The sequence below is a fragment of the Phoenix dactylifera genome, chromosome 8 (genome assembly GCF_009389715.1).
Source record: "Phoenix dactylifera cultivar Barhee BC4 chromosome 8, palm_55x_up_171113_PBpolish2nd_filt_p, whole genome shotgun sequence".
NCBI lineage: Eukaryota > Viridiplantae > Streptophyta > Magnoliopsida > Arecales > Arecaceae > Phoenix > Phoenix dactylifera.
Genome location: NC_052399.1, coordinates 26,796,491 through 26,852,234, shown reverse-complemented (window position 1 = coordinate 26,852,234; position 55,744 = coordinate 26,796,491). Strand labels below are relative to the sequence as shown.

Sequence of the window (55,744 nt, the reverse complement as noted above, 5' to 3'; positions counted from 1 at the left end):
TCCAATAGGAATAAGATTCTCATGTTTCATGAGAAAGAAAAATTAATGAGAAATATGAAAAAGCTAACTCTTGAGTCAACAAAATCGATAGACAAGAGCTTTTCTTTTATTAAGGGTATAATATATATTTACATAATTTTTTGAGGAATGCAGATGCTCAACCAAACATAAGCTAACTGAAATGACCGTCTTTTCATGGTCAACCAAATATGTCGAAGTCATTTTTTCAGACATCATATATCAAAATCAGCTTCTCAAAAAAAATATTGCGACAAGAAAAATTATATTCCGTGAGTTCTTCCTCTTTCTCTTTTGAAAACTTCAGTCAAACAATTGATCTTCATTTTTCGTTGACCACTTTGTTTCTTCTTCTTTTCCTGTGAACCTGCAAACCAAAAGCTTCCTTAAAAAGCTCGATATTTCTGTCTGCCTGAAGGATTTGAAGGTATATGTTGCAGGCTCCATTCTGATATTCCAACAGAAGGTGCATACATCTAGACATCTAGAACTTCTGATCTGTGCTGCGCGACAGTGATCTGGACGAACGATACATGAACGACCCACATTTCTTAGAGGCATCAAAACCTTGCACTCACTTCTTCCGAGTGAGATTGTTTTAGTTTCCTTGGGGTTTTATGATGAGAGTACAAATCATGTTAGGATAGCGGCTGAAGATGACACAGAACCACTGACAAGTTACTGCGCTGTTTCTGGAATCTAGACGAGCGAAAATGAGCAATTCTGAAGTCCCCAACTTTGGCCAGGATCATCAGTCAGTAAGAGGTTCAATAAGCTTCGAGAAGGCTCAACCACAATCCCAAAAACATAGTTCCTGCTTTCGATCCGAGTATCATTCCCATTCATTTCCTGCACCTTTTGGAAGCTGATGTTTCATATCCTGGTATTACCATGGCTACAAGCAAATTGCAACAAAAAATGGGCACCAGGAAAGAACAGATGATGTGCATCACTGTAATCTAAGGTAACAAGTTATATTGCTGCTGCAGCTACGGAAAAGTAGTTTCTAGGAAACAGTCTTCTCATCTATCCTTACCTCTGCTCAAGTTCATGTAGGTATGTCCTAATTAAATGACAGGTCGGCATGAAGCAATTGCTGACTCAAAGCCAACCAAATGACATGAAGGTGGCTAATTTACAGAAGTTTAACCTTTCAAGCATCAATTGGTGCAGAACTTAATAATTTACAAACTCAAGTGTGAAAAATGGCAAACAATAAACCAAACATTGTATGAGGTTAGGGCACATCTTCAAGCTTTAAGTATGGTGTCAGTCTCTGTTCAGGATTGCTAATTCTGAGCGCATCAACACTGGTGGGCTACTTGTATCCTCCCAGAAAACGAGCTAAAAAAAGGTGTAGTTTAGTCTCATCCTTGGAATGGCATTTCCTGCAAAATAAGCTGTTTGCATCCAAAAGTCCAGCATGAGGAAAAAGTTTGAAGATTATTGGAAATAAAATACATCAGAATATAATAACATAAGCAAACCTATCTTGTACGCGATGTAAAATGAGATGAAAAGACCATGAATGAAAATTTTGAGTCAACAACTTGCAATATGCTTGTGTCGTAGAACTAACAGACAACATGCTGGTCTGCTGCACGCACTGAAGATTGTAACATAATTACTACTAGTCGAAGAGATGCCCATGAGTAACTCGTCCCAAAGAGAGATTCACCAGGTATGAGAAACTTACAAAGACGATCAGAAAAGAGACAAAGAAAGACACTGCAAGTCATATGTAAGACATGACAATTAATTCTGTAATATTCGATTCTTTCTAATAGAGCCTCCATGGTTACTCTTAAGACTAGACAAGCAGGAAAAAACATGGAGAATTCACCGAGTTAGCAAACAAATTTGCACAATAAAAGTCCAACTGAGATGATTATAGGAAAACATTTATAATCATGATCATCTAAAATTTTTCTAATTATTTAGGATCAGCTTTATGAATTCTAATTAACCAAGTATTCCTATCTAAGGTCACTTCTATCGTTATTCTAAGTTTTCTACATCCTTCATCACAATTTTTATCTATATTAACTTAGGACCTCTTCATTTCTTACAACTACAAAATAAACTAGAGCATCTCTCCTTATAAAGTCTCTTATGATACATATTTATAATTGTGGCACACGCTACTCAATGTAAATCAAACATGCTAGCTCGGAAACCACAATACCTACCAATTAAATAAAGCAACAATAGTGGAAAATAAATTAGGAGAGGTACATTTGATGTTTCATTGGACATGTCAAACTTTGACAAATAATAGGTAAAATAGAAGTTTTCAAACAAATGAGAAAGTCAAAGAGGAAGAAAAAATAAAAAAAATCATGATTCTTAAATAAATTCAAGATTCTTATCACCCATCCTTTGGTGAAGATTTAGCACCAAAGATTAAGATCCAACAACAAAACCAGCTGGCTCTTGCATTTTCAAGCAAGATTTGCTAAATTATGTTTGCAATAATATTTTCTTCAAGCAAGCACTTTCTTATCCATGCTACATGTTAGGGGTAAAAGTAGACTCAATAATATCCAAAACTATTTTTGTTTTCTAATCTATTTAAAAAATAGATATAGATATGAATAGAAAACTATTCATCCCAAAACTCTTTGTAGAATTAATGCTGCTCGAGTTCAAAAGCATTTGCCACCTCTCTATAGCTCTAATTATCAGATCATCATTTCAATAGAATTCACCATCTAAAAAAAAAAAATTATTGCATCTCTTTCACCACTTCTACAGTCAGCTTTATAAATATCTATCACTAATCTTTCACTTCAGATATGCTCCATTCCGCCATTCCACATGCATAATATGTTACATAGGCTAGGCTTATTCCAGCGGCTATCAGTCAGTCTGTGAAATAAGAAAAGCACAAGACAAATGGCTACTCTATTACTTTAATTAGACTTCGCTTGCCATACAGTAAAAGAGAGTGCTTTTCATTACAAACACAGCTTCAGCACCTATCCATGTGTAATGCTAATTCCATCCCTAATCATATTCCCCTTTGCTAGAAGTTGGCTGTCCAATTGAGGTGACTAAGCTGGGGCTGCTGATAGGCCCCAACCTGGGGTCCCGGAGCTGCCACCCCAACCCCAACGCTCCCACCCAGGGCAGGTGCGGCCAATGGATGGGGACTCGTAACGGAGGCAAGCTGTGGCGGATGGTACAAGCCCGGATATTGTACATGAGAAGACTGTGCTGCAGCATTAAACGAAGCATGGCCAGCATGGGTGGGCATGAAAGCTGCAGGAGGTGCTTGCCCTGATAAACTGTAGTATGGTGCAGATTGCAAGCTCGAAAGCTCTCGTTGCGTCTGAATCCAGATGTCAGATGTATCTGCCTGTAACATCACAGGAAACCGGATTGCATTAAATCATGGATCAAGTCGTTCGCTATTGAGAGGGGAAAACATGAATTTTGTATCACCAAGGTTAAGATTTTGGTTCCAAGCATGTTTCATCCATAGCCATCCATGACATCAAATAAGTATCGAAGTGTAGCATCATCATCAAATGAAGAGAGCATAAAAAAGTGACAATCAAATAAGTACATAACTGCCAAATTTACTGGATTGGTCAAGAAAATCTTGTGCGAGATGCATTCTAAACCATAAATAATATGCTGCAGATTGGGTCATACCTGAGGTGTTGGAATATAAAGACTGTTTTCTTTGTATTTGATCCTGGTCATATCTTCAAGGCCGGTAGCACTGCCAAGAGTACCAGGAGAACTTATGGTGAAGCCAGCTGGATTGGCATAGTTTCCATACCCAGTTGGGCTTCCTGTAGGAACTGGTTTGTACTGTGAGGGAGCATACTTCATGCTACCTGCAGTTATGTGTGAATTTGCTCCTGGCATCAGAACATAGTTGTTCCCATTTGATGGATGAGGATATGCAGTGTTGCTTGAATAGTTGGGCACGGCCATTGGCGGGACATACACCGGAGAGAGGATATGACGATACGGCACAAAATTAGGGTAGTGTGAGATGTGAACTTGTGGGTACAGCTGACCTATCGGCTGCTGCTGCGGCTGAACCATGGTGATGCTTGAAGAAGGGCTGCTGCTCGCTGCATGTGAGTTCCAGACCTGCAGCAGTAAAGGTGCTGAATAGTCACAATAATTAATGATACTCATAAAAGTAGTGTGATGGTGAACAGAAACATGAGCACGTAAACACACCATTTAAATACATCCTGAAATTCTGATAGTACTGGACCAAAACAAGGATTGAAATTTCACCCACTTAAAAATTGTAATGATCCCAAACTGACCAAAATTTTTGGTTTCAGTCAGCTTCAGCCAGTTTTGTGTAGAGGAGCTGTGTCATGGATGAGAAAGAAAAGGAAAAGGTCCAGACAAAACCATTGTTATCAGCTTTTGAAACCAAAAATGAAAAAAAATCATGGTCCAAATCAATCCACTTGTATCAGCTTTAGAAACCAAAAAGGAAAAAAATCATGGAACGCAGGGATGAAAATATTCTTGCCAGAATGTACGTGCAAGCTTTACAATAGTTAAGATGAATATTCTCAGTTGCTACAATTTCTGCTACTAATCAATACAGATGATTTAAAGCATAACAAACAGTTACAAATATTACATTAGCCAAGAAAGCAATGAAGAAGACATCTAAATAGGTTGGGGAGCAAGCAAATGTACCTCAGATGGTGAAGATAAACCTTGTGGGCGTACATTATCTTCCATAGCTGTCCTGAAAAATGGGGCATCATAACTCATTTGGGGGTAGTATGCCTGTTTCAAAGAAAAAGGACGCCATTTAATGAGTAGTATACAATCTTCCTAAAGCAGAGACTACACTTATAATTAAATTGTAAAATGTAGCAACATATCTTGCAAAACTGGCTTCCACTGCCTTGACTATTATTCACATTTAAAACACAACAGATTCTCAATATACTTGATAGTTGGACTTACTGAGAAACTTGGCAGGTCTGATTGATTTCGGAGTTGCTGTGTTTCCACTGAACTGTAGGGAGGGCTGTCCCTTTGGACCAACCCAATATCCTCAAAACTCCCAATATCTTGAGGACTTAAGGACTCACTATTTCCAGGTTGTGCTTCCTCATATTCTGTAGATGATGCGATAGAGTCAGGTTGGGAAGTTCTAGCTTGGCCATCCACAACATCTCCTTCGTTGGCAGCAGAGGCATCCTCACTGGAGCCTGCTGGGCCAGTTGCTAGTATACTGCCAGACATCTAATTAAATATAAGTATACTACCATATCTAGAACCAAAACAGAAAAAAGCGACTACAGCCTCCACAATAATAGCCGCAAATGAGAAAAGGCATCTAGGCCCTCAACTTTCAAATGGGTTTATAAAAAAAAATAGAAATCAAATAACAAGTCAAGCAACCATATATAACTCCTGCATTGGATAGTTAAAGCTGAGAAGTTAAATAAAACACATAATCTGACAACATTAATTTTTTAGCATTATGAGATAGTAATACCTAAATTATGTAGTGGTTATTGTAGAAAGTACAATCAGATTATAAGGGAAAAAAGGCAATACTTTAGGGTAGGTTCATTAATCTCTTGTGCATTTTCAAAAGCCTGAAGAGTGGATGTGTACCCGTTAGCAGCGTCAAAACCAGCTCCAAAACTACCAAATGTCAGCCGAATATGTTCAGACTCTGGCACTTGGAGATGCAGAGGCATGATTACATGCTGGGTTTCCAAAATGTTGACTTGTGAAAGTTTCTCTGACAAGCCAGGAACATCCACTGGGTTTGGGCTACCAGAACCATCAGCATGAGGAGAGGATGAAGATGTTTCAATCACACTAGGCCTAACTGCAGTAGTCTTCTGACTTGATTTTGGTTTCCACTCCATGTTGGACTGCACAGCTGTTTAACCCAATATTTAAAAGTTGTAAGTAACGATATCAGTATAGCAGACATGATTGTTCCATCTGCTCAGGCTTGAAAAATTATATCATGTAAAATATATAAGTTAGCATCTAAAAGTTATATCATTTCAAAATTATATCATTTAAAATTCAAGCCCAAATTTGTACACACAAATTAACCTTAAAGCCTCATAAAAATTCCTGAGAGAATAAATTTCCTAGTTATTTTTTATGTATAATTTGTTATTTGCATTATCCTTGTTAAGTAGAATTATATAAAGTGAGAATCCTTAACTCAATCAAAGTGGAATATGAACAGTTTGAAAGAATGTGTTTCACCAATGGCTTGAACATAGTTGATAATAAAAAAGATCAACATTTACTTCTTAATAACAATCCCACACTTTTTAAAGAAGAGATGCATCTCCCAAGCCAATAAACAAATGACTAAAAAGAACTGTTCAAACGACAAATGTTCCTGCACTATTCAAGGCTTCAATACTGCTAATTGTAATACGCCCAATAGATCAGAAGTGAATCCTTCACATTGTTAAGTCAACCAATCAAGGTTTTAAACCGCTACCAAACCTCGTACCATTTTTCCATTGAACAATATGGTACAGGTATTGACAGTATGTACAAAAACTGACAGTTCCATAAAAAATGAACTACCAGTGCACACCAGCAATTTGGCAAGGTACTGTTGGTACACTGCTAAGGAACCATATGGATGGTTCATACTGGTATACATGGATTCAGCATCCAAACACCCATTTCAGTGCTGATTTCATGCAAAACATTATTGATAACAATCTTTGTGTCCTGTTCCAGTTGGTTTTTGAATCCATGCAACTGATGCATTCTTTCTAATTCATAGACAGCAAGTAGCATCACATAAAAGCTTATAGCTATCCCATAATATATGTTGTTAGGAATTAGTGCCAAGACTAAATAATGTAGATTTAGTAAAGTTAAAACCACCTTGAAATCGAGTCATCCAGTGTTTTGACAATTGAAAAATTGATGTATCATAGTTTGATCTATAAAAACAACCTAACATGAATGGTATACACCAATGTGAATGAGACAAGAATCCTTTGTGGTAATCCATTAATCTCAAACACTAATAAGGTTCTCTCTCAAGAGAACTCACAATTCTTGCTCTCTATATGTAATAAAATAACTCAAGAATCATAGGATAACAGCAACACACATGACGACACAGCTTTGTCTAAAAAATAAAGGCCAGCCACTTAGAAGATGACAGACAGGTGAAGTAGCTTAATCACTGTCAGAACTTATGATTTGTTCATGAAGTCCTTGTAGTAGCCCCTACTCCATTTTTTGAGCAAAAAGTGTATACCAAACCTCTTTGTTCTAGCAACAGCACCTTTTCCTTTCAGCAATGCATCAATATTCTCTAGTCCTCGTTTAATGTGTATCACTAATTCACCTCACCTCTGGAAGCACCTAACCCAACCACTTCAGAAGAGACGCAGAATTTGCATGAAATCTTTTCAATATTCCTTCCACTTACAATGTATAGATTTCACAAAAGACATCCAAATTCTAGTCATGAACAAGACAAGAACCACTCAATTATCGCACAGCACCATTCCACATCTATCACCTATTTTTCTTGGCATACCTATAGTTTACCAAGAATATAAATATATCCATGACATATAATATGTCCCAGAGCCAAGACATCATGCATGACTCTTAAAGAAATTCCTACAAAGTGGAAAAGCATGTTGTCCAATTAATTAAGGCATTAAAACATGATTCAATAGACAAGCGAATGGGTTAAACAAATAAAATTCTGGGGAAATTTAACAAATCTGACTAAGCAACCCAAAACTGCTCAGGTGAATATGATGAATCTTTACTTAATGTCAAACCCTAGTGAGATCCCTCTTTCAAAATTCTTCATTGGCCAAGTAACAACCTCTCACCACCACCAAGAACTGTCTATAATACCACAATAGAAACATCACTCCCTCATGAAACAAGAACAGGCCATCATCAAGCCCTCTCGCTATAAATAGTCCAAACCACACAAGAGGGGAAATCCCTATCCATGTGACAATGACCAGGGTTGACAGGAAAGGTGCAATTTGAGATGGCATTAGGACCAGGCAGATCAACACAACCCTAACCAAGGTTACTATCATTGCTAGTACAAAAAGCCTCACACAAGCTTATTCAAAATGTCATTGTTTCATTGGCACACATTTCAAACTTTTGCAGCCATATTCCAACAAATAGCTGATTTTATTGGCAACACTCCAATCTTCCAATCCATCACAAGGCATAAGATAAGCAACCTTCCAAGATTAATTAAATCTCCTTTTGATTACAGTCTCAAAGCAGGACTTCAACTTTATTGAAAGTTATGCTTCCCCCAACAGGCTAAAATATATCTTCATGATTATAACCATTATTGCAACACAAAATCTACTTCCACTTTGTGCACCTAGTCATCCATTACATCCAGCCTTTTCCCAACTAGTCATTCATCAGCTACATCAAAAATTAGCTCCAACTACTAGTTCTCCAAGAGAATGTCAAAACTCAGAATTTCTTGTTTGCATTCCTTGGAAGTCATTCTTTGAATATATGCCCTTTACATTCAATTACAAGAGAAAGAAATTTGACAAAACAGAAATGCTTCACAGAAATTGTATTGGATTTCCTTCAAAGCACAAAGTAAACAAGTTTTATACACGTACCATGATATACGAATAGAAATATATGATAGTGTAGAAGACCAGGCTGTCATTTCATACAAGAAATGATGTTAAGATTGCAGAAAATAATTTCAAAATAGCATTTTAACAATAGTAATAAAAAGCCTGCAGCTATCAGGACTACTGGAGCTTGTATACTGTAACATCAGCAAGGGATCATATGATAGCATGAACTGAAACTAATCAATATTTTAAGACAACCAGTATAAGCACGGAATATGAGAAACGCATATCTCACAAGAAACGCAAAATTTTTAAAAAAAGTTCACGAAAATTGTACCTTTCTGGTGACCCACAGGCGGCTGGTAAAGTCTGCTATGGTGTTGACTAGCTGAAAATGACCTGCCAAAAGATGTGCTAGACAAGACAGGCTCTGAAGAAGGTGTCTGGATGAGTTGATTGCTCCTAGACATGGCAGCAGACTGAATAGATGATTTTGCAGGCGATGAGGTATCTTTTTCCAATAAAGGAACTGAAATGGAACTACTCGAAACAGATGAATGCACGGTAGGATAATTAGAAGATTGTTTCCGAACACCCACTGCTCCTACTTCACGCTGAATAGCGCCAACTGTTCCAGCTGATCTGGAATCAGATGGAACATGAACTGGATCTGAAGATGACCAATACAACCCGATGACAGAGTTGGTTGATGTCAATTTAGATTGTGACTTGGAATTGTTATGGACCTCTTTCTGTGCCTCTGAAATAGAGATCATTGGCTGTGTCTCTTGAGGTAGTAATGGCCTGTCTGAATCTTTGGCATGATACGCTTCAGAATGACAAGGCTCATTTCCACTTTTAGTTAGCATGTGCCCCTCCGAGTTCTTGGCAGCCATTTTTTTCCGATGAGTTGGAACCCAAGCAGAGCTACAGTGAAAAAGTATGGATGAGCAGCCACACCAAAAGATCTAACAATTATTGATTTTAGATCGATGTGAACACATGCAAACACAAGCAGCAGGATTGATAAGGCTGCTGTACAGCAGACAGAGAACTGGTCTCATGGTACTATATATCAATAAGAATACCTTTAAGGCCTTGCACATAAATCACATAACATACAATATCAGCCTGATAAGCTATTGTGGAAGATATTTAAAATAAAAGGTATGAAACATAAATTAAAAAAGACACAATAATCTCGATGCATAAGGGATAGTAAAAAATGTAACAAGTAGGATCAAGATGAAATAGAGCATTTGAACTAACAAAAAATAAAAAAAATCAGCAAATGTAATTTCATGTATTCATTGCATTCAGATCATTTGGGGAAAATGGGGGAGGGGTCATTCATCTTAGAAAATTAACATGTAATAACCGCAAGAACATTAAGCTTTGGAAGAGAACAAAAAATTCGCCTAAATGTTGATGACCAAAGAAGTAAACCTGAAAAAAATGATGCAAAATTTGGACAAAAGAGTTAAATAAGAATAAGAATAGGCTATTTAGATACAGAGATTTCAGGGCATGGCACAAGGGTATCTGGAAAATGAATTCCATTTGCCAAATCATTGATTAAAAAAACATGTAAAAATCCAGTCATGTTACTGTAAGATGAAATAACTAATCGATTCAAAGCTGAAAAACATAAAACAAAAGAGATGAGGGAAAGAAATAGGAAAACAAATGTAATATAAACAAAAAGAAATGACAGGGAAATTAAGTTGTTAAAACCCTAAGGAGGAAAAAGGACCATGTCAGTCCACCATCTTCGGGTCCTTGACCCCGTAACAGGCTAATTTTATGGGTTTGCTATGACCATCAATTTCGTGGAAGGCAGTCTGTGTCAAACAAGAACTAGCCAATTATTCGTTCCCCAGTTAATTGTACAAGTTTAAAGGGTTTAGTCATAACAAGGGAATTGCCCATAGAAGTCAAGTTATGTAGGAGTTTCCTCGAGCAAAATGGTTGTCCTTCATGGGTTAATAAATGTTGTTTGAGAACTTACTAGAATTCACTTTTGAGAACCTTATGCATAAGCCCTAAATTTATGCAAAATATCTGTCAAAGTCACTCAGGAAATCCAAGGTAGCATTTGATAAGTGTAGTTGTGTAATGAATGCAGTCAGGGTTACATTGCTGCATTTGTAACAATATTTCCGATGTTTGGCTTAGGAAGTTTTTACATAGAATAAACTAAAATCTCATGTATGTTTGCCTGTAAATGAGAACTACAACTATATTTGGTTGTACTATTAAAGAAGTACTAATTATGTCTCCACCAACCACTGTCCTTGTTGGGACTTCATTGTAAAGATGCCTCTGAAGCCTTTTCCAATCATAATAGTTTGTCTTACAGCCAATGTTGCTGTCAGACGAAAATGATGCAAAAGGGCCCCCAAATGCAGTTTGACTTGCAGGATTTTGGTCAACTTATGATAATCCAAACACTGGAAAAGAGCCATCTCCTGCGACCATGATTCACTTACACCCAGTTGCTATATCCAATCGCACACTAAAAGGAACCAAATTCAAATGAAACCACTGTATGTTATATATTTGTTCCATTAAAAGAACAAATAAATAAATCCCTTTCACATCTCCCTCAAGATATGTCATCCAAATGCATTAGCTTGATATGCTGTTGTTTCTGTAATAGCTTGTATTATTCACTCTCTTCCTGAATTCTTTGATTAGACTACATGCAGCCCAATGCTACCTGCACAATCGAATTTTTGGGACTTTTGGAGTGCAACTATTTCAAGACACATGGACAGAATACAGCATAAGAGGACACTGCAAGGAAGCCCAAAAACAGAATTTACTGCTTATGTCAGCTAGAAGTTTTGCTACTTGGAACTGTTTCCTAGAAAGGTCCTATCGAGTGCAGTTATGGTACCTCAATTCTCTATAATTTTAGGTGTTAAACAATTTTAGCTTAACTTTAGACACTTCTAGAAAGGATCATCAGATCATACTTTTCCCCTTTGTTTCCAATTCATATGAAACATATTAGAATGCAAGCTTCCGGGTAAGGTACCCCCACTGGCTAATACTTAATCTAGTAGCCCAAATGTTATAAATTTCTTCCTTATTTAACTTTAAATAATCATATATAAAAAATGCCTCAGTATTTATCTTTTAAAGGTTCACAGTTTGAAACTTTTGCAACACCCTCAGAGGTAATACATGCACCAAATGCCTGGTGATATTTGAAAAGCATTGAGAATCTAGCCAAAAAAGGAGAAGGAAAAAAAAAAAGAAACCGTACTTGCTATATTTGGATCCTGTACAGGTGAGGAGAAGAAAATGAAAAACCAGGGAAATCTGTCAACATGGGTAATCTCTACATAGAAAAAGCATGTGCTGAAGCTACGGTTGGTTGCTGCAAGAGCAGGGGAAAAATTTCCCTAGCTCTTTCTGCAATTAAGTTTTGCTTGGGGAAATCTACAAAAATAAAGCTTTGAACAATCAATGGTTACTGCTCTAAGAGTGACTCATGCACGAAATGCCTCTATCAAACATGGTTAGCATATTCATAACATGACATGATTTAAAATTTTATCTGGAACATTTTATTTTAGGTAAAATTTGAAATTTCGTATATACTAATAGGTAATTCAATTCAGATGCCAAAACACGTTTTACCTTGTCTCGGAGTGCTTTTAGTACCTCAGAGCGACATGGATATGATTTTGTTCAAGATATATTGATTTCCAACCAAAATCTGAGATGAACATGAACTAGGGGAAAAGAAAAGATAATCATACCTCTTCTCTGGAACATCTGATACAACTTGTTCATTACCAGAAGCTGAATGTTGAATGGACTCTGACTTAACATCCCTACTAGCACTTTGGTTCACTCTGTTGTCCCTCACAATACGAAATTCTTGGCTGATTCCTGCATCTAGTCATATCTTATCCTTCAGATATATATTCATAAACTTAATTATAGCATTAAGATCCATTCGAACCTCTGATAATGTTGACCATTCTGTAAAAAGATAGAGGTTTTAATATAGATCAAAGTTCCAGAACAACAATATATATGCATGAGATATTTTTTTACAGCTAGGCAAAACATTTATACAACAAAGCATCGAGTTAGCAAAGCATGGCCAGACTTCTTTCAAATAAATTATTTGTTTATACGTTATATCCATATTGAGTGCCACACAAGTTATCATTTGACATCAGTAAAAGCACAAACAGCATGTAGCAGCACAAGTGCCAATAAGTTCATGAATGACACAGAGACAATATTCATGCTTGCATTCTCCTTTTGCTTGATTGCATCATAGATCATTAAAACCACACTCTCTAGTTAATAAACATTCAAAAAATGGCAAAGAAATACATACTATTATCTACTTATGGGGAAGGAAAGAGCCCGATTGTCCTCTAATTTGAATATGCAATAAACTGATGCAGAATATGTAGATTGAGATCAAACAGCAAAGATGGGTAAAAGGCATGCTCATCAATAAAATATGTGTCATAGCTTCTAGAAGGTTTTTAAGTTTTGGATGAAACTGCTCCAATTCAGCTGAAATGGAACAGTTTTGGCCAACACCTTCCGAGGCTCACCAATATTTTGGTTTCAGCCAGTTTCGTTTGGTTTTACCCTTAGTTTCAGCCAAAACTGACCAAGATTCTTATTTCTTGTTAAATAGATGTTCGATGAGTATAACTAGAAGAAAATAGAAGTTCCTATGAAGCTTAAAATCTCTGAAACGATCGGCTTATTGTCTGGCTTAAGTGCATCTGTTCCTAAAGTGTGTGCGTGCATGTGGCGCAGGCGCATGAGAGAGAAAGAGAGAGAGGTTGTAGGATTCAGCATATTGGTATAAGAGCGTGAATGTGTCCTGCTCCAGCGCACATGTTTAATTTATTAGTAGCACATTGAATACAATGATCAAGAAAATTTGCATGCAGCAAAGGTATAAAGCCATTTTAAAAAGGTAGGGAACATATTCATATGATTTAATAAACTACCTACGTCAAACTTTAAGCAAGATCACTTTGTCATGTGCATAAGCATTGTTGAAAGTTTTGACATGACCACTGCATGACAGTTATGTCAAGTTTGATAAATAGAGACCAATAAGCGTCAAAGAACAATAATATGGAGGTATTTTTTTTAAGTCATGAAGATACTAGAACAACCACAAAGCATACTAAGTAATAGCTACAATATATACTAAGGTTAGTCAATAGATGAAGTGCCTCAATAATCAAAAAGGATCATTGACAATTTTTAAAAACATGAAGGAAAAAGGTTGAATTTGATAATAAGTCAAATACAATATAATGAATGGAAATTAACATGCCTCGATTTACTTTATTGTATCTTAATTTTCTATTTTTGGATTTTATTTTTATTTTTGACTAAAACTCTGAAACTTTGAGCAAAACCACCAAAATTGAAACTCTACCCAGGGGAATTAAATTGAAACCGAAATCAGGGATCAAAACACTGGGTACTACCATGGAAGGAGTCATAAGCATGCCTCCTAGAGGTTTATTCTCTATACAAAAGCAACGAGCAAAAATTAAAATTTAGATAATAGCATCGTATGCTGAACCAGCCCGTACCGGCCAATTCAGCCCTTACTGGACCGGTCTGGTGGCCTATCGGTACAATTCCGCCGTAGAAACCGGTATACGCCGGAGCCGGAGAAGAAAGGGAGAAACAGCGAACGAGCGGGGGCAGGAGGGAGAAGAAGCCGCCGCGGACGCCTGCGAAGGGCTGCGGGGAGGCGGCGGAGGATATGGCGATGCAGCGGAGAACGCGGGGGCACAGCGGAGGCCGAGGCTGCGGCCGTGTCCCCTATTTCAAAAGAAACAAGGGACGCCGCTGCGGAAAAAAATTTGGCTCAATAATCAAAAAGGATCATTCTCAAATTTTTTAATTTCAAAATTTTTAAGTGAAGTTGGCAAACCATCTACCGACTTCACTTAAAAACCTCCATTTTTTCCCACAGCGGCGTCCTCTATTTCGACCGCAACCTCGGCCTTCGCCTCCCCCCCCCCCCCGCCCCTCTGCGGGAGTCTACGGCCTCTCCCTCTCCCTCCCTCCTCTGCTCCCTCGCTCGCTCTCTTCTCCTTCTCCGGCTCCGACTGGGCTCTCCCGGTACGGGTCCGATACCAAGACGGTACCAAACGAGCTGAACTAGTCCAATCGCCGACCGTTACGGCTTCCGATACCGGTTCAACATACCCTAGATAATAGGAATTACAAAAACTGTCTTTTTATACACATGCACACAAATAACATGAAATGTTTAACATTCCCTCCTCCTGATACCTAAGAACTCAATTGTGCGGCATAGTCCAACTGATTAGCTAGTTAGAACAAACTAAAGAATCAAAACAAGTAATAAATGATCACTCAAGATTAATTCACTCATATAACAAAAATTTACTATAAATTATCAAACAAATAAATGATAACAAAAGTGATCTCCGTTGCAACCACTAGGTTAAATCTAGAGCACCCATTGTAAGATACAGTGTTTGATTAAAATTGAAACTTCTAATTGATATAGACTATAGCAACTATTGCACAATTCTTATTTCTCCCTTACAAACAATTATAAAAGCTGACAGGATGTTGAATTACCAGGTGCTGGTTTTCTAATAAAACCACCTCTCCTAGCATTTCGATCCCAAGATGTGTGAAATTTTGCCCACTGTACATTGTGTTCCACGCGTTTATTAGTATCACCAGAACCCCTATACCCTGTATGCTGAGGCCATGATAAATATATGTATGAGTTAATGCAAAATCCAAATCTGCTTCATCAAAAGCATGGACAAAAGCAGTAATAAAATTCACATGGTATTAATACGATAAGGTACCCATCATGGTTGCTACAGAAAGTGTGGAGGTTAAACAACTTGCAGAAGAACTTTAATGCTTATTTAACAGAAAGATGAAAATGAACACATCATACAAGTTTTACAATGCATGTCATAATTTTTTTTTGCTTAGGATGTCATAAAAATTTTCAAAATACCATTATTAAAAGTCAATCCAAAGGTGGACTTTTCCATTTACTTACAATTCACTGGGCATCTTTAGAGCACAATGATGCAGACAGACAATAGCCAACTCTGTTGCATCATCAGATGTTTTTCACTATATTTTCTTCAAAATGCCTCGACCCTTCTTTAAATAAGAGATCCATGAACTATTGGTGTTGTACTTGAAAATAAGCCTCTCCAATTAGCAATCACTCCTTTTCATTCCTAAATTCAACCTCCTTCACTATCTACATCTCTTTTCGTTGAACCAATACAGGAGGTCATACCCGCCAGCGACCAGTTTGATATGGTAAAGGTCCTTTCCATGTCATTTTGCGGTGCACCGAAAATAAAGAGAAGGGCAAAGGGAGAAAAGGAGAGAGGAAGAGAGAGAACAGGAGAGGGAGGCAGGAAAAGAGGAAGGGGGAGAGAGATGGGGGGAGGCTTACCGATGAAGAGGAGTGAGCGATTGGAAGAAGAAGCGGAGGGCCAAGGGCTAAACCCTAACTCTAGCAAAGCGAGAATCAGAGAGAGAGAGAGAGGAGGCTTACCAATGATGGCCGAGGGGGGAGCGTGCAGCATCCGATAGCCTTGAACCATGGAATCCGTCAAACAAGGCGGGGGGGAGGGGGGGACCGTTGAAAACATTGAACCAGTAGGGGTGGTGGAGAGGTTTTATAGCTGAACCGACGAGACCCACTACACCGTTCCGATTTGGCATTGATTTGGTCCAATACAAACTGAATCGGCCGATTCAGGTCGATTCAGCTATCACTGCTTCTTTCCACCTTGTAGTCACTCTTAAATATTTCTTATATCATCTTAACATGCTTGACATTCACCTAAACTTTTAAGTATCATTTCTTTGGGATTTTTTTTCTAAAAACATCCTAAAATTTTGTGATCTTGTAGGATCCTAGAGGTCATTAGTTGAGTCTAGTCCAGCTCTTGATCTCTCATCATCTTCATCCTTGATTTAGCGAGTAGGTTCGACCCATGCATATGTTGTTCTTCTTCTGCTTTGTTACGTAGCCTTTCTGCTTTGTTGCCCACCATTGTGCCAATTTGTGTTTCTTATCTTTTTATCTTAAGGATCAGTTTTAGTAGTACAGGCCGGTATGACATTCTGTAGCAAGCAGAAAGCCCCCATACCGACTGGTACTTGCATCCATCATCTCATGGTTATTTTTCAACATTTCAACCTTCTTCAAATCTATCTGCACTTCTTTAGATTCAAATGCTAATCATGTATCCTTCCTTGGGACATGATCTCTAGCATGTCCTGCACATTTTTAAATTTATCAATTGTCTCGGATCAGTCATCTGTTTTACTTCAAAGCTAAATTAGCTCCTACCATTATCTTTCAAGATAGGACTTTTTTTTTTGTTGGTACATTCAAGGTAGGACTTTAATTTTAAATTTTTTGCTTCAATATTTCAGCCAAATCATTTTGTAATTATTTCCACAAGAATCGATTCTATCCCTATGCCACATCCACTAAACACATCCTCCCATCAGCATTGCCAGCTCTAAATTTGTAGCTTCATCTAGCTGCAGTGGTACTTTATTGCTCCCAAAAGATGTAATTTGCAAGTCAACCTTGCAGCAGTTAAAGTAACCAGCATGCCCACTTTGTTGTTGCTCAAACATCAGCTAATTGATCTTGTCAACTTCCTGCATCATCAGCCTCCACAGCTTACAAGTGCATATTTTAGTCCACCTCTAATGCTTCCTTTCAACATCAAATCTTAGTTGCCAGCATTAGGCGTAAGTGCAGGAGTAAGAGACGATGAAGGAAAGTGAATATTTTAGAAACACTTTTAGTAAGGTTTGAGATTCTCAGAAGATTCTGGAGCAAGTCACTGCCCTAGGTGGAAGTTTCCTACTAAGCATCAAACCACCATGGTTCCATGTTTACACATCATGGAAACATCTCCTATAAACTATCTTGTACACCAAGCAACCACATCATTAAAATTGCACTATTCTTTCTTTATCAATCAATTTAGTGCTTCAAGGAACCCCTCATGAAGTGTAAAGCACCCTCCAGCATCATATATCTATCAGCTCATTCCTTTGGCCACATCTTAACTGAAATTCTTATGCCTCTCTAGGCTGCTTTACTTAACAATCTTTTGCCTCTATGGATCCATTTCTTAACTTACTATCAATCATCAATAAGGTCTCTATCATGGAAAATTTTTGGTGTATCATCGACCTTGAGTTTAAGGGCCATGGTTAAGTTCCCTGGCATCCATATATTAAGACATTACATCATCACTTAAGTCGATTATTTTCTGTAGCAATCATAAATTACATATTTTAAATGATGCATATAGGACCAAAACATGCTTTGCAAGTGCCAAACTGACAAGGCGTAAGACACATGCATTTATCCTATATAAGTACTCCTTTTTTTCACTATATATTTCAAATTATACCATCATCATTTCATTATATTTCTCTTGACATATTTCTTTTTTGGTAATTCTCTTGAAATAGTTCTTTGTTGAAGGAATAGAAAATGAGCTTGTCATTTAATTGCAAAATTTTAAAGTCAAAAAAAAAAAAAAAAATCCAAAGTAACTGTTCATAAAGAGCAAGGTTATGGTAGAATAAGCTTCAAAAGCTCTACCAAACATGGAACTGCAAATGCATACTCCTAATAAGCCCCTAGATCCTAAGCCTAATTTTAGTGTGGCTTGTATATGTCAAACCTCATAAAGAAAAAGGGTTTATTTTGACTTCTCCCATGAGGCAGCTTTAAAGATGAATGCGAGACATCATATGTACAATCTGCATATAACTTGTCACAACAAAAACCCTTGTAACATGAAGACTGCCCAATCCCTAGCAAACCTATGGGTTTACAAAGGAAAAAGAATGAAAGGTAACATAAAGGGACTCGAAACTTCTAATTCATCAAATCAGAAAACTGAACAGAAAAAAACCCATAAAGTAACCCATTGAAGAGGACAAATGACCAAGAGAATAGTCATTTGGCTCTATATCTTGACCTACCTCACCATCCACACATGCAAAAGTTCTACTGATTCTACAAAATTGTAAAAGATCAATTAAAAAAATTATACAAAGAAAGAATAGGTTCATCCTCTCATGAACACATTGACATAATCCAAATCTGTGGTTACAAAACACAACTATGGAACAAAATCAAGCATAAACTTAGAAAGATAATTAAATAATTATTAATATTATAAATACAAAATTAATTATAATTTACTGCAACTTTATATATTAAACAAAGTCTACAACCATAACCATCAAGCCTTGTCCCAATTATCCACCATCAGATATGATCCAATTTTCTGCTGTAAAAAAACTAACAAATTGATATGAGCAGGTAATAGCATTTTCAGCATTTTGCAAGCTCTCTCCCCTAAAGGCCAGTTTTATGGTGCAGGAAAAATAACTGTCTGTCCACATGAACTTTTATATTCTCATTCTGAGAAAGGAGCTCTCAAAGATAGTTGGCTAGAAATGCTAGAATCTTTGAAGGCCACAACATGAGACCACAAACTGTTCTGAGGAAAGCTATCCAGCCAGCATTTGACAGTTGGCCACCAACACCACAAGTTGCTTTGTAGCTGGGGAAAATTGGGGCCCAAAAATGCAGCTTCTGCGATGGAACAAGTGATCCACTTAACTTAGGAGCCTCCATCCACTAGCTTCCTCGAGATCAGGTGTTAATGGTGGTGCAGAGCTCATCATTTGAGATAGCAACAAGAATTTATTAGCGGCTGGAGGTTCTCATCTATATGACACTAACTTCCCAATGGCCGGGCTGAGTGTAGCATGAGAATTGGGATTAGGGAAGGCTTACCATTTGCCACTTCTGTTCTTGGTGCAAATCATATCTCCTTAGAAGGTGACTCTCTCACTGTAATCAACTAGGTTAACAATTGTCCCAGTTCTTCTGATCTGCATCTACTTTCATGACATTTGGATGACAATCTCTACATGGTGGGCTTTCAATTTTCACATGTCTACAAGGAAGTAGCAGTACCACATAGAGTTTCCATTGATGCCGCTAATCATACAGGTCATTTTGTTTGGGACTCTCTTTATTCCAAAAGCTATGAGGATCTTTTGTTTTCTAAGTCTCATGGATGTATTTACTCTAGGTATTGTATTGTAATATATCCACCTTAACCACCACCACCCCCCCCCCCCCCTCACACACACACACAAAAAAAAAAAGGATATATACATGAACTCATGATCCTGCAAATTCACCTTGCTTATTCACAGGTTTGTCGCATACATTCATCGTGTTGCTTTACAAAAGTTCCATTTTGAATAAGAGATATATGATGTATAAGTGTCTCACAAGTTCTTAAACAAAAAAGAAAATGCTAAATGCTGCTTTGCAATTAGCAAGTAATATTACTAAAAAGAAACATCAAGGACAAGCTATTATGTTTTCTATTATCTGATATGTTTTATCCTATATGTATACAAGATTATATGACATTGATGTTATAGCGACCATTGTTTTGGCTTAAAATAAGCCTGTCTCCCTCCACTACACCCCCCCCCCCCCAAAAAAAAAAAAGAAGCATACTTATGCCCACTTGTACATGCATGAGCAGATGCACCCACCCCGATACATGCATAGAAACATACCCAAACACATATATCTAACAGGGATTTAACGAACAGATGTTATTTTGTTTCCTTGTTATGCAGTAACAGTAACCATCTCATAACAGGACTAATTGTCAGTATTTGACTTTTCAGAATATAGCCATGGAGAGTTCGTGTAAAGTTACTTGCCAAAAGCAAACATTCAAGTCAAGAAATGGAACATCTTTCATCTAACCAATCGAAGGAACTATCATATTCATTAAAAACCTTTAGCTAGACACTCCTTTGTATCCTCACCTGTACATAACCTTCCCAAATGTTAATTTCCCATCCCCAAACCTACTTTCAGATCAAATGTGCTTCTAAAAATAATTTTCTTCTTCCCTAACACTTTTCTTTTATTGAGAAGTATTATTAAGAAAAATAATAAGTATCAATCCCCACTTGAGACTTCTTTTTTCAAACAATGTCATTAATTGTTTCCCTTCCCAACATTAATTAGCCTTTGGTTGCTATCTTCTTAGCTATAGTTCTTTCCATTTGGACTAATTAAAAAAAAAGGCTACATCACCCTTCTCAATAACATGTCTTATCTCTAATTATTCTATCTTTTACTCAAAAAAATATATTTAATCTCCAAATAGTTCAACCCATCAACATCCATAATCCAAGTTGCAATATGAACTCTGACAGAATTTACTTCTATCCTGCAATCTTCATTTTTGCTAGTGCAAAACCCCGAAAGAATGACATAGCCATGTCTATTTCTCAACGAGAAAGGTACAGACTTGTAATGTTATTCAAAGCATCAGTTTAGCATGATCAACTAAAAGACACAACAAAAGGCTTTAGCAAAGTCAAGAAAACATCAAGTTTTGCATGCAACATACATCAAAAAAATTTCAGCTACATAAATCATGTGCCTAAGTAGCAAAAAGAAATATGTAAACTACATAACATACCATAGAATTACATGCATGCTAAAATAAACATATCATGTCAAAAAGGAAGAGAAAAATAGCTGCTAAAACTAATAAATAATAAATCAAATGAAACCAACAAAAAGTGTGATTAGATCCTAAAACTAGGGAACTAGCAACTATAACATTGCCACATACCTCTTTATTTTTGTCCCTTTTCCTCTTAACCTCATGAAATGGATCTGCATTGGATAAATAAGATGTATAAATCAGATAAGGTGCAACAAAAACATTTCATTTGCACAATAGAGCGACAATTATTGACTAGTTAGATCAAAATATTGTCATTTTCACATCAATCATGATATTCACTTAACATCATTGTCAATTTCATAACTTTGGGGTGGAGCATGGATGCCAAATGCCAAGTGTATGGTGTCCAACACTACAACCTCGAAGGCACAACGTCTGTAGGGCTGAAAAAGAATCGAGATTCTGGCATATATGTATCCATATTTCTTCAACGAATACAAACAATAGATCTAGATATTAAATTGATACAAAAATTAGTATCCCCATTTGTTCTAAAAGGATATATATATATATATATGCATAGGATATTAAGCATATCTATATTTGTCCTAAACAAATACAAATACAAGTCATATTAGCTAGACCATAGTTTTTCTATCCAAATACAGATATGAGTAGGATATTATTTGGATATAAATCAGATTTTTAAGCATAATTAATGATGAAAACAATATTAATTAAATAATTATAGAGAATAGGAATATAATTCGCTATGCAAGTTGCATGTGACACATAGGAAACTAAAGATTTAAGGCATAGCTATCAAACCCAAATAGAGACCAATCTGGTCAAGGATCCATGTCACTAATTCAACTAGATTTGTACTAAAATATTAAAATAAAAAATTATGTAAAATAAAAATATAATAATTTTTGCATCAAATACTATCAATAGTCTTTAATTATAGCTAAATAAAATATAATCATAAGCTATCTATTTTTAGAGAGTTTGTAAGAAAAATTATACAAAACATAGGAATACATAGACGTTATTAATATTTTTAAATATTTTTAGCAACAAAAGCATGGAAATATCATGAAGATTAATTTTTATCTTTACCAATTTTTTAAAAACAATGATTAAAATATGAAATATCACAATATACATCAAACTATTATTTAATGACCGGAACACATATTAAAAAGTAAAATAAACCACCTATGTAAAGTAGAAACACATATTGTAATTTGGTGGTCGAGTGCTTTCCATTTAAGTGGAAGGTCACTAGTTCAAATTCTAAGTTTTATTATTTATTTTAGAAATTTTTTACCAGATATGTGGATCTGAATCCAAAAAAAAAATGAAATCCAAATACAACAAGATTTATAAATAAATATCCGAATTCGGGTCCGGATCAGATTGGATACCAAATTTTCCATCCAAACCGGATATTAAAATTCAGATTTTATCCAACCCGATTTCAGCCCTAGACGTCAGGGCACTTCCCTACATGAATACCTAGAAATATGAATGTATTTATCTAAGCTCCAAATGTATTTATCTAAGTTCCAATACTCAGATTTCATTTTTTGTTTAACCCTATTAAGTTTTAGTCAATAGTTTTGTTAATTTAGCCAGTTTCAATACTAGCTACATAGTTTTAGCTGAAAATAAATAACGACATAGAAAGACTTCAAAAAATTAAAAATATGTTAAAAAATACAAATGTTAAATATAATGAAACAAGTAAAATAAATTATTGGAGACAATTTAAGAGTATATTGCCTAATATGTGGTCTATGCAGAATTTATGACTGTCGTAGGCTGGTATTTTCAGCAAGTTATTTAAAAAAAATAAAATTCATGTTTCCCATCATTTTTAAGTATGGAGATCACTCGGATGTTTAATTATACTTTCACATATGCAATGCAAAATGCCAATCGAAGAATGAACCTATTAGCATATGATCTGTAGATTACGTTTATAAGAAAAGAAATTAATACATAATTTTGTTATGCAAGTCGTAAAATATTTTCACTCAAAATTCATGAATGCACAGGGTCTGGGCCTTTAGAAATGCTGGTTGATATGTCATCAGCAATATCTTCCCCATGGCCTCAAATGGACATTGCGTCATTCTGGTAGGGATGAAGTATTTCACAAAATGGGTCAAACAAGCCGAATGAAAAAAATAAAAACCCACATTACCTTCTGGCTTCCATAGGAAAGAAGTTGAATTGGTCAAAACTGACTTTCTCCTCCCCTAACCAACTGCGGTTATGTAACTAGTCTCTTTCTTTTCCCTTCCCTCCCGTTGTCCCCGTCCAAGCAGGCACAAGTATCTATTCTAATGTTAAGATATTAAATATTGACATAAACCAAGTTGGATCAAGCTAGGGCACGAAAATCCCTCTTTTGCCTGCCTCTATCTCGATGAGAGGAAATCAAAGCTCTCATTTTCTGTTGAGTAGTCGTTCGAGTAAGTCTTGAATGAGCCCCAATAAAGGTTGATGCAAATAAACAAATTTTTGTCCGACGTTTTCGAACTGTATATCCTCGTCTAACTCTGGTCATTGAATCAAATTAAACCTTGATGAATAACTAATTAATTTCTCTTCTTTTAGTCATCCTTTACCCCTCGTCAATTAATAACAAAATGGATTATTCCGATATATAAAATATAAATTCCAATGGCTTTTGCTACTATGACTTTCCCCAAACCACGATTTTTTATTCCTTCCAAGCATTTCACCTGGAAATAAGAAATTCTAATGATACCAAATAAGAAAAATAGTAGGTTCCATCGTTTCTATGGGTTTTTTTTAAAAAAAACAATGACATCCTCTCTATACACCAGAGCCTCTTCTTTCATTTTATCAAATATTATTGTTAACTTGTATAGTTCACACTCTTTGGCTCTACCCATCAATTATACTGTAATAGTGCAAGTTTGGTTGGCTAAGACTGGGTCTAATCTAGTTGGTTTGCTCTAATCAAGTCAGGTCATCTCCACTCTAGCTGAGTCATGTTGAATAGGATTGCTTCAAATTGGCTGAGAGACCATAAAGGAGCCCACTTGAATACCTACTTTAACCATCTACCACTAAACTTCACCATGATCTAAGAATGATTTTACAAAAGGCACAAATTGTACATGTCATCAATTTCAAGCACACAAAATGACCAGAAATGACAACTGGACTATTTTTGTAAAACTTAATTCCCTTCTTCCAAATCTTATCTTCAAACTTCAAAGTGTGACTACTTTTGTCTTTCCAACTTTCACAGACTAATTATTTGGTGTCTAGGGTCCACTGGTTGCAAGGAACCCGGTGAAAAAAGAAAAAGGAAAGGAAAAATTTTTCCCTACAAAAGAGGGAGTGCAGTTTCAATCACAAGGGGATCGCTGTTGTCCGTGATTCATATCATTTCTCCAAGAGCGCCTTTGGTTTCAATTGTCTTTTCCAAAAGATTTTTGGCAGAAGACAGAAGCTTCACTTTTTCAAAAAGAAAATCCAGAAAATAATTTTCAGGAATCTTAGTTTCTGCCCAACCAAAAACGATGGAAAGTCAGATTTTCTAAAGAAAAGTAGTTTGCAAATTGTTCTCCTTGTAGCCAGAGAGAACTTTGTTGACTTGTCCTTTTCCTGCCTCCAGCATACACACTGAAGACTACTTATATAAGTTTGAAGTCATTTGAAAAACCAAGTTATATAGGTTATCCGTTGAATCAGCCATACAACAGTTTCATGTTGATTTGAACAAAACAGTGCCACCGATATGCACCATTTTAATGAGCAAACGGCATTAATCAGACATATCACAAAAGCAAGCAAACATTGTGCACAGCCATTATACCATATTAACTACATATCATCAGCATCTAAGGTTCAGCCCATAGCACTGAACATATCGTCCACATAAAAATCACAACTTTAGCCATAGTTAACAACGCTTCACCAAATACATGCTTTTAGGGCTCGTTTGGTTTGCGGGAAAAGAAGGAGGAAAAGTGTGGTCAATGAAAAAATAATGAGATGTATCTTGTTTGGTTGGAGTTTTCAAAGGAGAGAGATGGAAAAGTTGTATTCCCATAGAAAAGTTGTTTTCCATGAGGCGGAAATCACTCCATCTTTATTTTTTCCCAAAAAGATCCTTCAGTATTAAAGAGGCATTAAAAACCCAATTTTTATTAAGGATATAATAGGAATTACACAACTTTTTCAGAAAAGTGAATGGTCAACCAAACATAAGCACTTTGGAAATCTGTCACTTTTCCATGTTTAACCAAACATGCCAAAAGTACACTTCCAGACATTCTCTTCCTAAAAATCTTCTTCCAGGAATCATATTTCTAGGAGAGAAAATGCTTCCAGCGAACCAAACGAGCTCTTAGTAGTTAAATTCTGATCGTTTATATAGCCCAAGTGTCACCAAACTATTTCAGCACTATAACAAGTTAACAACAACCAGTGACCAAAAAATTTACGGTCAAATCACCGAATCAAACCCTAACAATTATCTTTCCAGAGGCAAATCCAAATAAATAGAAGGGGGAGAAAAAAAAAAGAGAAACGCGAATTGAGAAAAAGACACCAAAGAACAGGCCTTGGTTGAGCAATTTCTGGGCCGTCTCGTTGGGATCCATGTTGGTCTCCCTGAGCATGGCATAAATATCAGCGTCGGAGTGGTTGCCGACGATCTCCTTGATGGACTGGATGGTCTTTCGGATCCGAACGGAGACTACCTGACTCTCTCCGTCCAGCCTCGAGCCCAAGACCATCTCTCCCGCGATCTGGCGAGCGGCGGCGCTGAGAACGGCCGGTGGCGACGAAACCCTAGCACGACGGCGATCGAAGGAAGAACATCAAAGGAGAATTCGCGAGGAGAAGAAGAAGTAGAAGAAGGGGAAAGAGAGAAGAAGAGAAAAATGCGGCAGAAGAGAGAGAGAGAGAGAGAGAGAGAGAGAGAGAGAGGTTTTGGGGCAGGGAAGCCAGGGTTTTGAGAGCGAGCAATAGGAAACTTCGTCCCCAGGGGAGAAAAATGGAAGTTTCAATTTGGGGGGTATTTTCGGAAGGATGGAATGGCGAGAATGCCCCCGCGAGGAGGAAACGCAGGTACCGACTGCGGAGGGGTGGTTCTATATACACCCCCACTATTGCTCAGGACACCCCCCAAAAATTAAAAAAAAATTAAATACTCTCTACACCCCCCATTTGCTAAGGACACCCCTAAAAAATTAAAAATTTCTAAATTACCCCCCACCCTCCCCACCCCCTCACCTAAATTGCTCTCTACACCCCCCAAACCCCCCCACCCCGCTCTTCCCCTCCAAAACACCTCGCCAACGCCCAAAACCCCCCCGTTCCCCCTTCTCCCTCTCGTCGCCGGCATTCTCCCGATCTCCGACCACCTCGCCGGCTTCTCCCGAAATTTTTTTTTTTCACGGTTCGTGCTCCGTTCGGCACTGGATCGCCGAACAAAAGGCTTCTGTTCGGCTGAACAGTGCCGAACAGAAGGCTTCTGTCCGGCACTGTTCAGCCGAACAGAAGCCTTTTGTTCGGCGATCCAGTGCCGAACGGAGCACGAACCGTGAAAAAAAAAAATTTCGGGAGAAGCCGGCGAGGTGGTTCCGGGAGAAGCCGGCGAGGTGGTCGGAGATCGGGAGAATGCCGGCGACGAGAGGGAGAAGGGGGAACGGGGGAGGAGGGGTTTAAGGGGGGTTTGAGGGGTGTTTTTTTTTTTTCTTTTCAAAACGAAACGGAGGAGGAGGAAGGGGGGTGTATGAGAAAATTTCAAGGGCAATATGGTAATTACACTAAAGGTTAGTTTGGGTATTTTTTTTTTGGTTTTTGGGGGGTGTCCTGAGCAATAGGGGGGTGTATATAGAACTACCCAATGCGGAGTCGTTGGCTGCCGCCGTTAGTCCCAAAAAGTACGGCGTATTCGGTGTCAGATTATGCTGCTGCAGCGGTCGAATTTTTTTTTTTTAAACAAATTTATCATATATACATAATTTATATATATATATATATATATATATATATATATATATGTGTGTGTGTATATGTGTGTGTATATATACATGTACGTGTTGGGGGAAAACCCAAGTCGTCCCGGAACGGAGGCGCCTGACCAGAGAGCGCTGACCAGAAAAGCGCCCGACCAGGGGGCGCCAACCTCGCGACGCGAGGGAAAACCCAAGTCGCGCCGACCAGAAAGGCGCCGGCCAGAAAGGTGCCCGACCAAAAAGCGCCCGACCAGGAAACGCCGACTAGAACGCGCCGACCTTGCGACGCTCGAATTAGAGGCGCCCCACTGAGCAACTGGCTCGGCTCGGCACCCGGCCAGGTGCCGAGCCCTAAAATGCCTTGTCCAAATATTCGACCCCAGCCTGATTCCTTAGAGAGAATCTGACAACTAGATATCCAGCTCCATCGTACTCTGCTACCGTCGTCAAGCCATTAAGGCACGTGACCTTCGCAGGCATCCGGCACACCCGATCATTAATGCGTATGGTCTCTGTAGGCCTCCAGTGCACTCAACCATTAATGAACACGGCTCGAGATGATCTCCGAATCACTGGACCATCAAAACGTATGGCTCTCCCTGATCACCGGTTCACTCAGCAATTAATGCACTTACTATCTACGAACCCCAGGCCCACCACGGCCGGCGGTTGAACCACTCCACCAGGTCCGATCAACCATGACAATTCGCTGACTCCGGTCTGATCCGGTCTCATCCTCCACAACGCCATTAATGAGCATGATCGTGCCCAATTATCACGAAGAAGACAATTTCCCCTGTCACCTCCCAGGTAATATAATATCCTTTTATAAAAAGGAACCTAGGGAAAAAGAGAAAGGGAACAAGAACAAACATTCTCCTCTTTTACTCCACTCATATACGATCCCCCTCTGACTTAAGCATCAGAGGGCCGGCGCCGGAGATTCCGGCCACCGGCTTCTTGCAGGACTCTCCAGGAGGACGCCACCAGCTGACGCACCGCCACCTACCATTCCAGCAGCGGAGCTCCTCCCCTCTCAGCCAACGGTCGCCCCCGGGTCCAATTTCCAGCAACAGTATGTATGTGTATAGTTTTTTTAAAATGATTAGCCACATAAGATGCTATCCAATTTACTGTCTGTTAGTTTCACAATATACGTACTTTATCTGCAAAGCCATCACATGCGGTTGCAATTTTTTGATAATGCCGTTATTGCAACCCGTCGAGTTAGGTCCCAAGATTCGTCATGGGATGTGATTAAAACTATATTTTTTTTAATTATATTTTGTTTTGGTTTGAGGTCATTGCAAGTAACCGTTATATTATTATATCTATGTGGATATTGTTGGTATTGCATGCATTTAGCACCAGCATGGTGATAGTGTAAGAGTATTTAAAATATATATAATAAAATGGTATGCAATGTCATTTTCAAAGGTGTATCGCCAAGATCCTCACAAGATGTTATTTTATATATCCATGGGATGATGGAAGAACTCATGAATCCATTATTTATTTTTTTTATTTTTGTATTTTTGTTGGAGGCAAGCCTCCGTAGTACTGCCATTATATATTAGTACAGATCTCAGGATCCGGTCAACATAGTGATCTGGATCAGGACCAACATGGATTAGAAGAATCATGGATGGGGAATGGAGAACACACAAGAATACATTCACAAGGTAAACTCCGCTACCCAATGGCTTGTACGAACACACAAAACGACGTCTCAAAAGGAAGAAACATGTGAGAGAAGTTTGTGCATGAGAGTTTACGAAATGAAGCAACATTTATCGGTTCGGTATGAAACGTTATACTGGTGCTAAATTGATACAGTATCGATATAGTATAGTATTGGAGTTTTTTTGACATATCGAATGTCGATACGTCATCCATATTGAATACCGATACTAAACTAATATGGTACGATATACTCGGTACCGTCCGATTCGGCATACCATAAAATGAAGTTCTGGCAAATAGGGTCAGTCAACAGAAGGGTTGAAAAGAAGCCCCCGAAATTACTCCAGGACACAAAAATCTTTACCAAGTTACAAAGCGCTTGCATATGTTATGTACCTATTGTTAATAAAGAGGACAAGCAGCTGGAAAATAGGGTTGAAGGGATCAAGAAATGTATCAAAAATAATACTATGTTTCCAGACTTTATGTAACTTACATGAATGCACAACAAAATTATTTGCAATATACCATTATCTCTTTTCTATGATTGAGTCTCTCACTCCATTTTCCAATATATGAGATCTTAGATTAATAAAAGAACATTCATAAGGGCAATCTCTCTCTTTTCTTCTTTTTTTTTTAGGAGGACGCATGCTCTCCACTAGAATGGCTAATAATCAATTAGGTGCCAACGTATCAATTAGATTAGAATAATGATTATTATTTTTCCGTTCCATAATCTTCTCCCTCTATTATTTGCCAACCCATTTCCCTCGTCATAACCTCTACAGATTAAACCTTAAACCAACTCATTATTTGCCCACATCTCTCTCTCTCTCTCTCTATCTATCTATCTATCTATCTATCTATCTATCTCACACTCTAATGAATGCCATGAATTGTCAAGATTGACAAATGAGAAGGTTAGACAAAGGTATATTCAAGGTTGGGTTGGGTGAAGGAATAAAAATCACTTAAAGTTAGAGGAAGCAAGAGGAATGTGAAGGAGCTCCATTGGATGATCGACATTATAGTTAAAACTATCATTTGGTGATGTTTTACTTTTCTTCTAGTAAGGGAGGAAAATGAATGGGATAGAATGATATCGAGGAGGAGAGGACAATCAAGACATCTAATAGCCAGATGGACCAATAATAATTCAAAATTTTTATGTACCCTTGAAAAAAAAAATCAAACTAAAATTACTAGATAATCACAAATGTAAGAAAAATATATAAAAGAGAAAAGAACATGAAGTACATGAGAAAAATATATTTGGTTGTAATGTAACATGAAAGGTAAATAAATCTAATGATGAAAATACATAGAATGCCCACCATCTAGCATGCGTTGCTTCCTTGTATAGTTCATACTATTGGATTTGCCATGCATGAGATTAACATTGAGATTTGAGTATAGAATGAGGTTTGTTAAAGTCTAGACTGGAATATGGCAAGAGAAGGAGAAGTTGCAAATTTGTTGTATTTCTATGGTCTCTTTATGTTTGATTTTATAAGCATAATAAATCGAGAATTTCTAATGTGATAATGGATTATGGTCAAACACATATGTGAAGTGATTTATTGGATTGGATAAGCATGATAGATCAATGTTTTGCTTAAAGGGCGATAATAGATATTGTCACTAAGATCCAAATCCTTAGATTCGTCTCAAGTATAATGTGATGCAGGAATATAATTGACTTGCATGACAAAAGCATTCAAATTAATGTATACCAGGATTTGCTAAACTGGCAAGAGAGAGGAAGGATCTCATGCCTATTGCCCACGTCACAAACAACTTTCCAAGATACTAATGCTGATTATTCAAACTTATACTTTATTATTTATTTGGCATTACCCATGCATGATGTAGAGTATAAATCCTCAGGGGGGCATGTTTTTCTCTGAATCTTTGGTTAAATCAATCAGTACCACCTATTCAGAATCTCTCAACATGATCATATGCTTGAATAGCACAACACATGACTTGTGCTTAGTCTTTCGAAGGCCAATATCTATTCGTTAGAGTTGTGCTTTATCATTTTTTTATTTGGCATTATTTATGAATGATATATAATTCAGATCCTCTTCAAGGACATGCTTTCCTCTAAATCTCTAGTTAAATCAGGCAACGTTATCTATTCATAAGCTCTTAACTAAATGGTATGCTTCAATAACATAGAGCATGGATCAACATGAGCTCAACACTATGCTGTTTTTCGATGCAAATACTCAAACATGCTTGCATAGCAAAAGCATTATACAAGGGGATCTACTAAACTAGCATGAGAGACGGAAGATCGCATGCCGATAACCTAGGTCACGGGCCACCTTGCATGCACATGCTTTTTCTAGACGCTAACATGGATCCTTTGGAGTTTTTCTGATTGTTTGTTTGGCATTATTCATGAATGATATAGAATTCAGATCCTCTCGAAGAAATATTTTCCTCAAAAATCTCTAGTTAAGTTAAGTAGGCTCATTACTATTTCAGTTTTTCAATGCTAAATACTAGGGCCACTCAAATGGATTGTGGGTTCTTTAAACCAAATATGACTCAATAGAAACAAAATCAGAAACGAACTTGCATAGATATAAAATGCCTATATTCAAGAATTCGGCCTATCTTTGAGCTGTACGGTTGTCTGTAGATGAAGTTGCATTCAACCAAGTTGTAAGAGCAGGCCAGCTTGCTTGTTTAGAGCCCTATAGCTCAAGTGCTACAGCTACTTGATCTGCAAAAGAGCTGTCATCTTAACCCCAAGCTATAGTAACTTATGTTATGGCTAAATCAAGCTAGGATTCAATTACTGTAGCTTGAGACTCGAGCACCAGGTTTGTGTCGAGCATCCGAAAAAAAAAAAACCACATCAACCCCTTTACTCCCCAACCCCCCAGTCCCCCTTCTCCTTATCCATGAAACAACTACTTCGAGCCTCTCTTTAACAATCGATGGAGATCCTAGAGATGCATTTGTTGCTTACCCGGAGCCTCTCTTTAACAAACAGCTTCAAAGAGCTTACAACTCTCAGCTACAACCTTCCAAACAAAAATGGTAATTACAGCAAGTACAGCTGCAGCCTTCCAAACAGAGTAGGTTCAGTTGCACGCAAGCTAATTACATGCAATTCCAGCTACATGCAACTTGAGCTCCCTTTGTCTATCTATCTTTACTGTTAATTTGTTTCAAAAGAATATGGAATGCTTAGGATGCCAGAGAAGAGTTTGTCAATTAAAACTATCGAGATTCCTTCTTTTTACACACCAGGAGGAAAGCTTTTTTATGTAAACTAGATGCTCAACTTACTATGAATCCCAATTCCCTCTGGGCCAAAGTTGTCTCACCTAAGTATCAGCTCAATGGGTCTTGGTCATTTTACAACAAACCCCGGCACTGTTCACTAATGTAGAAAGAAAATCTGCGAGGGCAAATCATTCAGAACCAAGTCATTTGGCTGATTGGACATGGGCACTCAATTAATGTTCTTAATGACCCTTGGATATCTGCCATTCCGATTACGCAATGGATTCAGTAATTTGATAACACCTTCTAGAGGCGGGAATCTGGACGTGCTTTTTGATTTTTTTCCCACATGAGATGATGAACCAGATATTATTAGCATAATTTTAGAAATCTTAACAACCTACATCACCTGTAATATTTTTCTCTATTATCATATATCAGCCTACATTATTTTTTTTATATGGAATCTGTACATAAGTATATATAATTTTTGAGGTATCTGGAGAAACAAAATCACTTTATATATATATATATATATATATATATATATATATATATATATATATATGAATATTTTAACAGATATACAGAGTGCCTCCTGCGCATGAGGACTGGTCTGATCAGCTACTGTGGGGCAGCAACCAGTTCAGCCAGATATATATATATTTATATATATATCATCTACTAAAGAAACCGCAGTGGGAATCCAATCCCTGTTCAACATGGCTATGGTCCTTGGTCGCGCCTATGAAGGTCAAATACTTTGGAATAGACTGCCTCGTAAATAGCTTCCAACCAGGAGAGGAATTATTGATCCTGCACACACATTATGCGACCTCTGTCAAAACACTATAGAATACTGCAATCATGTGTTATTTAAATGCACCTTTGCTGTGAGTTCTTGGAACCAGCTGAGATGTGCGTCGGCAATCGAATCTATGCCAACTTCTTTGCCGGGCTTCGTGGATTTTGTTGAAATCTTTGGAGAAAAAGAGGAAAAAAAATTATTTCTGCGTGTCTGTTACAAATACAAATTACAGAGCAGCCTTTATATGAAATGGAAGGCTAATAAAATTGGATAAAGTCGGCTAAGTTTGGCACAATCAATCACAAATCAATCAAGATGAAATTTAGTAAGACAACGACTAAGTTTAACATAATCAATCAATCAATGGACCTAATCAATCATATGGTTTTAACAGATTTCATATCTATGGCCGAGGTAGAGGAGGGGCATTGATCATCGTTGGCAATGCTTACTTGGCTGATGTGGTCAGCTTGAAATGAACGGAACTTTCAAAATATCACTTAATCCCCTGCACAACTTGTAAGAAGAGCCTGTTAGGACCCTAGGCGCTGTCATTTCACTAAAACCCGCAAGTAATAGTGAAAGCTTAACTATAGTCTTTAAACCGATCATCCCAAGCTCCTCTCCATCGTTCGATTGCGACTTGGCCCACACCGGCCTCCGCCGCGGGCGAGCCTTGCTGAATTGATCTACACTGGCCTCTGCCAACAATCCCCCCCAGCAAGCAAACCCTGCTGACTTGGCCCACACCGGCCTCCACCAACAATTCCCTTCCCATCCAGCAAAGGAGTTTTTTTTTTTTTTTAATCGCTTATCCTGGGAATCAAACCCGTGCCGCTGGCTCTGATACCACTGTTAGGACCGTAGGCGCTGCTATCTCACTAAAACCCGCAGGTGATAGTGAAGACTCAACCATAGTCTTTAAACCGATCATCCCAAGCGCCTTCCCGGTGTTCGATTGCGATTTGGCCCATACCGGCCTCCGCCGCGAGCAAACCTTGCTGACTTGGCCCACACCGGTTTCTGCCAACAGAGCCTTCACCTACTTCAATCGCAAAGAAGTTGCTGCAAATCAAAGCATCTATAAGATTCCGCCAAGGAACCCGGCAGCACTTCAGAACCTTGTGGCTGCCCCCTCCCTCTGGAATCTAAAAGGCGAACATTGATGCTGCAGTAACAGAAGGAAAAGCGGCTGCTGGATTTATTATACGAGATAGTGAATGCAAACTTATTAGACTTGGTGGTAAAGTTCTATAGCCCTCTTCGATCCATTATGCTGAGCTTGTAGCAGCTTGGTTGGCGATGCACACTGCTGTGGTTGAATTACAAGCACCAGCAGTGTGGTTGGAAGGCGACTCTATCATTCTAATATTATGGATTGCTAATTGTTCTTTGGGCAGGACATTGAAGATACCACTACTGGAAGATATCCTCGAATGAAAATCAAACCTGCACTAGTTCACTGCATCCCACACTTATCGTCAAGCCAACAAAGCTGCTGATTTCATCGCAAAACTGTCACTTCAAGGGGATTGCTTTTGGACCTCTCAAGATGATATTCATTGCAACCTATATTCCATTTTGCAGGTTGATCCTCAAGGTGCAATCCATAGGAGAACCAGATGACAGTGTTTGGGATGGTTTGTTCTTTCTTACACCTGGGCGGAGCATCTATATTATGCTTCAGATAACATGCTACACAGATGCTACACTCCTCTGAAAAATGCTATAATCTGAACTGGGGTAAAATAGCTATCACCTGGGGTACAGCAAGTTTTGTTACAAGATGTGCGTTGTATTCATATAAGCATGCAGAATAGTAGTGGAGAATTACAGCTCTGTTAGGAGCATTGTCAACAGGTTTGGGTTGTAACAGGTGTGAACTCTTATGTATGATGTATTCCATTAATGAAAAGCTTCACCTCCTTTGGTACCAAAAAAAATATCGAGATTCAAGAATTTTGGTAGTTCATGTGTCCCCCTATCTATCTCGTGGTGGGTATCTCGAAATAAAAGATTACATCACAATACTGGACAGAAGGAAAATTCAGTAGCTATTAGTCCATTTATTTTATTGTTACTTTGCTACAAATGTCATTCTTGCAGGGATGCTTAAGCATGCAAAACCGATAAGAAAGGGGAGAAAGAAGAAAGAACTACTTTAGAAGCATAGAGGAAATGACACCTTCAGCAGAGGAATATAAACATCTTTCACTCATTCATAATACAAAACCTTCCATCTACATCAACAACAAACACCTTCAGTTCAAGTTCCTCCCAAGTATTCCCCCACACAACGTGCTGTGTGTGTAGAAGAAACACAGATGACAATGGAAGCATAAGAAACAAACCTCTAAGTAAACAACCCAAGAAACATTTGTTGCCTAGGAGAGCATGCTCTTGTTTTCTACTCAGCTAGCCGCTAGGAGCAAAGGCTAATCCATGACCAGCTCCCGCTGGGTAGTGTGAGGAAGGGAAGAGGATACTGCACAATGTCAGTGCCCAGTGTTTTCGTATAAAACTCATATATGCAATGATGAAGAAAGAAGTTTGTGACTTCACCAAAAGCAGACAAAAGGCAAACGCACATGGAGACATTCTAATGCAGCAGAGCTTCTTCTTTAGCGTCTCTCTTCCTTCTCTCTCGTGTCATAGATACTGTTCATGAATTCTGGCTCGGTTCTCTTCCCACCACATCCTTGCATGCATCTCACTGAACCTCTCCCGGCTGCAACAATTTGTACCATCCAAACGCCGGAGGATCAGAAGCAAAAAAAAGGCACAAGCAAAAAAAAAATAAAAAAAGGTTTATGTGCAAAAACAGCAGCGTATAACTAAGAGGGTCAAACCAACTAGCAAGACCCCGTCGGCAAGACAGCTCGGTCGAGTCCGCGTGATTTTTTCACTCATGCCATTGGGCACAGGATGGCATGCATAGACATGCCATTGGGCCAGGTCTCCGCATATGAAGAATAAATAAACGGGCCCAAGCCAAATCCAACCCGGCAAACTATAGTTGCACTCATCCAAATGGGAGGTTATGGGTTCATATTTTGGTGTCGTTGATTTCTACATATTTGGCCCGGATAATTCTAAGTAGGGGTATATTCTGAAAAAAAAAAAGAGGAGAAAAAGTACTAGTAAAAAGGGTGGTTCTATATACACCCCCCCTATTGCTCAGGACACCCCCCCAAAAATTAAAAAAAAAATTAAATACTCTCTACACCCCCCCCATTTGCTAAGGACACCCCTAAAAAATTAAAAATTTCTAAATTACCCCCCACCCTCCCCACCCCCTCACCTAAATTGCTCTCTACACCCCCCAAACCCCCCCCCCCCACCCCGCTCTTCCCCTCCAAAACACCTCGCCAACGCCCAAAACCCCCCCCGTTCCCCCTTCTCCCTCTCGTCGCCGGCATTCTCCCGATCTCCGACCACCTCGCCGGCTTCTCCCGGAACCATCTCGCCGGCTTCTCCCGAAATTTTTTTTTTTCACGGTTCGTGCTCCGTTCGGCACTGGATCGCCGAACAAAAGGCTTCTGTTCGGCTGAACAGTGCCGGACAGAAGCCTTCTGTTCGGCACTGTGCAGCCGAACAGATCTGTTCGGTTGAGGGTTGCCGAACAGAAGGCTTCTGTTCGGCACTGTTCAGCCGAACAGAAGCCTTTTGTTCGGCGATCCAGTGCCGAACGGAGCACGAACCGTGAAAAAAAAAAATTTCGAAACAAGGTGGAACACGTACCTTTGCGGCCGATTCTTCGTCCCAAATCACTAGTTGCTTGTCCATGCTTCGAATGGGGCTTAAATCTCCTTCAAAGATCGCCTAAACGATGTAAATGGATCGAGGGGTTTAAGGGGGGTTTGAGGGGTGTTTTTTTCTTTTCTTTTCAAAACGAAACGGAGGAGGAGGAAGGGGGGGGTGTATGAGAAAATTTCAAGGGCAATATGGTAATTACACTAAAGGTTAGTTTGGGTATTTTTTTTTTGGTTTTTGGGGGGTGTCCTTAGCAATAGGGGGGGGGGTATATAGAACTTCCCATCTTCGATTCATATTCCGATTTCCAAATCCCAGACTTGGTAGTACGTCTTTAAGAAGGTGATCCAATGAAATGGTTCTAAAACCTTAAGAGAACCATAGGTCACATAGATGGTGCACCGTAGTAAGCGGGCCATACCAATACCAGTCGTTCCAGCCTTGAGCCAGTAAGAAGACCAGTTAGTTAGTTAGGCCTTGGTGCTGGCCCAAAAAATACTGAAATATAGAGTAAGAAAAGAGATGGGCTGGGGAGCAGTGCAGAACAGGGAGGGAAAGGAGGGAGTACCTGAACCTGACGCGGCGGAGCTCTCTGATGCCACCGGGCAGCGCCCGGATGGTAATATAAACCCCGGGCTCGTCTTCCTCGACCCACTCCCTCTCCTGGTCGCTTGCATTGCTCATCGACACCGACAGCTCCCCCGACCGGTCCGCATCCTCCGGGGACGAGCTTGTTCGCACAGACGCATCCATTGACGATGTCTCCGTCTTCGCTCCGCTGATGCTCGACAACTTTGGCGTCGACGCCAGCCCCCCTGAATCATAACAGTGCCGCCCATGATGGTGGTGGTGGTGGCCGTGCTGGCCGTGGTGGCTTGAATGGTGCTCGAGTGAGTCCGATGACGAATAACCAACTGCGCCGCCGCCCATCAGTGGCCTGTGGAAGTTGCGGGGGAGCCGCTCTTTGCTCAGTGGCGGCGTCACCGGGCTATCCTCCTTCGAGCTCTGAAAAAGAAAAGGAAGAGAGATAAGACGGAGTCACGAGTTAACCGAGGTCATCAGAAGGAATTTGGACAGCAGCCAAGAAGGCATGGGTTGGGGAAAAGGATCACGGCTCACCTCATCTTCGGACCTAGGAGGGGTGGGGAGGGGGACGGCCTGGCGATTGAACCTCTGGACATTATACAGCTCCATGACCTTGTCGTAGTTCTCGGCCCACCACCGCTGGGCTTGCCACTTGTTAAACATCTCCCGGCTGTATGTAGTTCGACCAAAACCAGCATTACAATCCAAGCATTTCCACAAAAAGTTGAGGATGCAGTTCAAACTTAAAAGAATTCCATGACTGACTTAAGATTATTTAAAAAATTCCTTGTTTCTTGGCCAAGCGTTCTTGATAAATGGCTTAATAAAGAAATTGTATTTGATTATTCACTAAACTATTCATAAATTGGTCATAACTAATTAGATACATACTACATGTCAATAATGCCATACAATATAAGCTAAAGTTCAAAGCATGTAAGAAGACTATTGTAGGTAAAGTACGAGGTTAGTTAAATTGCATTCATTTTGTTTTCATCAGAAAACTGTCGTCTTTATTTGACCAAATATAGGGACATGCTAGGTCTTTTGTTATCATCTCAATTATTGATTTAGGATCCAATTACTTCGGGATCCTTTCTAGTTCTTTTCACCCAGCACCATACGTTATAGTGAATCAATGGGTTGAGTAAAGACTCAAGGGAGGGGCAGTTCGGCATGAATAGCAGGGTTGACGATTTTAACATAACTAGGATTGTAATCCTATTAGACATGAGCTAAATCTATGGTTAAACCCTAATGCACTGTTTACAGATGGGATAAATAGAAAATCCTTGTCTTTTTTTTTTGGGTACATGCATTTCATTTTTTTTAATATCCAGGGTAGCGTTGACTTTTGGCTGGATAAACTGTTATTATTTCCACTAGTGATTATATAGTACTGCTGTACAACAAACAACACTGATGTTACTTTCTGACTAATGATGTTCTACCCTTTTTCATTACTTTCTGTTAATGAACGATGAATTTTGACAATTTTAATCATGTGGCATCAAATGACCAGGATACCTGCCTCATGAGGATGCAAGGAAGCACTGATCCAGGTTCGACGGAACTATCAGGGACCAGTGGTCCAATCCCCTGTTTGGACTTGCCTGGCAGTTATCCCCGGGATTAAGCCAGGACAAGTGGCCTATTCTGATGTCCATCCTACATCCGAACTTGACCTAATGTCAGTAAAGTAATAAGGCTGTCTTTGATTCCCAGACTGTGTTATCTAGTTGGACATGGATTTTTGGATATGTTATCCAATCCACCGTTCAGGAATTGCATTCACTAATAGCTCATGCCCCATGGACCCAGATCTAACGAGATGCAAAACTCTCGCACTAAAATTAGATCCAATGTTCTGTAACAGTCTATGATGATAAGGTAGATATGTTATCATATTCTAGCAATATTTTTATCCTAATTCATCATTTTCTTATAATCATGTCTTGAATTAAACAGATGAATACAAAATCATAAATCTAAGATCTTCAGGAAGCATGTGACTTTTAAATCAAATTTAGCAGGAAATAATAGACATCACAGTACCACTAGGCCCGTCTTCATGAGAAGGTGCCCCAGGTTTCTCAGAAACCTGTGAATAAACCAACTGTTACTATATTTTCTCCTTCTCAGACGAGCCATCAGAGACGGTAAGTGCAAAATCAAAGTCAAGGATATAGAATGTATGGTTCCACAGCATTCAAAGAGAGTAGCAGACCCTAGATGACTATTAATTACTTCGACCTACCAAGCAAAGATTTATTTACGTGCGAAAAGATTTGGTTGCTGGAAGCCTGTCTGCGTGATATTTCTCTACTCTCTAAGGTGTTGATATTTAGGGTCAAAGGCGATGACAGAGTTTGAAAGGCCACAAATCTCAGAGAAATCGCCATCTTTGGTTAAGTATGTTTTCTAAAAAAATAATCATGTTCCAGACCATCAGGCCTCCCTGCTCATCATCTCAACGATTCCATTTATGTCGAATACATCACTTGATTAGGGGGGCCGTGAACCTAATTATATCTGCAATTATTATGGCATGATACATCATGAACCCACCTAGTTTTGATAAAAATATCATGGCTTTATTAAATTAAGTATCAATAAACATTCCTTTTCCGTCACCTAAAGTCTGTTTATAGCTATGGATAAGCCTAGAAGCACAAACGACCATGATCCCCCGTTAATTCAAATGTTATTACTTTTGTAGTATGATAAATATATATTAACACTTTTAACCAGCATATTTTTCTTCTCCTTCTTCCTCACGGTGTATGAACTAAAGCAAGAGCAGTCTATTTATTGTGAAGTTGAGAGCGCATACGCGTGTGGATCACGAAGGGTGAAGATATGGGTAATAGATGGTGAGTGTGGAATGAGGCGGCTGGCTCTGAACAAACATTAAATGTCTATACTAGAAGGCTTTCACATCCAAGTTCGGCCTGGCAAGCTGTCTGACGCCATCTTATCTCTTCATAAAGCGTCGGACGAGTTTGATACTAATGAGGGGAAGCTTGAATTATATCATAGTCGATCTGTAATTGAGGTTAACCCTTCTCTCTATCGAGTCAAAAAGAAAAGATAATTTGTTATTTATGATTTTTCATAAATAAACCCAAACTTTGACTTAAACAAATTTTCCTTTTCTCATTCTCGAGAGAGACTTGAAATAAGAAGGACTTATTTATAAAAGATGCTAACACCTACACGATACAGGCATAAGATAGTTGTGAGAGGGAATTGAAAATTTTAAAAAGAAAAGAAAACTATCGAATGTAACTTGAACAGAAGTTTAAAAAGAAATTGAAACAAGATCAGCGGGAATCTGGTAAGCAGACAGGTTTCTCTCTATTCTCAATTGGGCGAAGAAACCAACTTAGATTCTCATCTTCTTGATAGAAATAAAGAAGTTTACTTATTTATAAGCTATGACCATTCTATACCTAGACATAGGAAAGGTTTTTTATGACTCCACAGGAAAGGTTTTTATAGCTGGACTCTTTTAAGTACAATTTCAATTTACCGCACCCTGATGCTGCTCAAGCTCATCTTGAGGTTCATGTTTCATGTGCCATGCGCTATATACTAGATGCATGGATGTCAAGATGATCTCTGAACAACTGCAAAATGCAGTGGACCTAAGCTGCACACCCAAATTGTTAGTGTATGCAAGGCTCATTTTATTTCCAAGTCAAGAGATCTGGAAAGGAGAGAGCAGAGAAGCTCCAAGTCGCTTCTCAAGATTTCCTACTTCCATTCAGATTTTTCATTTTCCATTTTTACAAGAGTTTCAGTTGATTAAATTCTCAATCTTTTGGCATAAATTTCTGAATTCTACATGCCTTTCTTCTCAACGATCACATGCCTCTGGATACTCACATCTTATATCTTGCACCCTCCTACTTCAATCCTCTCAGATAAGAAATAAAAAATGTGCATGATTCTGAAATGACTCTATCAAGTTGCATAAGTAATCAAACATCTCTAATTAGATCCTATGACAGGATCATGGTTACTCGAGCCTCCATCACGTGCACTGCCAAGTCCAGCACTTTATTAAGAAGAAAAGAGGGTACCACAAACCTTGCAAAGCCAAACTCGGATGTTTCGGAATTATATATTTATATGAATTAAGAAGACATCCCAAATGCAGTATAATACCAGAGACCAAGAACTATCATTTTCTTTCATATTTTCAGATTTTAATACTTGTATAAACGCACTCAACTGTGGTAAAAACTTGCATTTTGCTTTAGTAATTACTATTTAGAAGGAAAAAAAACGACAACTAGTCAAAAGTAAAAGAGTATTTATTTTATCACATAAAGAATAAGACCCCCAAAAAAGGGAAAAAATAAAGGATACAAAAAGAGAAAGAACGTTGATCAGAAGAAGATCGCATTTATCAATGATTCATTTATTAGGTGCCTTGCACATGACCATAGCTAGTTAGCATATATAAGTCAAGTTTCATTTGGAATGTTGTGTTCGGTTTCATCTTTTTATTCAGGTTACTTGAATAAGAGGAATAACATCATGGCCAAAATGGAGAAAAAGTCTCCACAAAATTGTTCGACCAAGGTTCGAATGGTTTTATTCAAGGTAAGAGGAATAAATTACTAAACCATAGCTTGCCAACTTTCTCGAAATTTCAAAAATACCTGTCCTTTTATCTTGCTTTGCCATAGTTTCATAAAAAAAAGTTGCCTGATAAAATAAAACTAGATAAGCGCGTTTTCATTCAAATTTATTCTACGTTGTACAGCAACCAAATAGGCTGAGGGATTGTTGCTGTTCCGCCGTGTTCCATCCACCAGCAGTTCTACGAAACATTCTTTAAGACCATCACAGTCACCCCCATGTCCTTTAATGCGCATAACTTTTGTCTCAAACTAGTTTATAAATAAACCTATTCATTATTGGTGCTAGCATAAATAGAGCTTGCTTAGTGTTGTAGCATGACACGAGCCATGTGAACCCACATAGCAATATCTAACGTAAAATCTTAGCCCCTGATTACCATATGCTGGATAAGCTAGCTATCGTCGTCTATGGTATCCTTGGATCCCACTCTACAGCCCATGCATCATGCACCAAGGGGAATCAGCTGCAGCCTAGACCTTGTCCTTCGTACAAACACCAGATCCGATATTCATGTGGTCCACAAATGTCAGAAAGATAACGTAGACATGAGTTTTTTAAGTTTATCAAGTTATCTTCCCATAAAGTTTCATGCCATATTTAATTCTTCTTCGTCTTCTTCTAGTAGCATACTAAGTTATTAATTCAAGTGACAGTAGAGGGACACAGCAGGCATCTCACCAGGCAAATCTTAAGTGCCTGGCGGCCAGTAAAAATTTTAAATGACATACAGAATTCACTCCCATAACTCATTCTTAGCATCTGAAACCTAAGCAGGGTTGGAACTCGGCCCAAACTTACGTGGCCCATCACTGTTATCAAAAGGGCTGAAGGAGGCCCTCCAAAGTTAGTAGAAGGTGGGCCTTTTGTCGTCACTCTAGAGTCTAGAGCCTAGATTGCCTTGGGCGTGCGAAGCCAAGGTCCATGGTGCTGAGCCTTGACCATCAACGAAGCTAAAAGACAAATGGGGAAGCCGGAAAAAGAGGAAAGCTATACGGAAAATAGATGAGGAGTAACCCGGCAAAATAATTCGAAACGCAACCGATGCTACCCCCACCACTTACTTTCTTTACTTTTGTTTAAACTCAACTTTTTCTATTCTAATAATATATATATATATATATATATACAATAAATTATTCCTCGAAGGGCCTTTCGAGCTGTGAGAGATTACTGGTTACAGCAATGCAGCACTGGATTGCATGGGGTTCGAGATCCGTGCCGAGGGCTTCCAAGTTTAGAAAGGCCAAGTTGGCCATGTTTCGATTCGAAGTAAAGCACCATCGGCTTTACAAAATTTCGTCTTACCCCTCTAATGTGGCCAGTATTTACCGCTCGAGCCTTTCACGGAGGAGAAGAAAAATTTATTAAAAAAAAAGGAACTAAAACTTCGTTTTTTCAGCAGAGATTGATTCTCTCTGAAACTTTTGCTTTTTTTTTTTTTGAAAAAACAAAGAGAAAAAACTGAGAAAGAGATATTTTAATCTAATACTAACAAATCTTAACAATCTCTATCTCTCTCTCTCTTTTTGGCTGAAACTTTGAAATGTTTATATGTTTGAAAAAAAAAGACCCAAAAAGAAGTACGGAAGACCTGCCGTCAAGGCTTAAGAAACCTCATAAACTTTTAAATACGGATACTTTTGGGGGTCATTTTGCATTAAGAAAACATTTTTTTCCACTTTCGTGACGAAGGCTTAAAAAAACGAGAAATTTGTTGAATAATGACCTGAATTTTAACACCACACCGGGAACCTATTTTCCGGCGACTCGGCAGACACGCCAACGAACGAGAATTCAGCTTACTGGATGTCGCGGCGACGGTGACCGCACCGCTACCTCCGGCCCCAGCCGCAACCCAAGCGAAACAACGAGATAGCAACAAACGAGGAAAGAGGGAAAAGCGAACGGGCGGCGTACCTGAATCGAATCCTCTTGAGGTCGTTCCCCCCTTGGGGGAGAGAGAGGAAGGTGATGAGGACCCCGGGCTCGACCTGGGCCACCCATTCCCTGGGCTCGTCCTCCTCCTCCATGAACACCGCAGACGATGCCGTCTCCGTCCGCCCACTCATCGATGGCGGCGTCCCCTCCCCGCTCGACAGCGCCCTCAGCCGCGCCTCCATCTCCCTCCCGTAGACCACCCTCGGCGTCGACCCCGTACTCCCCATCGCCCGCCGGTACGCGTAGTGGAACCTCTCCGACCCCGACGCCCCGTCCGAGTCCGCGTACCCCCCAGCACCGCCGTGCCTCCCCGACCCAGCGCACGGCTTGCAGTGCCTGTACGCCCCCGACGCCTTCAGCGCCATGTCCTTGATCTGACCACCCACCCAGAAGAAACCCCAAATCAATCCAAGAACCACCCAAGAAACGAAACCCTAGCTCGGATTCGAGTTCTTACCTGGGCGGTGAGGGCTTTGATGGCCTGGCGGGTGCTGGGGGTGCCACCGGCGGTATCATGGTCGTCGTCGTCGGCGGGGTCGTGGAGGCCCCCCCCGCCGAGCTGCTTCGTGCACGCGATGCAGGTCAGCATCCCGGCCTGATCCTGCGGCGCCGACGAGCTTCTCCGCCGGAACGGATTCGATCTCGGTGGGGGAAGCCCGGATCTTGCCTATCGTAGGGGAAGGAACCGAGAGGCGCCGAAGGTGTTCGAGGGTTTGCTTCTTTTAAGGCGCGACAAAAGCAACTGCTCGGCCTCAGTGGAGGAGGGCTTTAATGGCTTGCATAAATTTCGCCGCTCAGAGATTCTCAGTCGCTTTAAATCGCTTGTCGGGAAGGGTGGGCACGAGAAGCTCGCGAACGACGGTGTTAATGGCGGATTAGGGCGAGGATTAGAGAGACCGAAGAGAGAGTTTATTTAAAGAGGACGGAGGGCGAGGTGTGCTGCTTCGCTTGGAGTTCGTTTACAGTTCACGCTGAAAGCAACGCTCTCGGCGGGGAGAACAGTGAGGGCGGTATGTTTACCCATCCGGTAGGCGAGTGACCCAATCGGGGACACGTGGCAGGAATGTGCCTTTTCCAGAGATACCTTGCTTTCAGACTGGTAAGTTCAGTGAGTATGCTATTTTAATGTATGAGAAAAAAACAATTTTTTGGGTGAAAACGATATCAGAGCGATATCACGCATCAATGCTATACATGTACTTAACTGTCATTTATACGAAGCTACCACTACAATACACTGTTACACTGCTATAAGGCTATTTTGGACCTTGTAAGTTAATAAAAGTGTGGTACTGTAATGTGGTGGGAAAACTTGGGAAGCATTGCAAAAGATTGGAAAGGCTTCTGGTTCGACAGTTTAATAGCTTGCTCTTCTTAAAAAATCATGGACCTTTTTTAAAAAGTGTGTGCATGCCAGATGCCATTGTACATTATTAAACAAAGACTAGAATGACATTATTCATGATCTAAGGGGTTGATGCTATATAATCCAACAATGTCTCTATTATTTGATTCCTTTTTCAACTTAATTAAAATATTAATTTTGTATTAATATTTTATAGGATACATAAGCATAAAAATAATACTTTAATATATGAAGCATGATTTTTTGATACAAATGGGTGTTAGATTAATATAAAGATGCGTGTGGTATATGGTTATGAGAGCCAAATGATCGTGCAGTAACCTGGCAGCTGAAATCCACGAACTGGTTGAAAATTTGCAAAGTTGGCGAGCCAATCTGCCATGAATATTTTGCTTAGCCTTGTTATATCTTATTAAAACCTAATGACCTTAGTGAAACCTTGAATTACATATTACTAAAAAAAAAAAACAGCATTGGCTGAATATTCACCAAACAATCAAAGTTACCAAGAGTTATTGAAATTCATATATTTCACAAAAAATCTCCTGGACTCTTCCATGTAAGCTTAAAACAGTACTTATTGTCTTCAAATATGTATGGGGCCTTTAACAGTTGACATGTCATTGTCTAGTCATAATGCAACAATTAAATTTTCTAATATTCCAATTCTATTATCTGTCTCGGCTTCCAGACCGAATCTATGTTTGTCATACTTAAGATTTTCCCTCTCTCTTTATCTTCATGAGTGTTACATCATCTCCAAGCTAAACTGCACAGCAATCAAAGAGAAGGAAAGATAAAATGTGAACAAAATACGATATTGCGGTGCTAAAAAATTACAAGAAACATATCTAAAACGGTGCTCTAACCGAAATGCCTCCCCATTTTGACATCGAAAGTAGAAGCCATGTTTGTAGCCAAAAAAAAAAAAAAAGGAGGGTCGCCATTTCAGGGCCCATTCCCTAGTTATCATCAGTTACTCTCACAGTGGCGAGATGTGCTTGAGAGCAGCTATGAGGTGTCATGAGAGCCTGCTGAGGCTGGAGACAGCGAAGGCTTCGCCCTCAGGCCTCAATAATTAACCCCCTCTCCTCTTCCCTCTCCGGCTCCGGTAATTATTATGTGATTTCTTATCTTCACCGTACGGTCAACCGATGCCCCGATTCGGATGCCGATCTTATTCCATTAATTGCCGATTCCGTCGGCGTCGCCTCTCCTTCCCCGGAGAACGGCCGAGTACTCGGCGATGATCGGCGATGGGGGGAGACTGTTAGAGGTGCAGGCGGGATGATGACCGGATGGATGCACGGATGGTGATGATGCGTGGGTGGGGTCCAGTTTGGCAGTATTTTGATTGGTTTTTAGAGCGTTGCGCCTGAGGTAGGGTCCATGCGAAAGGGACTCGACTGCTGTCGTCCGGGGACAGTGTAATTACTGCCCAGTTTCAGTTAGGAGTCTTCCCAAAAATCGTTCCTCTCTCTCTCTATATATATATATATTTTTTTTTCTCTGTGAATGCACCTGTTCTTGGATAAGATACGGATATTTTGAGAACTAACGGCTGGTGTGGAGGTCAATAACCACAGGATCTTAATAAGAATTTTAAAAAAAAACTCTAAGCAAATAGATTGAAGTCGAAGTTTATTAGGATTGGCAAAATCATTCCAAATTATACGGTTGTGCCGAACCGTATCGACTCGAGACCTGACAATAAAAATAAAATCCGTCAAAAAAAAAAGAAAAAGAAAGCAAGCAGAGAGGAAGGGATAGGAAGGAAAAAATAGAGAAAAAGATGAAAGTGGAGGTCGGTCGATGGAGGATCGGAAAAAGCCAGCGAAAGCCTACAAGCCGTGCAGAGAAGGCAAAGAAGGGTCTTGTTCCTTGTTTCATTAGAAACGGGAGTTCTTTTTAAATTTCGCAATATTTATGTGAAATTAGCAAGTAATTTACTGATCTCAATTAAAAGTTGTAAAATTTAAAGGAGATCGAAATCTTCTGTCTTTTTTTTTTTTTTTACTGTGTTAGTACATAGCCGTAAAATGGTACGAGAACGTATCGGACAACTGGTCCTGGGCCTGACACAACTGATCATGTTTATAATATTAATAGCTGATAATTAATAATAAATGATAATAAATGCTTTCCTTTAGTACGGCGGAAAGATGTATATGATGGAAGATACGGATGTTCTTATGGTTTTAATTAATTAATTAATTAATTTTGCTAAGCTATCGCATAAGCTAATTACATTTGTTTTTATATTATTAATTGATGTACTCTTCTTGTCATTTCTCATTAATAATTTCTCATTAATAAGAAAGCAAGGACTAAGCAAATTGCAAAGTGTATTTTATAAAAATATTTATAAACAATAGAGTGCGTCGAGCAGCCCAACACTTTGTCTGTATTCGAAATTGGGGACCATAATTTGAACTGGTAGTACGACTAGACAAAGGAGGTGGGACTTAGGATGGATTGACCAGTTGATAGAACTGTTAGTTTTACTTGAATACATCATCGTTGAGACAAAAGTTTTATGTATCTATGTTCTCTGTAACTCTTAGGTATTGGTAAGGAGTGAAAAGTATGTGTAATTCTTTTCAACTATATGACTTCTTTGGGCAAATCAAAATTATAATGTTAATCTAACTTAAGGGAAAGAGCTCATCAGATAGGAAATAGTATACCATCTTTCTCTCTTTCCTCTTGTCCTCTTTCATTCATCTCTCACCTTGCTTCCTCACACACTCTCATGCTTTGTATTCTTTCTCTCTTCTCCCTCAATGCTCTTTTTCTCTCTTTAGCCTAAGTCGAAGGAAAGAGACGAAATGGCTCATACTTTCTCTCTCTTGACCTTTCTCGCTCTCTTCCTCTTTTTGCTCTCTTCTTTTCTCTCTATTGGTTTCTTACTATAGTGTCAGCTATGAGGAGCAATTGGGAGTCTCTCTTTTGGAGAGTCATGAACAAGTGAATGTGCGACACTTTTCCATTTACTTGTTTAATAAAAAATTATTGTCTGGCTAAATCAATTCACATATCCATTTTGCCCCATTCAGTTTCAAATACATGAAATAGTTACTATTAAAACAAAGGCATTGAAGCAAAACACAAATCATGATTTCAAACTCTGTGATTCATCCTTCTTTTTTTAATGGCAAAAGTTGCAATTTAACTTCAAACAAATGCAGATGTCTCACATATAGATGTGGTTGGAAATTGAACTAAGATTGTACTAGAAGGCAATAACAAATACATTCTCCCTATACATAGGGGAGCATCCCATATACATCATAACATCCAAAACCCACATATGTTTCCTTTCCTTATCATATCAAATTCTATGATGGTTTTACCTTAATTTGCTTCAACACAAGTTCAAAATTTCAACCTGAATAGTGAATATAGCTTGAGCTTCATAGCATCAGATCATGTCAGCATGAATTGGATCTAACTATTTGTTTCTAGAACTTAGACCATAGGTATGCATCATATATTGGGACAGAGTTAAGTTATGTTTGGTTAAGAGCTCTAATGGAGGAAAAAATGCGCAGCAAAAGTTGAATCAATTTCTCTCGAAAAAGTTAAGTCAAACAGACAGGAGCACTATCATATAAATAAATTCATAATAAAGTTAAACTGGCCTTCTCAATATTTCATCCTAGCCCTAAAGTAACTAACTCAAACAAGAATCAATTAACATTTTTCAACCCATATCCTTAGGCTCATACACATACCTAGGTTGCAATCTACCTTCAATAGTGGAACCTTGACTTCCAAGACCAATTTGACAGGTCAAATCAAAGAATGGTTGAAAACATATATTGCAGAATTTTATGAAGGTCGACTAAAAATCTGCTAATGCTCTGTAATAGGTAGCTTTGTTTAATTAAAGCTCATGTCTAACCCTATTAGCCAAGAAACAAATAACCTTTAAAGCCATCTTGTCTCTTCTCTCTCTCTCCCCCGCCACCCCCTCCCCCCGGGGCGAAAAGGCCTTGTTTAATTAAGCTTTGTTTAATTAAAGCTTATGTTTAATCCTATTAGTCAAGAAACAAATAACCTTTAAAGCCATCCTCTCTCTCTCTCTCTCTCTCTCTCTCTCCCTCTCTCTCTCTCTCTCTCCCTCCCTCCCTCCCTCCCCCCCCCCCAAAAGGCCTCATTTAATTTATATACAATTCCATACAAAAAAAATAATATAGAATGATATAGGATCATACTAATAATTAAAAATATTACTAACTGATACAAGTTGTTATATAATCTCTAAAATTACTTTAACAAGATCAAGATCATGCTAATAAAAAAAAATATAAGTTGATATAAAATCACGTTAATAAAAAAATATTATGAACAATACAAATTGTTACACAATTTTTAAAATTATGCTAATAAAAGCCATCTTATCTCCTCGTGGATTTGATGGAGGCATACAAATCCTTATGATGGGAAAAGTAATATGTGTGTGTGTGTGTGTGTGTGTGTGAAGGAAAAGGACTCATTTGAATCATGTACAATTCCAAAGGAGGTCTTGATATCTTGTGGCGTGCACCTTCATTATTTCTCTCTCTGGATTCACGTGCGAGGCATTAAAATTATCATCACTTCTCCGAGACTTGCATGCATGGATGAATAAATGAATGAGAGAGAGATGGCATGCAGCAGAGTTGGAGAGTACACATTTATACCAAGTGAAGCAGAGTTTTTTTTGCTGGTCCACAGCCCTTGCAGTGCTGTGCAGAAGGGCATGCCATGAAACCCGGGCTTCCATCAATGCTCGAACATTTCTTTACTTCATTCACTCATTCATTTCTCCATGGAACTCACGGCTTGCAATTAGTTGCCTTTGATGTTCTCAGGTCCTGTCTCCTGAGTCCTGGTACAATGTTTTAGGCCAGGATAAGCTCTGTGAACCAAGGTTCGTACAGCAAAAATTCAACCTTGTTGGAATCGAAGAGCCTATCCGTGTGGCAAGTCCGCAGGGGATGGAAAAGGTTGAGAGAGGATTGGGCTAGGAAACAGATGAGATGTGGTCCTTCAGCCATTTTCCGGGAACGAACGTATCACATGGAGAAGGAATTTTTTTATATTTTATTTGGCAAACGGATCTATTACTCTTGAATAAATATATTCCTAGTCTTCAGAAAATAAAATATCCAATGGATTAGGTGGACCACAAATTAGACCCCTACGATTGGCGATATATGATGCCTTCCAGTGTGCATGTAGCACTATTGATCTCTATGTAAGTATGAATACAATTCTCAATTTTTTGCTCTAGTTGTAGGTATTTTGTTGTTTTTTTTTGGTAAATTTTGAAATGTGTAACATGTCACTATCGATGGATCGAGTGGGATTGGACTGTTTAAAGAGAGAAAGATTGAAGATACTAGCTTAGCAAGAAGATTGAATGATGTATCTCATTTCATCTTGGGTCTCGGCTCTAAAGCCCAAGGTAAATGGTTATTGCGGTGTTAAGAATTTCTTCCATCGAATCTTTTATTTACATGTTGAGCATGTCTTCCACCGGTCACATTTTTTCATTATGTCATAGTCCATGATACCACTTCAAAAGGAGCAAGGAGAATACAATATGCAGGTTGAGGGACCTTTTAGCTAATATTTTTGAGTTACCCAAGTATTTTGTTTGTATATTAAGTCCATCTCTATCACCTCCCTCTAACTAGGCTCGTGCTCCTTTAATTAGCCTAAGAACCCCTATTGGACACCATATTATTTTTTTCAATGTCTATTTCATCAATGAAGTTAATGCATTCCACGTGTTTTAATTTGAAAAAAAGGATTTCGGTAAAAATAATGCTTGTTGTACTAGGAGATTCGAGCTCAAGTTTCACCTACACACTTATGAGTAGCAATTTTGTTTGCTATTAGACTCACAACCCAAAACCTTAAACTATTGGAAGAACTGGCCCAAGCTAAGAAACCCATTTAGCATTCCTTTTATTAATCAATATGAGACTATGACAATCTTTTCTGCCCATTCTCATAACGTTCTCATCACAGTTGATTCCTACTCGAGAGAAAAGAGATCCGCCTCTGACATGACTAATAAAAGTTGTGGTGCATAATGGATCTGATTTGCAGCCGAAAAGCTTTCATTCTATTTGTTCCATTTATACTCTTTAAGCTTTTTAATTTGTAGGATACTTTGGTGCAAATGGGGGGGGGGGGGAGAGAGAGAGAGAGAGAGAGAGAAAGAGAGAGAGAGAGAGAGAGAGAGAGAGAGAGAGAGAGAGCGCTCTTAGATGAGAATCGTCATCGTGAAGGGGTTCTACTAGGATCATAAATTTTTGGTTTGAAGGGTTAAAAGGTTGAGGCCACGTATTAAGACATACATCATATGAACAGGTTTTGCTCGATTAAACCTAAGTACAGGCTTAGCACGCCTCATATTTATAACCTTTTTTTTTTTGCCACCACCGATTCCTTTTCATCGCTTCTAAGCGTTGATAATTTTATAAGCTGTCGCGAAAATCTAACTGCTGACTACATTCCATTTGCATAGATAAGTTGCCAAGTTTGGGTGTAAAAAGTTTCAATCTTGCAATAAATCTAACCTTACATCAATCACTAGATTTTGGTTTACAAAGTGCCAAATTAACCTCATGATTAAAGTTTCAAATATAGTCCCACTTCTTCCCTAATTTAGGGGACTTGGCAGACAACTGCTGCATCTAGGTGGTCATGAATTAATTACAACTAGTTGCATCAGCCCACATGCCTAGTTTCCTTTTCATGGCACTTTAGTTACATTAAACCCAATACAAATTATGCCCATAGGGACCTTTAGGATGGAAAGCTACCATGATTGGTGTCTTTCTTTGTGGTGACCAACTTCTATCTTGTTCTATCTCAAGTTGCTAATTTATCACTTGTTCACCTTTTGCATTGGAGGCATGCATTAGAGGAAGGGGTTTCTAGTTTATGCTAGAGATACAATATGGGATGGCTTTTGTTCTTCCAATTAGCAAGGGCCAACATGTTTACCTAAAGTTTATTAGAGGATATACTTTGCTTGCCATGCATGTGACCAACCATATAATTCTAGGCGCACCGAGGAACCAATGTAAGGCCATATTAATCAATTGAAGCACTTTTTGTGTTCTCTTGTTGGCCTTCTTTGGTGAACTTCAATGCCACTTGCCTTGGAAATTTATTTTGGACTTGGAACGTCTATGGTTAATAAGAACATGCCATGTATGCCTTCAATGTTTGTGATTGCTCGTCGTAGCCAAATGGCCATCAGCAAATCTACCACATGTTGACAAGATTTTAAGTCACAATGGTGCCAAAGCATGACCATGGGCCCAAATTTATTGTTCAGGCCAAGTCCACCTGGCTGGCCCTGCTAAAAAGCTATTAGATTCTTAGCCTTGGTTTGGTGGTCCATTTGCAATCGGAAGAGTATATTTGGAAATTAGTAGTAACAAAATTCCGACCAACCCAATAGCCTTGGTCACTAGGTCTTTGGTCCAACCACCGAGTTTAGGGCTGGAAGTAGGCCGGGCCAGGCCAGGCTATGCCCCTACCCGAACGAGGCTTCAATATATTTTTGGAGTTTTGGGTTGAGCTTAGACCCATAATTTTTTGGATAATCCAAGCCCGAGCTTGAGCCAAGCCCGATTGGATAGGCCTGAATTACCCATTTAGGATAAAAATAAGTTTAGCCCGAACATGATTGAAGTTTAATATTTCATAATATTATTTCACAAGAAAATGAGATAGTTAAAAATTAGGCTCTCTCTTATAATACAAATAAATGATACATGATATATTATTCTCACCTAAACCCATTTTAATTTGTCTTTTATTTTTTATTATTCTCTCTAAATAACAATATATAAAAACAAATTGATTCGGGCTTTGTGCAGGCTCAGGCTTGAAAAATAAATGGGTTCTACATTTAAGCCCAAACCCGATTTGAACTCTTTTGGGCCTAGTCTGAAGCCCAGCCCGAGTCCATTTTCAACCCTAACCGAGTTAATCAGTTATACGATGTTATGATAAAGATATGAAAAAAATTAAAGATATCATATACAATATGAAAATATGTATATATTTTTGTTTTAGTCTTTCTTTTTTTTGATGAAAACTATATATTTTTATTTTAAACTGTTCTTTAGAACACAACTCAGCATCCTATACTGCTCTTAATTGCAGTATAATGGAAAATCATGATTCATTTAATTTCTAAAGTATAAGTAAAGTTTCATATGATGTAGAAAATATATAAAATATACTGATTTTTTTATATTTAAATTGTGAAATATTAAAAGTTTTTTTTTGGCGATAGTAGGAGAAAAGTTAACTCCAAACGAAAATCTCAAGGAAACCAAACCGGCAGCATTCACCTGAAGAACTATAACAAGTATTTAACTGAATAGAGTATATTTTTAATTTTGTGAAAAATAAAAGGAATTGATTTTTTTTGTCGAAAAGAATCGATTATTAAATATTAAGTAAATAACATATTGTGAATAACATAGATACAATTTTTGTCTCTTGATAAGTTGCTAGGAATGAATTACTATCCAGATGATTGAGAGCTATCCAAGCAAATATCTTCTTTTTTTCTTACAAAATTTTAATCGATCATTGTTTTTCTAAAAGTCGTGCTACAGGTTTGCACCTATAGCATGTCATATGGCAAGAGGGAGTTGGTGTAATGCATGAAATCAATGTGATTTATAGTGGATTTGTTGTATAACATACAAATCCCTTTGTAACATATTGAAAGTCAATTATAGTATAATTTTTGATACCAACTTTGACCTCTTTAACATTTTTCTCTTCGAAATATTAAGACTTGATTCTTTCGTAGATTTTATTTTAGAATATATGAAAAAAACCACAATATCTAGTGGCAATTGATTGGGTCGGGTCAAGATGAGACTTGTGTTGTTCATGGACCAGGCCGGGCCTAGCTCGGCTTGGGCCAAACTTTGCCTAAAAGTAATAAAAGTTACTTAGGCTTGGCCTGGACATTGGGCTTACCTTTCAGATCCAAGCTGGTCTTTACCTTGGTTTCACATTTCAGGCCGACCCTCAAGCTTTCTGGCCATTTTTTAATTTTTTAAAATACTAAATATACTTAAAAGTGCTTTAAAAAATACTAAATATGAACTATTCAATATTGCCAACAATAAGCAACATGCCTACTATCTTATTAAGTTCATATATGTTAACAACAATCGTCAAGTAAATCTATAGGAGAGGGTAAGATTTGGTGATATGAATGCTAAAAAGATAACAATAGTAATAAATAAAAAAATATGAAAATTAGAGAAAGAGATGTAGTCCGTGTGAATTTAAATGTATAAAAAATGATTCATCAAATATTATGCTTTTCTTGATGTTGGCTTAGTTGTTTAGTAGATGAAGACGGCTGAAACTAGGCATAGCGCATTGGTCTAATTATTAGATGGACCAGGTTCAGCGAACTAGTTTAATAGTCATTCGACACATTCCTCCTTTATATTTAAACTGTTGTCCGCCGTATATATGCTACGGTATTTCGATTGGTCCATCAAACTTGATCCATCTGATAATTTCTCGGCTTATTGTTGGTACTAAAACTCCACACGTGGCATGCATGTGAATTGAGCTTTTACCAGACCACATGATTTAGTATTCTTTTCATTCCAAAGACTTAGAAAGAGATGAATTAAATAAAAGTTGTCAAGCCTTCAAAGTCTAGCGCATGCTATATTTCAAATATAAGGAATACCTAATAAAGGATTAAAATACGGATTCTAATTAATTACTTTTAAAAAAATAAAAAGGTTAAACTTGCCCTCAGAAAGAGAAAAAGGTAATTTTTTATTAAAAAATATCTTGACTTAGTAAAAGTTTGGAAAGTAAATTAAACAAAAAAAAGTAATCCAAGTTGGTGTGGACCCGCACCTCCCAAATTTATATTATACAAATAGACATATTTATAAGAATGTCTAAATAATATATATATATATATACACATATACATACATATATATATACATATATATATATATCATAAATAATTATAGCTACTATTAATAAATATTTTTTATATTTACTTGCTAAAGATTAACACTTTATATAAACTATATTTCAAAATAATATTAAAAAACTACAATGATATAAATTAAGTGAAAGCCTCTTGAAGCACTTGAGGCTCTTTCCATAATTTTCAGATGAGTTGTTCAAGGGAGCTAAAGCCATGCACGATATGAAACAAGCTACGTCTGGGCTGGACTTGATGGCAAAACAAAGCCAGCTTCAATCAAAGTGGTATTTTCAACGCACATAGCGATGGAGAGGAAGATTAGCAGCTGCCATTTTAGAAAAACAATAGAAAATGGACCAAGGATGTGCTCACAGTCATTGGCCGTATTCCTGTGCTCCAACCAACTTCTTGTTTGTTTCTTTGGTTCATCTTCTTGTAATTCCAGACGAGCATAGCCAATTTCCCTACTTCTTGGAATTTTCATGCTCAAGTTTGATGATGCTTA

The 55,744-nt window shown here is 38.4% G+C and overlaps 2 protein-coding genes across 8 annotated transcripts; both read right to left on the bottom strand.

Moving 5' to 3' along the window:
- Positions 1-2,689: 2,689 nt before the first annotated feature.
- LOC103708646 (GBF-interacting protein 1-like) lies at positions 2,690-26,274 on the bottom strand. Of its 6 annotated transcripts, none has more exons than XM_039129404.1 (10): positions 25,803-26,274; positions 21,359-21,402; positions 15,228-15,354; positions 12,374-12,506; positions 8,941-9,530; positions 5,575-5,908; positions 4,975-5,245; positions 4,699-4,791; positions 3,676-4,125; positions 2,690-3,376 (listed from the first exon to the last, which is right to left on the bottom strand). In XM_039129404.1, exons 1-10 carry the CDS (start codon positions 25,975-25,977, stop codon positions 3,044-3,046), a joined length of 2,550 nt encoding a protein of 849 aa, XP_038985332.1. In that variant the 5' UTR covers positions 25,978-26,274; the 3' UTR covers positions 2,690-3,043. The 6 variants fall into 6 exon arrangements, with proteins under 6 accessions (XP_038985332.1, XP_038985333.1, XP_038985334.1 ...); XM_039129405.1 differs by having other exon boundaries at positions 12,374-12,512; positions 15,255-15,354; XM_039129406.1 differs by having other exon boundaries at positions 15,255-15,354.
- An 8,846-nt stretch (positions 26,275-35,120) lies between these two features.
- LOC103708653 (protein Brevis radix-like 1) lies at positions 35,121-45,094 on the bottom strand. 2 transcript variants are annotated; one of them, XR_001879552.3, is made up of 6 exons: positions 44,328-45,094; positions 43,850-44,244; positions 37,814-37,949; positions 37,263-37,699; positions 35,504-35,669; positions 35,121-35,397 (listed from the first exon to the last, which is right to left on the bottom strand). XR_001879552.3 is itself a non-coding variant. In XM_008793690.4 (5 exons), exons 1-5 carry the CDS (start codon positions 44,457-44,459, stop codon positions 35,591-35,593), a joined length of 1,179 nt encoding a protein of 392 aa, XP_008791912.1. In that variant the 5' UTR covers positions 44,460-45,094; the 3' UTR covers positions 35,121-35,590. The 2 variants fall into 2 exon arrangements, 1 of the variants encoding a protein (XP_008791912.1); XM_008793690.4 differs by having other exon boundaries at positions 35,121-35,669.
- Between the last annotated feature and the right edge of the window lie 10,650 nt (positions 45,095-55,744).

Bases quoted from the DNA above. Each gene is read 5' to 3' on its own strand.
- LOC103708653 (XM_008793690.4), bottom strand. From the start codon at position 44,459: ATGCTGACCTGCATCGCGTGCACGAAGCAGCTCGGCGGGGGGGGCCTC. The intron at 37,700-37,813 runs GTGAGCCGTGAT...TTTCTTTTTCAG, and splicing joins CTCCTAGGTCCGAAGATGAG to AGCTCGAAGGAGGATAGCCC. The intron at 35,670-37,262 runs GTACTCCCTCCT...AAATTGTTGCAG, and splicing joins CTCCGCCGCGTCAGGTTCAG to CCGGGAGAGGTTCAGTGAGA.
- LOC103708646 (XM_039129403.1), bottom strand. From the start codon at position 25,977: ATGGTCTTGGGCTCGAGGCTGGACGGAGAGAGTCAGGTAGTCTCCGTT. The intron at 21,403-25,802 runs GCCTGTTCTTTG...TATCCAATGCAG, and splicing joins CCAGAAATTGCTCAACCAAG to ATCCATTTCATGAGGTTAAG. The intron at 4,792-4,974 runs GTAAGTCCAACT...TCTTTGAAACAG, and splicing joins CAGACCTGCCAAGTTTCTCA to GCATACTACCCCCAAATGAG.